We start from the raw sequence: 72,089 nt of genomic DNA, 5'->3' as shown, positions 1-72,089 counted from the left end.
TGCACTAAAGAGCCGCAGGTTGCTGACCCCCGCTCTAAGGTGTATGGCTGCGGAAAGTGTAAAAACAGCTAAAAAAGTAAACATGCCAATGTTAGCATGTTAACAAGCAAACAGTTGACAAAACCCAAAAATGAAAGAATATGCATATTTTACGAAAACATTTTTTTGCTAAAATGTCGGAAGAGGGGACCCTTACAAAAAAATTCAAAAAAACGGACCTGCTTCAGCAGCACAATTCTGGTGCTGTAGTTGTAGGAGATGTCTCAAAACGTCATCAGGAGTCCCGACAAAACCTGAAAATGGAAGAAAATGCATTTTTACGAAAAAAAAAAAATTTGTAAAATGTCGTAAGGGGATATCCTTACAAAAAATTTTAAAAATAAACGGATTTGCTTCAGCAGCACAAATCTGGTGTTGTAGTTGTAAAAGATGTCTCAAAACGTCATCAGGAGTCCCGACAAAACCTGAAAGTGGAAGAAAATGCATATTTTACGGAAACATTTTTTTGCTAAAATGTCGTAAGGGGGGACCCTTACGAAAAATTCAAAAAGACGGACTTGCTTTAGCAGCACAATTCTGGTGCTGTAGTTGTAGAATATGTCTTAAAACGTCATCAGGAGTCTTGACAAAACCTGAAAATGGAAGAAAGTGCATATTTTACGAAACAAAATGTTTGCTAAAATGTCGTAAGGTGGGGGGGGACCCTTACAAAAAATTCAAAAAAACAGACTTGCTTCAGCAGCACAATTCTGGTGCTGTAGTTGTAGGAGATGTCTCAAAACGTCATCAGGAGTCCCGACAAAACCTGAAAATGGAAGAAAATACATATTTTACGAAAAAAAATGTTTGCTAAAAAGTCGTAAGGGGGGACCCTTACAAAAAAAAATTAAAAAACGGACTTGCTTCAGCAGCACATATCTGGTGCTGTAGTTGTAGTAGATATCTCATAACGTCACCAGGAGTCCGGACAAAACCTGAAAATGGAAGAAAATGCATATTTTACGAAAACAATTTTTTGCTAAAATGTCGTAAAGGGGGACCCTTACAAAAAATTCAAAAAAACGGACTTGCTTCTGCAGCACAATTCTGGTGCTGTAGTTGTAGGAGATGTCTCAAAACGTCATCAGGAGTCCCTACAAAACCTGAAAATGGAAGACAATGCATATTTTACGAAAAAATTTTTTTGCTAAAATGTCGAAAGGGGGAACGATTACAAAAAATTCAAAAAAACGGACTTGCTTCAGCAGCACAATTCTGGTGCTGTAGTTGTAGGAAATGTCTCAAAACGTCAGCAGGAGTCTCGACAAAACCTGAAAATCGAAGAAAATGCATATTTTACGAAAAAAAATGTTTACTAAAAAATCGTAAGGTGGGACCCTTACAAAAAATTCAAAAAAAACGGACTTGCTTCAGCAGCACAATTATGGTGCTGTAGTTGTAGGATATTTCTCAAAACGTCACCAGGAGTCCGGACAAAACCTGAAAATGGAAGAAAATGCATATTTTACGAAAACAATTATTGCTAAAATGTCGTAAGGGGGACCCTTAAAAAAATTTTTAAAAAACGGACTTGCTTCAGCAGCACAATTCTGGTGGTGTAGCTGTAGGAGATGTCTCAAAACGTCATCAGGAGTCCCGACAAAACCTGAAAATGGGGAAAAAAATGCATATTTTAATAAAAAAAAAATGTTGCTAAAATGTTGTAAGGGGGGACCTTTACAAAAATTAAAAAAAAAACGGACTTGCTTTAGCAGCACAATTCTGGTGCTAAAGTTGTAGGAGATGTCTCAAAACGTCATGAGTCCCGACAAAACTTGAAAATGGAAGAAAATGCATATTTTACAAAAAAATGTTGTGATAAAATATGGTAAGGGGGGACCCTTACAAAAAATTAAAAAAAACGGACTTGCTTCAGCAGCACAATTCTGGTGCTGTAGTTGTAGGATATGTTTCAAAATGTCACCAGGAGTCCCGACAAAACTTGAAAATGGAAGAAAATGCATATTTTACGGAAAAATTGTTTTGCTAAAATGTAAGGGGGGACCCTTACAAAAAATTCAAAAAAACGGACTTGCTTCAGCAGCACAATTCTGGTGCTGTAGTTGTAGGAGATGTCTCAAAACGTCATCAGGAGTCCCGACAAAACCTGAAAATGGAAAAAAAATGCATATTTTAAGAAAAAAAAAATGTTGCTAAAATGTTGTAAGGGGGGACCTTTACAAAAATTAAAAAAAAAACGGACTTGCTTTAGCAGCACAATTCTGGTGCTAAAGTTGTAGGAGATGTCTCAAAACGTCATGAGTCCCGACAAAACTTGAAAATGGAAGAAAATGCATATTTTACAAAAAAATGTTGTGATAAAATATGGTAAGGGGGGACCCTTACAAAAAATTTAAAAAAACGGACTTGCTTCAGCAGCACAATTCTGGTGCTGTAGTTGTAGGATATGTTTCAAAATGTCACCAGGAGTCCCGACAAAACTTGAAAATGGAAGAAAATTTATATTTTACGGAAAAATTGTTTTGCTAAAATGTCGTAAGGGGGGACCCTTACAAAAAATTCAAAAAAACGGACTTGCTTCAGCAGCACAATTCTGGTGCTGTAGTTGTAGGAGATGTCTCAAAACGTCATCAGGAGTCCCGACAAAACCTGAAAATGGAAAAAAAATGCATATTTTAAGAAAAAAAAAATGTTGCTAAAATGTTGTAAGGGGGGACCTTTACAAAAATTAAAAAAAAAACGGACTTGCTTTAGCAGCACAATTCTGGTGCTAAAGTTGTAGGAGATGTCTCAAAACGTCATGAGTCCCGACAAAACTTGAAAATGGAAGAAAATGCATATTTTACAAAAAAATGTTGTGATAAAATATGGTAAGGGGGGACCCTTACAAAAAATTTAAAAAAACGGACTTGCTTCAGCAGCACAATTCTGGTGCTGTAGTTGTAGGATATGTTTCAAAATGTCACCAGGAGTCCCGACAAAACTTGAAAATGGAAGAAAATGTATATTTTACGGAAAAATTGTTTTGCTAAAATGTCGTAAGGGGGGAGCCTTACAAAAAATTCAAAAAAACGGACTTGCTTCAGCAGCACAATTCTGGTGCTGTAGTTGTAGGAAATGTCTCAAAACGTCATCAGGAGTCCCGACAAAACCTGAAGATGGAAAGAAAAACTTTTGCTAAAATGTCATAAGGGGGGACTCTTACAAAAAAATTTAAAAAACGGACTTGCTTCAGCAGCACAATTCTGGTGCTGTAGTTGTAGGAGATGTCTCAAAACGTCATCAGGAGTCCCGACAAAACCTGAAAATGGAAGAAAATGCATATTTTACGGGGGAAAAAATCAGCTAAAATGTCATAAGGAGGGACCCTTACAAAAAATTTAAAAAAACGGACTTGCTTCAGCAGCACAATTCTGGTGCTGTAGTTGTAGGAGATGTCTCAAAACGTCATCAGGAATCCCGACAAAACTTGAAAATGGAAGAAAATGCATATTTTACAAAAAAATTTTGTGCTAAAATATAGTAAGGGGGGACCCTTACAAAAAATTTTTTAAAAACTGACTTGCTTCAGCAGCACAATTATGGTGCTGTAGTTGTAGGAGATGTCTCAAAACGTCATCAGGAGTCCCGACAAAACCTGAAAATGGAAGAAAATTCATCTTTTACAAGGAAATTTTTTTTGCTAATATGTCGTAAGGGGGGACCCTTACAAAAAAATTCAAAAAGACGGACTTGCTTCAGCAGCACAATTCTGGTGCTGTAGTTGTAGAAGATGTCTCAAAACGTCATCAGGAGTCTTGACAAAACCTGAAAATGGAAGAAAATGCATATTTTACGAAAAAAAATGTTTACTAAAATGTCGTAAGGTGGGGGGGGGGACCCTTACAAAAAATTCAAAAAGACGGACTTGCTTCAGCAGCACTTATCTGGTGCTGTAGTTGTAGGAGATATCTCATAACGTCATCAGGAGTCCCGACAAAACATGAAAATGGAAGAAAATGCATATTTTACGGGAAAAAAAAGTTGCTAAAATGTCGTAAGGGGGAACCCTTACAAAATTTTAAAAAAACGGACTTGCTTCAGCAGCACATATCTGGTGCTGTAGTTGTAGGAGATATCTCATAACGTCATCAGGAGTCCCGACAAAACATGAAAATGGAAGAAAATGCATATTTTACGAGAAATTTTTTTTACTAAAATGTCATAAAGGGGGACCCTTACAAAAAATTCAAAAACACGGACTTGCTTCAGCAGCACAATTCTGGTGCTGTAGTTGTAGGAGATGTCTCAAAACGTCATCAGGTGTCCCGACAAAACCTGAAAATGGAAGAAAATGCATATTTTACGGGAAAAAAAAATGTTTACTAAAATGTTGTAAGGGGCGACCCTTACAAAAAATTAAAAAAAACGACTTGCTTCAGCAGCACAATTCTGGTATTGTAGTTAAAGTTAAAGTTAAAGTACCAATGATTGTCACACACATGTAGGAGATGTCTCAAAACGTCATCAGGAATCCCGACAAAACTTGAAAATGGAAGAAAATACATATTTTACAAAAAAAGGGGGAACCCTTACAAAAAAATTCAAAAAAACGGACTTGCTTCATTAGCACAATTCTGGTGCTGTAGTTGTAGGAAATGTCTTAATACGTCATCAGGAGTCGGGACAAAACATGAAAACGGAAGAAAATGCATATTTTACGAAAAAAAATGTTTGCTAAAATGTCGTAAGGAGGCACCCTTACAAAAAAGTAAAAAAAACGGACTTGCTTCATCAGCACAATTCTTGTGCTGTAGTTGTAGGAAATGTTTCAAAACGTCATTAGGAGTCCGGACAAAACCTGAAAATGGAAGAAAAAGCATATTTTACGAAAAAAAAATGTGGCTAAAATTTCGTAAAGGGGAAGGGGACCCTTACAAAAAATTAAAAAAGACGGACTTGCTTCAGCAGCCCAATTCTGGTGCTGTAGTTGTAGAAGATGTCTCAAAACGTCATCAGGAGTCCCGACAAAACCTGAAAATGGAAGAAAATGCATATTTTACGAAAACATTTTTTTGCTAAAATGTCATAAGGAGAAGAAAATGCATATTTTACGAAAAAAAATGTTTGCTAAAATGTCGTAAGGAGGCACTCCTACAAAAAAGTAAAAAAACGGACTTGCTTCAGCAGCACAATTCTGGTGCTGTAGTTGTAGGAGATGTCTCAAAACGTCATCAGGAGTCTCGACAAAACCTGAAAATGGAAAAAAAAAACTTTTGCTAAAATGTCGTAAGGGGGGACCCTTAAAAAAATTTTTTTAAAACGGACTTGCTTCAGCAGCACAATTCTGGTGGTGTAGCTGTAGGAGATGTCTCAAAACGTCATCAGGAGTCCCGACAAAACTTGAAAATGGAAGAAAATTTATATTTTACGGAAAAAATGTTTTGCTAAAATGTCGTAAGGAGGGACCCTTACAAAAATTTAAAAAAAAAACTGACTTGCTTCAGCAGCACAATTCTGGTGCTAAAGTTGTAAGAGATGTCTCAAAACGTCATCAGGAGTCCGGACAAAACCTGAAAATGGAAAAAAAAAACTTGCTAAAATGTCGTAAGGGGGGAGACCCTTACAAAAAAATTAAAAAAACGGACTTGCTTCAGCAGCACAATTATGGTGCTGTAGTTGTAGGAGATGTCTCAAAACGTCATCAGGAGTCCCGACAAAACCTGAAAATGGAAGAAAATGCATATTTTACGGAAAAAAAAACTTGCTAAAATGTCGTAAGGGGGGAGACCCTTACAAAAAATTGTAAAAAACGGACTTGCTTTAGCAGCACATTTCTGGTGCTGTAGTTGTAGGAGATGTCTCAAAACGTCATCAGGAGTCCTGACAAAACCTGAAAATGGAAGAAAATGCATAATTTACGGAAAAAATGTTTGCTAAAATGTCGTAAGGGGCACCCGTACAAAAAATTCCAAAAAACGGACTTGCTTCAGCAGCACAATTCTGGTGCTGTAGTTGTAGGAGATGTTTCAAAATGTCACCAGGAGCCCCGACAAAACCTGAAAATGGAAGAAAATGCATATTTTAGGAAAAAAATGTTTTGCTAAAATGTCGAAAGGGGGGACCCTTACAAAAAATTAAAAAAAACGGACTTGCTTCAGCAGCACAATTCTGGTGCTGTAGTTGTAGGAGATGTCTCGAAACGTCATCAGGAGTCCCGACATATCCTGAAAATGGAAGAAAATGCATATTTTATGAAAAAAAAAGTTTGCTAAAATGTCATAAGGGGCACCCGTACAAAAATGTCAAAAAAACGGACTTGTTTCAGCAGCACAATTCTGGTGCTGTAGTTGTAGGAGATGTCTCAAAACGTCATCAGGAGTCCCGACAAAACCTGAAAATGGAAAAAAAAATTGCTAAAATGTCGTAAGGGGGGACCCTTACAAAAAATTTAAAAAAAACGGACTTGCTTCAGCAGCACAATTCTGGTGCTAAAGTTGTAGGAGATGTCTCAAAACGTCATCAGGAGTCCCGACAAAACCTGAAAATGGAAGAAAATGCATATTTTACAAAAAAATGTTTTGCTAAAATATAGTAAGGGGGGACCTTTACAAACATTTTTTTTAAAACGGACTTGCTTCAGCAGCACAATTCTGGTGCTAAAGTTGTAGGAGATGTCTCAAAACGTCATCAGGAGTCCCGACAAAACCTGAAAATGGAAGAAAATGCATATTTTACGAAAACATTTTTTTTCTAAAATGTATGGGAGGACCCTTACAAAAAATTTTAAAAAACGGAGTTGCTTCAGCAGCACATTTCTGGTGCTGTAGTTGTAGATTTCTTAAAACGTCATCAGGAGTCCCGACAAAACCTGAAAATGGAAGAAAATGCATATTTTACAAAAAAAAAATTTGCTAAAATATCATAAGGAGGGACCCTTACAAAAAAATGTAAAAAACGGACTTGTTTCAGCAGCACAATTCTGGTGCTGCAGTTGTAAGAGATGTCTCAGAACGTCATCAGGAGTCCCGACAAATCCTGAAAATGGAAGAAAATGCATATTTTATGAAAAAAAAAGTTTGCTAAAATGTCGTAAGGGGCACCCGTACAAAAATTTAAAAAAAACGGACTTGTTTCAGCAGCACAATTCTGGTGCTGTAGTTGTAGGAGATGTATCAAAACGTCATCAGGAGTCCCGACATATCCTGAAAATGGAAGAAAATGCATATTTTATGAAAAAAAAAGTTTGCTAAAATGTCATAAGGGGCACCCGTACAAAAATGTCAAAAAAACAGACTTGTTTCAGCAGCACATTTCTGGTGCTGTAGTTGTAGGAGATGTCTCAAAACGTCATCAGGAGTCCCGACAAAACCTGAAAATGGAAAAAAAACTTTTGCTAAAATGTCGTAAGGGGGGACCCTTGTAAAAAAAATTAAAAAACGGACTTGCTTCAGCAGCACAATTCTGGTGCTGTAGTTGTAGGAGAAGTCTTAAAACATCATCAAGAGTCCCGACAAAACCTGAAAATGGAAGAAAATGCATATTTTACGAGAAAAAAAAATTTGCTAAAATGTCGCAAGGTGGGACCATTACAAAAAATTTAAAAAAAACTTTTGCTTCAGCAGCACATTTCTGGTGTTGTAGTTGTAGGAGATGTCTCAAAACGTCATCAGGAGTCCCGACAAAACCTGAAAATGGAAAAAAATGCATATTTTACGGAAAAAAAAATTTGCTAAAATGTTGTAAGGGGGGACTTTTACAAAAAGTGTCAAAAAACGGACTTGCATCAGCAGCACAATTCTGGTGCTGTAGTTGTAGGAGATGTCTCAAAACGTTATCGGGAGTCCCGACAAAACCTGAAAATGGAAGAAAATGCATGTTACGAAAAAAAATGTTTGCTAAAATGTCGTAAGGGGTGACCCTTACAAAAAATTCAGAAAAACGGATTTGCTTCACCCAAACAATTCCGGTGTGTACTGAAATACTTCCATCCATTTTCTACCGCTTATTCCCTTTGGGGTCGCGGGGGGCGAATATATTACCTTTAGGACATGGGTGTCAAACTGTGGCCCGCCGTGTATTTTCGTTTGGCCCTTGAGGCAATATCAAATTAACATTAGAGCTGGCCCGCCGGTATTATATATGTTATTTATGGAACACCGCATTCACCGCTAATACTACATATCCCATAATGCTCTGCTGTTGTTTTGGCTCGCAAGCCATGCTCTCTCCTCTGGGTCAGTCGCGATCCGTGTTCTTGCGCAACGCTTGGGCTCACCCCGCCTCCCCGTGCCTCTCTCCCTGACCTCATACTGCAACTGTCAGTGTCACTGTGTTACCCCTACCAAAAATGGCGAAAAGGAAGGGAGAAAACAGAACTTTTCTGGACAGGTGGGAGACAGAATATCTGTTGATATATGTAAAAGACAGACGTGTTTGTGGAGCCAACTTGTCAGTAAGTAAGGAGTACAACATTAGGCGACACTATGAAAGGAAACACCAGGACAAGTACAAGGACTCAAGGAGCCAGAAAGTAGAGGAGATGAAGAGAGGTTTGCTTTCACAACACAATATGTTCAAAAAAGCCACAGCACAAAATGAGGCTGCTGTAAAGGCAAGTTATATTGTGGCAGAAGAAATCGACAAATCAACCAGACCCTTTAATGAGGGAGAGTTTGTTCAAAAGTGCATGCTGAAAGTTTGTGACCAAGTGTGCCCAGAGAAAAAGCAGGCCTTTTCAAACGTAAGCCTGAGCAGGAACACAATAGCTGAGTGCACATGTGATCTTGCCACCAATCTGCATGACCAGCTGATAAAAAAAGGGAAAAGATTGTGTTTCTTTTTCCCTTGCTGTGGACAAGAGCACTGACGCGTCTGATACTGCGCAGCCGTCAGTCTTCATCCGCGGTGTCGACTCAAATCTGTGTGTTACGGAGGAGCTTTTGGGATTTAAATCCATGCATGGCACAACCACAGGGAAGGAAATCTTTGAGGTTTGCAAATGTGTAACTGAAATAAACCTGCCGTGGGATAAACTCGTGGGATTAACCACTGCAAGCGATGAGTGGTAGAAAGAATGGACTAGTGGGCAGGATTGGTGAAAAGATGCAGGAAGAGAACTGTGCAGGTGAGCTATCTGTTTATCACTGCATCATACATCAAGAGTCACTGTGTGCTAAAGCCCTAAAGATGGAACATGTTATGACCACAGTAACACAAGTTGTTAACTTTATAAGAGACAAAGGTCTGAATCAGCGCCAGTTTAAGTCTTTTCTGGACCAGTTTGGTTGGGAACAGACAGACGTGCCGTACCACACAGAGGCGAGATGGTTAAGCCGCGAAAAAGTACTGAACAGATTTTTCGAGCTGCGTGAAGAAATATGTCAGTTTGTGCAAAGCAAAGGGAATGACACAGCAGAGCTTCGGGAGCAAAAGTTTCTGTGTGACATCTCAAGCCATCTTGACGCTGAACCTGTAGCTACATCATCACAGGTATGTACTCGTCAGTGAGAGCTTTTAAAAGTAAACTCTGCCTTTGGGAGAATCAGCTGCTGCAAGGAAACCTTGGCCATTTCCCCTGCTGCCAAACCATAACAATGGAGATCTCTACCGCCGTGTGCGCAGTTTGCTGAAAAACTCAGTGCACTCGGCGCTGAGTTTAGCCGGCCATTGGGCGACTTGGATGGTCAGAAATGTAGATTTGAACTGCTTAGTAATCCCTTGGCAGTTGATGTGGAAAAAGCAGCAAGTAACCTCCAAATGGAGCTGATTGAACTCCAGTGTGATGACACGCTGAAGTCAAAGTATGATGCTGTTGGTGCCACAATGCCTCAGTTCCGCACCCAAGCTACTCAATTGCTCTCCAAGTTCGCCAGCACTTATCTATGAGAGCAACTTTTCTCCTCAATGAAGAGGAGGAAAACATCTCACAGGATACGTCTGATGAACATTTTGGTTGGATAATGAAGGTTGCCTCAGCTCAAAGCCTGAGCCCCGACATGAATGAACTAGCATCCCAGAAAAGATGGCAGGTATCTGGCTTGGGCGTATCAGATTCGATCAGTGTGTAGCAAACTGAGCATTAAAAAGGCCTGAATGGTTGATTTATTCATTATTTTCAAATGTATTAGCCTGTGGAAAAAGTTATTTACCTCAGAAGGCTGCAAATAGAAGAGGCATTCAATTTTTATTTACATTTTATTTGATATGCCATCGATTTTTAATTTGAAACTCGATTTTGCATGTCACTATAAAGTTATATAAGCCTTGATTGTTCAATTTTCAATGCAAAACTAGTTTGGTCCCTATTAAAAGGTTAATTTGTTCAACCTTGGCCCGCGGCTTTGTTCAGTTTTACATTTTGACCCACTCTGTATTTGAGTTTGACACCCCTGCTTTAGGAGAAATTAAGTATTGATGTACAGTACAAGGACGCAAACACTTCTATAATATACTATCTTTAGAAGTGTATGTATTGATATACTGAAATACTTATAAAATACATTTTATTTAGTATAGCGCTTTTCAGAGCACTCAAAGATGCTTTACAGGATAAAAATTTTTATATAAAACAGTTTAAATATAAAATACAGGAAATATAAAAGCAGTACACAGGCGGGCGGCAGAGTTTTGAATGTATTGGAGTTTGAGAATTTTGCAAGATTAGCCATAGAGGATGCTGTTACAGTAGTCAAGTCTGGAGGTGATGAAGGCATGGATCAGGGTTTCAGCGGCAGAGAAGGAGAGGGATGGACGGAGACGGGCAATATTTTTGAGGTGGAAGAAAGCAGTTCTTGTGATGTGGTTGACATGGTGTTGAAAAGAGGTTATTGTCCAGAATGACTCAGAGGTTGCGGATGTGAGCGGATGGGGACAGAGTGGAGTCGTGAGCAGTTTTGGTGAGGGATTTGGGGCCGATGATGAGCATGTCAGATTTGTCACAGTTGAGTTTGAGGAAGTTGGAGTGCAGCCATGATTTGATTTCAGTGAGGCTGTCAGTCAGGGTGGAGAGATATAGCTGGACATCATCTGCGTAGCAGTGGAATTGGAGGTGATGGCGGCGGATGATGTTACAGAGGGGGAGCATGTACAGGATGAAGAGAAGTGGACCAAGCACCGAACCCTGGGGGACACCTTGTGACAGAGGGGCAGTACTACCTTTAGAAGAAAGTGTATATAATGATGTATTACTGTACAAGGATAGAATTACTAATATAATATACTATCTTTAGAAGAAAGTGTAAATACATATGTATATACTATCTTTAGGAGTATTGATGTACTACAGTACAAGGATAGAAACATACTATATTTCAAAGAAAGTGTATGTATTAATGTACTACAGTACAAGGACAGATATACTTATAATATACCAACTTTAAAAGACAGCATAATGATGTACTACAAGGACAGAAACACATGTTATACAATCTTTAGAAGAAATGGTAGGTATTGATAAATACTTATGAAATATACTATCTTCAGAATAAATATTAAGTACTGAAGCACTACAAGGACAGAAATATTTCAGCCTGCATGAATGTATGACTTGTATTTAACTCCTGGGTAAACACTGCCCCCTGGTGGACTTTTTCCCCACATACATATCTCCTTTGGTTCCACTCAGACCTTAAGTACCTGGAACGCCCATCGGTCCTCTCTTTTGCTTCCCTGTCATATATGAGAACAATGAATAAGTATTGTACTTTCAACACAGTCTTTCCCACTATTCCTTGTGGACCCACTGGACCGCGCTGACCTCGGTCTCCCTGCAGTTACACGTATGAGGTGAGTATCTGGAGTCAGTGTTATTGACAAAAGTATTTACCTTGGAACCAGGAACTCTTTCCATACCAGGAACCCCAGGCTCGCCCTATAACAAGTCATTTCAGGTGTGCAGTAGAAAAACAGTCTAATCGATAAGCACTTGATTTGTTTTGGTACTTACAAAAGGTCACCGGACATGCCAGCATGACCTCTGGGACCAGGCACGCCCTAGCAAGAGAAAAAGTGGTTAAAAGTGAAGTGCATGATGTAAAAAGTTGGATTTAATAGTGCTTACTTTAACTCCAGGTCCACCTTTGGTCCCTGGACTACCAGGTAATCCCTAGAGAGAGAAACGCAGCACAATCATACACATGTACTAGAACACTTTATTTAGGACCACATGTTACAGTGCATTTTAATGTATAATCACCTCATGATAGTATTACACAATTCCCTAAACCAGTGATTCTCTAACTGTGGTACGACAAAGAATAACAGTGTTACTGTTCAAACTGTGGCCAAAAATATTCAATGAATACTTATGGCCACGACACAATTGTATTTTAATGTTGGTCATTATGGTGGTACTTGGAGAGCAAAGTTGTTTTTCCTGAAGTGGTACTTGGAGAACAACCTTTACATATTTGCTTTTGAAGTCATAAGTCAGGGGAACAAGCATTTAAACAAAAACATTATTGCAATATAAATATTAACAGGGGTGTCTAAACTTTTTCACCAAAAAGTCAAAGTATGCGGGCACTGTTTTGACATATTTTTATTTTGTAAAAAAAAAAACTCGAGACATTAAAGACAAAACTTAAACAAATACACCTGCTGTCATGCACATTTTGTCAAATCAGAAGCCTGACAAATGGTGGCATTACACCTCTTATTAGTTTTTTTTATACTAGACGTACAATGACATGTACATTATCTTTAAACCCAGCCTGCACGTACACAGAGCCCTGGGAACATTATTAAAGAGCGAATGATAGAATTATAACATTATAGCAACATGGTGATGTATTACATGTGCAGTGAAGTCCACATTTATAAAATCAGCACGCACTAAGGAAACCATTTTGCATGTTTAAGGGAATTATAAAGCATTTAATCATGGATATGATATGCTACATTAGGCTGACCATATTCTGAAATCCCAAAAAGAGGACATATGTACGTGCCAAGACGGGGACTAGGCGAAAATTTGCCAATGATACTCGAACTTGCTTTATAAATAATATTTTTATTTAAATAAAGCATTTTTCTCCTCGGTTGACAGCAGTGTTGGCACTAGGAATTTTCAAAATGGGGTCCCAGGGACCCCATCAAGTAAAAAAATGGAGTACCACAGTAAAATTTTGGGGTCCCACTTATTTTGTAAGCGTTTTGAAAACAAATTATAAATGGATGCATTATTCTGTTATATCTCACATTTTATTTTGTGTTTTGGAAAAAGGTTGTCATAAACGTTACTTCATTCATTAAAAAAATAAATATTAGTAGAAAATGGATGGAAAACTAATTTTAAAAAGTATGTTTTTGGGGTGGAGGAGTCTGATCGGGTGCTAGTTAGCTTGAAGCTAACAGCTAGCCTGTCTCCATCCTGGAACAGTGTGGATCCAGCGGGAGATAAGTGAAGTTTCCATGGACTCAAAGACTAAAACAAGACATTTACTGGAAACTTGGCACAGGATGAAGTTAGAAAGGTTGACTTTACACTCACCTTATTGTTTACCATCAAGTCTTTTGACAGCACCTCGCGCTAAAATTGTCCAACTGAGGAAGTGTTTGTCATTGACAAAACTTTCAGCCAATCAAAATTTACGACCAATAAAAACGCAATACACGGGGACGGAAATGTGACCTGACAAATATAAACAAAACAAAACTCTGGCGGAAAGCAGTAATTGAGACAAAAAAACAAGCAAGCCGGGCGGTAGGTAAAAAAAAGAAAAAAGTCCTTTCTGATTTCAATGCTTAAAAAGACAAAAAGTGCGGTAACGGCAACACTGCTTGACAGTTTAACAAAATAAGTCACTTATATTCTGTAACTGTGTGGAATGCTAAAACACCCTCTGCTGCGTTTACAATGTCTTCTCCTTTTCCAGGTCGCACAAAGTACTCTGTCAATTTAGCAGACGAGCTCTCGCCCTGCACAGCTGTTTTGTACTTTGTAGTGTCGATATGGGCTTGTAGATCTTTATTTGCCACAGATACATACGTTCCTGCTTTGCACACAGAGCATTCTGCTTCCCATGTGTCACGGCCAGGAAACAAAACACGAATACTTTTTACGAAAATCCTCCGTGAAGTTGCATTTACGTTTCGGCATTTCTGGTTTTCATGTCTGTCTCTCCACTCACTAGCTCTGTCTCTGCCCCTCCCTCACGAATGTTTCTGCGTGTGCATGTAACAGGTACTTTAGCTACTATAGTGGAAGTTCTCAATATTGGGCTAATCAGAAGTTTAGGTTACGACTTGGAGAGAGTAGGACAGACACAATTAAATGCTTTAAGTGATACTGGTGTTATTTAAATATGTACAGTGCAACAAATAGCGGACAGACATTGATAGGAATGGCCATTCAAAACAAAAGAAAACTCAAACAATGTTGGTTTAGTTCATTGATTAAGAGTTCAGGTAATTCATACAAGGTAGTATCAAAAGTTCTTAAAGTTCATAGGAGTCATATGAGATTGATCGCAGTCCATATGCGCATTCACAGTTCATACGGCCACACGGGTTGGGGTTGTGGATATGGCAGTTTGTAGTGAGAGTTCAGTTTATGGGCAGGGTGTGTATGAGGTAGTGCAAAGGGCCGCAGAGTAATGAGGTGCGAGTCAAGGGGTTCGGCTATAACCCGCCTACCGGCCCGACCAGAGCAGGTGGAGTTCAGGGGTTGAGAGGTGGAGATTCTTGGGCTCAAGGCCTATCTACAGCTCGCCATCCAAGACTTAGGGACTGTTATGTTATTGTTTTAAATAACACATCGTTGGATGACTTGCAGAACTGTCTTTTAATCACGATCACATATTACAAACGCTACTTCAACACTCGTGCGTACAAGGTGTGTACCTCTCCCAAGAGTCCTACCTGACACATCCTATATATTGGTTCCTAGTCATTTGTAGACTCTTACTACCACCATGTGGTCAAACACTATCATTACATCCCCCTTTCTAAACTAAGCACCCATTGCTAATACAATGTTTGTATTAAACAAATTACTTGTTTTTCTATCTTGACCACATGAATATGCAATCTTTTCAAAAACTATCCACGCACCACAGTATTAGAAAACATTTAAAGTATTTTAAAAAACATTAACTCTTTAGCTAGTCAATCAGTTTGATATTATACGAGTTCAATACACGTAGTCATCATTCACAGGTTTCTTGATCTGCCTTGTGGATCTTCTCAACACGTTCAGGATCGTCAGTCACATCTTCATTTATGTGCTGCATTGGCATTGTTTCACAGTCAGTGGGTGTAGATGAAACCTCGGACTCAGCTGTTGCTTGGTTTGAAACAGTCGGTGTAGATGAAACCTCGGACTCGGCTGTTTCTTGGTTTGGAACAGTCTCTGGAACCCTCAGCAAACTGCGACGATTGCGACGTAGTATCTGTCCTTCTTCACTCCTCACAGTATATGATCGTGGTGATGTTTCTTGAAGAACAGTAGCTTTGGTTTTCCAACCATCAGGACCTTCAATTCTCACTGTGTCACTTGGTGATAGTAGTGGGAGCGATTTGGCTGCTTTGTCATAAAACGACTTCTGCTTTAGCTTTTGTTGCTTTAGCTTCCATTGTACTTTTTGACTCTGCGTTGGTGTAGACATACTTGGTAGCGTAGTACGAAGCTTTCTGTTCATCAGTAGTTCAGAGGGTGACAAGCACACTCAAGAGGTGTCGCTCTGTAGCTAAGTAGTGCTAGGTATGGATCAGAGTTACTATCCACTGCTTTCTTCAAAAGTTGTTTGAGAATATGTACTCCTTTCTCAGCCTTTCCATTTGACTGTGCATACAGAGGGCTTGACGTCACGTGTCTGAAATCATAGTGTTTTGCAAATTGCTGCCACTCTTTACTGTTGAAACATGGTCCATTGTCACTCACCACAGTATGCGGTATACCATGTCTAGCAAATATAGATTTGACATGCGTGATCACACAGTTTGATGATGTGCTTGATAGCAAAGCCATTTCAGGGAAATTAGAATAGTAGTCAATTACAACAACATACTCTTTGCCCTTCAAATAAAACAAGTCCATTCCCACTTTCTGCCATGGTGCAGTAAGAACTTCAGGCAATATCATGGGTTCTTTGGTTTGTTTGTTTCTGTATTTTTGACATGTTGCACATCTACCAATCATGTTGTCAATGTCTTTGTTGATTCCAGGCCAGTATACAGTGTCGCGTGCTCGTCTCTTGCACTTTTCAATCCCTAGATGACCTTCATGGATTCTTTGTAGTATATCCTGCCTCAATGTTTGTGGAATGACTATTCGGTTTCGCTTCAGTAAAAGTCCATCCACAACACTTAGTTCACCTCTAACATGGAAGAACCGTGGGCTGGAACGTGGAGGCCATCCATTCTGCATGTTGGTAATAACACGCTGCAACTCTTCATCTTTTGCCGTTTCCTCAGCAATTTGTTGTGATTTTATGTCTGACACTGGAAGTGTAGCTGACACCATATTCACATGGTTTTGTACATCCTCTTCAGTAGCACTGACGCTGTTTTTCATGGGTGCTCTTGAGAGTGCATCAGCCAGTATCAAGTGCTTTCCAGGTGTGTAGATGAGCTGAAAATCATATGGCTGCATCTTCATCATGAAACGTTGTATTCGTGGTGTCATGTCATTCAAGTTTTTCTTGATGATGGAAACTAGTGGGCGATGGTCTGTTTCTACAGTGAAGGTAGGGAGACCATAAACATAGTTGTGGAAGCTCTGCAGGCCATATGCTAACCCTAGACATTCCTTTTCTATTTGAGCATACCTACATTCAGCCTGTGTCATGGATCGTGATGCATAGGCTACTGGTTTCCAGTGTTCATCATCAGCCTGTAGTAAAACTCCACCCAGTCCATCTTTTGAAGCATCTGTTGACACCTTTGTTTTCTTTGTAGGGTCGAAGAACGTCAGCACAGGTGCAGTAGTGAGTGTTTCCTTCAGTCTCTGCCACTCATTCTCGTGCCTGGACGTCCACTTGAACTCTGTGTCATTGTGAAGGAGTTCACGAATGCAGGATGTTTTCACAGCAAGGTTTGGGATGAACTTGCCAATATAGTTGACCACGCCCAATATACGCTGTACACCTGTCTTGTCTGTGGGACTCGGCATTCTTTGTATGGCGTGTATTTTTTCATCATCAGGTTGAACGCCATGTGCACTGAGCTTGTCTCCCAGAAAAATTATCTCTGACACTCCAAACTGACACTTATTTTTGTTTAATTTGAGTCCATATTGTTGTACTCTTTCCAACACTTTGGTCAGCCTTTCGTTGTGTTCTTTTGCTGTTCTTCCCCACACAGCAATGTCGTCGATGTACGCTCGCACGCCTTCCAAGCCTTCAATGATATGTTCCATTGCTCTATGGAATATTTCTGATGCAGATTTGATCCCAAATGGTAGGCGTTGGAAGCAGTAGCGACCAAAAGGCGTGTTGAAAGTGCAGTATTTGCTACTGTTTTCGTCTAGTTTGATTTGCCAAAAGCCATTTGACGCATCCAATTTTGAGAAATATTTTGCACCAGCCATCTCACTGGCTATTTCTTCACGTTTTGGTATTTGGTAGTGCTCACGTTTTATGTTTTCATTCAAGTCTTTTGGATCCATGCATATTCTTAGATCGCCATTTTTCTTTTTCACACAGACCATGGAGTTTACCCAATCTGTTGGTTCCTCAATTTTCTTTATTACACCCAGTGTTGTCATCCGGTCCAGTTCCTTTTTGAGATGCTCTTTAAGTGCTGCTGGAACTCTTCGCGCTGCATGGACAACTGGACGTGCCTGCTCTTTAAGCTGTATTTTGTATGTAAAAGGTAAAGCACCAAAACCAGTGAACACACCAGCGTAGTTCTGCACTATTGAATCAGTTTCAATTTTTTGAGCCCTCACATCTGTGTTCACAAGATACACTCTTTTCACCAGTCCTAAAACTTCACATGCTTTGTCACCCAATATTGACTCGCGTTCTTCAGTGACAACTGAAAATAGCAGGTAGTGCACTTTTCCTTTTACAGTGACTCTCAATTTGCATGTGCCCAGACTGTCGATGCTACGACCATTGTAGTCTTTCAGTACAACTGTTGTTTTGTGGATTTTCGGTTTTTCTCTCAATTCCTTGATGTCTGACATGTTGATCAAGTTTGCCTTTGCACCAGTATCTAGTTTCATGTTAACTCGAGTTCCATTTATTTGTAGCGGTGCAATCCACTTGTCTTTTTCAACAGCATTGACTACTTCTTCAGTTTTATTTTCACTGTTCACTAGGCCAACAAAGAATGTTTCCCCCAGATCAGTGTCCTCCACTACATTGACAGATTTTTCCTTTTTAGCGCATGGTTTTCCTTTAGCAAAACATTGTTTGGCAAAGTGATTTTTTCCATAGCATTTGGAACACTGCTTACCAAATGCTGGACACCGCTTTGGCTTGTGCTGCGATCCACAGCGCTTGCATTGGAACATGACGTCACTCTTCTGCTGTGCAGGCTGCGACTTCCATCCCCTTGACACGACATACACGTTATCGCCTCCCACGCTGATTGCTGCGGTGGACGCCATTTCACCAAACGTCTTGACGTGCATCTGTGACAATTCTGCTGCATGACAAATTTTAATGGCATTCTCCAACGACAATTCTGTCTCTCTCAACAGTCTTTCTCTGACTTTTTTGTCTTCTATGCCACATACAATCTGATCCCTTATCATAGAGTCCTTCAGTGTAGCAAAGTTGCAAGTTTGTGCTTTCAGCCTCAAATCAGTCACAAAACTGTCAAAACTTTCTCCATGAGCTTGCACTCTTGAACGGAACACATATCTCTCATATGTCTCATTCTTCTTGGGAGAGCAATGACCATCAAACTTGTCAATGACAACATCCAACTTGTTTTTTTCATCTGGATTGTCAAACACAAAAGTGTTGTAAACTTCAATGGCATGTGGGCCTGCTATTGTAAGCAGTAACGCTACCTTCCTTGCATCCGGCTTATCCTGCAGTGCCATGGCCGCCATGTACAGCTGGAACTGCTGCTTGAAGGTGCGCCAATTGCTGTCGACATTTCCACTTAGCTTCAGCTTTTCAGGTGGCTTCAAATCCATGTCGCTTTTCACAATACACCACTTCAATTTTCGTTCACTCCTGGTACCATGTTATGTTATTGTTTTAAATAACACATCGTTGGATGACTTGCAGAACTGTCTTTTAATCACGACCACATATTACAAACGCTACTTCAACACTCGTGCGTACAAGGTGTGTACCTCTCCCAAGAGTCCTACCTGACACATCCTATATATTGGTTCCTAGTCATTTGTAGACTCTTACTACCACCATGTGGTCAAACACTATCATTACAAGGACCTGGCCTACGTAAACACAGGAACCGGAGTTCAATCAATGTGCGCACATAAACATCAACATTAAGTCATCTATCGTTCGACCTTCAATAAATAAGTTACACTTATTATAATATTAGCAATAATACTGCTAACTTTAACAATATTAAACAATCACATGTATGTACAAAATAACAAACACGACAGTACACAGTCACTATGACGGGTGTAACATGAACAATATTAAACAATAGAAATAACAGTGACATCACTATGACGGGTGTAACATGAACATTAAACAATAGAAAATAACAGTGACGTCACTATGACGGGTGTAACATTAACAGTGACGTCACTATGACGGGTGTAACATTAACAATATTAAACAATAGAAAATAACAGTGACGTCACTATGACGGGTGTAACAGTGTCCATTCATTGTCTTTACCGTAGCATAAAAAGTGCAGATGGCCTTAAAACGCCATAACACTCAGTCACCATATGTAAGTACCCAAAATAAAGACTCGACATAAATATAAATTCAATGGGATCAGAAACATTGGAGGAAACGGGATTAAAAGCCGATGCTAACCGCCCATAGACAATACATGGGTACGGCTAGTAGCTACTATTAGCAAACAACTTCACTTACCAACTCTGCTTAATATCTTAACATCGACACACTCTCTCGTCGCAACTCGGCCCTGATGGTCGGCACTTATAAATTTACAATTAGTTGTACAATGTTGGACGGTTGTTTTTACGATATGCAGGCAAACGACAACTTTAAAACATACCGGCTTCAGATGTACCCAGGCTTAGCCACCGCACCTGGCAGCCATCTTGGGACGGTGGATCATATAGAGCGCGATAGGCTGCAGCGGGTCACGTGATAGGCTGCAACAAATCACGTGAGCGCGTGTGTTAAACTCGCGAGATTAAACGTGGAAAGGCCGCAGGTAATATGAAGGGATGCCATGAGAGGAAATATGGCTTATTTGCCACCCGTGTTACACGCACGCCTCCACACTTTGTTTTGTTTAACCCCTTCTTAACTCTGGACATACATTGAAAATACACGCAACCCTAACTCAAAACGCCGGACATTTAAGAAACCCCGCCCGGATCGACACACCCGCAAGAAGAGGCATGTCAGGTGTTGTGCCGCCGGTATTGTGCCGGGAAACGCACCCCTGCCATAGAATTCACCCCCTGACGTGGGAGCGCGTTTACGTCACTCGTCTCGAAAAGTATATCTAAACTCGGCTGTTGGCTGAAATCGCCTCTTTCGGCATAAAAATGTACATAAAGTGAAAGAATCCAAGTTTTCTTTACTTGTGGATGGATTCAAAATTGTGAGCCTTTAATGATTTCGCCGTCATTCAAGTGGCTGAAATCGCCTCTTTCGGCATAATAAAGTACATAAAGTGAAATTATCCTTACTTGTGGATGGATTCCAAATTGTGAGCCTTTAATGATTTCGCCGTCATTAGATCAGATAAGGCGAAAACAATAACCAATTAATATTGGAATATTTGCTGTCCCGAAAATGTAGTATTGTCTACCTTGACAGCTTACTGTAAAGAATATATACACCAAAGTAAACCTCTAAGTACTTTTTTAGAGACATCAAGGAGAACGAATGTTTGCTAGGCTGCTTCATTCGACGTGTTGTCGTGATCCAATACTCGTATTTTAAAAATATGACATTTTCTTTAACTTTAAGAAGCTCATGGGTGGATGGATGAATACATAAATGAATGCATCTGATATCTACCATTGATTTGGTTTTAAGAAGTTTCAAATTGAACATTCACAAATAACGTTACCAAAAGTACCCTAAGTACCAGAGGCGGAGTTATGGGGGGGTGCATTTCCCACCTGCCTGAGAATGCACCCCCCATCTATCTCTGGCTAGGAAGGTCATAGAGACATGACACTCACCCTGGTGACTCATCATAGCCCCACCCTGTATTCACTGAAAACCATGTGATGATCGGACTACCAGAAGTGGAGTTATGATGGGGGTGCATTTTCCACCTGCCATAGAATGCACCCCCCATCTATCTCTGGCTAGGAAGGTCATAGAGACATGACACTCACCCTGGTGACTCATCATAGCCCCCCCCCCTGTATTCACTGAAAACCATGTGATGATCGGACTACCAGAAGTGGAGTTATGATGGGGGTGCATTTTCCACCTGCCATAGAATGCACCCCCCATCTATCTCTAGCTAGGCAGGTCATAGAGACATGACACTCACCCTGGTGACTCATCATAGCCCCCCCCCCCACCCCCCCTGTATACACTGAAAACCATGTGAAAATTGGACCACCAGAAGTGGAGTTATGATGGGGGTGCATTTTCCACTTGCCTGAGAATGCACCCCCCATTTTCAGGCAGGACGTTCAGGCCAGCTGCTTGAGAATGCACCCTTTATGTTTTTCTTGGTATGTACAGTATCCCCAGCTCTTGGTACATGGGACTTCTCTAACAAAGTTTACGTCACAATAGAGGTAAAGTCCCTGTCACACCAGACATCATAAATACATCGGTATTACGATAATATAATCTAAAACCAGTCTTGTAATTAAATAGTTTTTTTCAGGTCAGAGGAGAAGAAATATAATTTCTTATCAAACAAGGTATAATGCAATTTCTTTTAATACAAACAAATAACAAAATCCACCCATAATTAAATATTTTATATATACAATATTCAAAGTCAAACATCAAATAAAGTGAACACAAAGACAATCAAAATAGAACACTTTTTTGTAATAAAATGTAACTCATAAAAAACTATACATCTATAAACAGAATTATATATTGGGCAGAAGGTGATAACATAAATATAGATTAATACTTCCAACACTCCATCCCTCATCATGAACACGCAGGGCACAGGTAATCCCCATCCACATCTGGCCTCAGGACACACTTGTGGTGAAACCACCTATCACAGATGTCACAGCAGATGTAAGGTGGGGGGAGAGGATGGAGGTGAGGAGGCAGATAAGTTGGGCCATTAAATGTATATAAATTCCGGATTTAAATAATTCATCATTATCACTGTTACAGCTCCATATCGAGACTTCACAGCCACAGAATCCACTTGCTCATACTACACATGAAATGGACTGAGACCTTTTTCCAGCTTCTGAATGAAATGAGGGAGTAGGTCATGGAAGAGTTCAGTAAACTGTTCCGTATTTGTTGGTTTCACTAACATTTGTAGGGCTTATTAAATTTTTTTTACCTCTTTATCATTCAACCAATTTGTACACAAACACATTAAAACAGAAGGTACACTGTTTGAACTCATACGCATTATGCATTGTCACCAAAATACATTTTTCATTTTACTACAACAATGATGTTATCTACACCCTGCTATTTCACAGCCTGACTGTATTGCACAGTGAAAACGTACCCATTGAGGTTATCGCTCTCCTCCATCCCACAGCTGTGACAGACCTTGCTGAGATCATCTGTTCCGAAAAAGAGTATGCATCAATATTCACTCTCGAATTTCTTCAAATATCTTGCTGAAATTAAAATAAACTCCAGTAATATGTAATTGTATTAGGCTGTCCTGATTATTTGATTTAATCTGTGCCATCAATATTTTTTATGGTTTAAAAATGTTAGTGGCAAACCTCATTTGAAATAAGTCATCATTTACCGAGAAATATTTACATGTTAGAATCTGTTTTTAAATGTGTTAAAGTAAAGCAATATGTTAAGCAGTCAACCAATTTTCAAATGCTTAAAATCAAGACTGTCTTGTATTACCTAGACCAGGGGTCCCGAAACTACGGCCCGCGGGCCGGATCCGGCCCCCAGCATCCAAAATCCAGCCCACAGGAAGTCCCAAGTTAAACAAAAAGTTTTTATTTTTAATTTTTTAATTTTTATTTTTTGTAATTTTTTTTTAAATCTTTCTTTTCTAATCCATTTAATACCGCTTGTTACTCTTGGTGTCTCCTAGCCGCTCAGGCAAATCATATTGTCTAAAAATGAATTTTCCCATCGATAACGTGACAATGTTAAATGTTGATGAACATCAATGTTAAAAGACAAAACAGATTATAAAGACCACACACACAATTTCTTTAAACCCAATGCGGCCCCCGAGTCAAAAAGTTTGGGGAACCCTGACAGAGGGTTAAAAGAAAGTGAGACAGTAGGACCCAGAGGACCCCTTCCACACATGCACTATTAATGTTACTTAATTCCAGAATATCCAGCATTTATAAATTGGTACAATATAGTGTCTTGTACCAAGGTTATGGGCCATTTCAGGTTTGAACTAAGCATTCGGATACAGTGCTGTATATTCCTCTATTATGATTTACCCCCTCCTCTGTCATTTCAACTGAAGGGCATGGGATTTAAAACAGCTCAAACATTAATATTGATCTGCTAAAAATAAAATTCACCTGTTTCTTGGAGGACAGTGGCAATATCCAGTCTCAAATTGTTCACAGCCGTAAGATGCGTCTCAATGTTAATTGGCTGCCCTTTCAATATTTTCTCTGCAAACTAAAAAATAACTTAGGTTAGCGTATTAGCATCTTAAGATAAATTCATAAACTAGCAAGATGCTAAGATCCATGTTTTTACTTTGAGCAACATATGAATATACGCAAGTTATTCTTGTTAACATCAAAATTTTGGACTACTTAATGGTACATATCACAAACATGTAAGAAACCAGGTCATGGATTTCTCCTATGAAAAAAGGTAATGACCTTGAGGTTGTCCACATTGTTTCAGTAGTTTACAGTACACTTACTTTTAAGGCCAGGACACCACATTATGTGCCATCTTGCTGGCGTACATGGGCCAGGGTGCTGCATGCCCACCTTGTCACATTGCAGTCTTTCTTTCGCATAAAGCCCCTTAATGATAGAAATATTACTTGTAAAAAAAACTATTGCACCATTGTCATTTAGCAGCTCTTAGAGCTGCTTTTTGTCTGACGTTATAGTGCAAGTACTATGTATCAGACATCATCCTTTAATGGAAAAAAAATACCTTGTTGACTCCAGGCATCTCTGAATGTTCCTTTTAGATTCCCCCAATGGATCCAAAAAAGGCTTCTCCTCTCATGTGGGTAGATGACCTTTGTGTTTTTAACATGGAAACAAGATAAGTGAGGCACAAACCTATTAGACAGATTAATCTGTAAGATTGAAATGGTACATGAAAATCTTTTAGACTTCAGAAATGGCATTTGAAAGGGAGTTCAACCCTTGAAAGTATAGAGGGCCTTCAAAACCACTGATACAAATCTTATAAAAGCAAGATTTGCACAGTACTTCTCATCTCACCGTCAACATCCAGTGGTGGTGTTCATTCATGATTCCCACAAGGATGGAGAATGCCATTGGATTCAGCTGTAAATAAGAGGAACTAATGAAAATGTATTGCATAATCAAAGAAACGAATTCCATGTGCATAACAGTCCCCTATACATACTGTCCGGAGTCTTGGTATTTTCCCTAGCCAAATTGCAGTCATCGAAAAACTGTCGATGACACCAGCCTCTCCTGCACTTGTTTTATTGTGGTTCCTCACAAGACAGGTGAGGTAGGCATTGATTACCTATGAAAGATTGAAAAATAAATTAATTGTGCGTGAGACATGCAGTTCCATATGTTGACTGACTGTGTGTAAATGCTACATATATTCAGTATCAACTAATTTTGCCGGTCACCAAATTGCAATTTATGTATTATTAACTTTATTAATAGAAAATAATCCTGATTAAAATGTGTATAGTCCAGAATTGCACATATATGAAGTGATGTAAAGGCATCAGACAAAAATGACAGCATAATACCTCGCTCTCAAGCTCCTGGCTGGGACCAACCTTCTGGATGTCCCAAAAATACAATTGAAACTTTGCAATCTTTGAAAGAAGGACATGGGCATTCTTCCCTGCAAATGCCTCTTTCACATCTGCAGAAGATGAACCATATCAAACCATGAAACATGCTGTATTCATTAACCTTTTATTATAACATAAAACCCCTTCTCAAACATATTTTCCATTTCAACCACAATTCTTAAAAATGTTACGATTTCCTTTTCTGAAAATTATGAGTTGCTTTACGCTCATAACTTTTTTTTTCCAACTGAGTAAGCACAGAATGACAAAAAAAAAAAAAAACTTACATTTTTGGATTTAAGTTTTTTTATATTTTTGAGTTTTTTCCTCTACCTCTCCAAAACAAGCAGCTGGAGGTGAGGAGGCTGGTGGAGGTGCTGTTATGGTGGATTTGGCCAGACGAATGACGGTGGGGCGGTGTGTCTTTGCTGGATATGAAGCAGCGGGTGTCTGAGGTGGTGTAGAAGAGGTTGTGGAAGACTGTATTTGATGAGGTATACGCGACACTTAAAGCCTAACCTTGATGAGGTGGTCAATGTTCACCCTCCGGAAAACTTTACCATTTTGTCCTTCCAGATCTGCACTTTTTCCCTCCAGTGCTGTTACTATGTACGGGCCCAGGAAGTTTGCCTCCAACTTCCCACCCTTCCTCTGCTGGTTCCTGACTTTCTGCCGCCAGACCTGCTCTCCAACTTTAATATTTGCCCTAGGTGCACCTGTTGTCAGCCTCCGCCTGGTGCGCTCCTGCTGCTTTGCCACATTGCTGAGCACAATAACCCTCACGCTCTCCAGCCGCTCTGTCCTCCCCCAGAGCTTCCTCTACCACAATGGCCTCAACACTGCTGTCCAACTGAACAAAAAAGTATTTTGCAGGAATTTTTTTCAAATGTTTTTCACAGGAGACAGTGTAGCTTGTTTGCCTTTGCATTAACACTGTTTCCAGTTGCATTTACAGAGCAGTTTCTATTGAAACTCGTAATCAAATCATGGTAGGATTTCTTCACTAACCCTGTAGTGCTTATGGACCTCTGATGGGTAGCGGGGCCTCTCTCCCAAACATCGAAAAAAAGGGGGAGTATGACGTCATTTGTTTTTTGGTTCGGAGTCCAAACATAATGGCATCTAGGTATTCGTCCCAAGTTTCAGGTTTTGTGCCCACAAGTTTGCTGAGCGCCCTGGAAAATAAAACATTCAAATTTTAAATTACAATTTGCATTTGTCAAAAACCCCACAATTGAATTGTACTAGCGTAAACTGAAGACCACATAGATCATATTTAATGAATAGATTGACCCCAGAAAAGGTAGGAGCTATATTTCCTTCACCTTTGGATGGTCCCATTCATCCTCTCCACCAAACCATTAGTCTGAGGATGGTAGGGGGCACAGAGGCTCCGCTGGATGCCCAGCTTGGCACACACACTCCTGTTAATCTGTAAATGTAGAGTGCACATACTGTATGTCTTAGGATATGTAGCATTTTGTATTAACCACAGAAAAGTTTATGTAAAAATGAATGTGGGAACACTAATATTTGGAAGCTGTTACAATGTACACATGAATTCAGTCAAATAGTTGTCGTGGTTTCCATATTTACCGCATTGACAAATTCTGTGCCTTGGTCCGTCAATATCCTTTTTGGTGCCTCAAACTGATGAAAAATGTTTATAATGCATTCGGTCACCTCTGCCGCATTTTTGGATTTGAGTGGATAAGCCTGTGGCCATTTAGTAAAATAATCAATCATGACACAGATATATTGATTGTCATTTTGGGTTTTTTTTCCCACCAGGTCCATGCCTATAAGCTCAAATGGGTGTTTGACCTGAAAAAGTAGAATAAAGAAGATCAGATTAGGAGCAGGATCATTGGAGACAGTTTAATAATTTATTGGGTGTAAATAAATACAAATATCAAAATCTATTTTAATATGTTAACATGCTGTTGTGTAGTAGTAATTAACCTGTTTTTACAGCTTCCTCTGTGACCCTCGGACTCAGAGCAAAGCCATGGAAGAAAATATATATATAAAATATATTTACCTTTATAGGTGTGTATTCCACCTCCTTTTTTGGGATGGCTGGCCTGGCAAACGGTACAATCGGCCAATTGCAAAGAACACAATTCATATGAACAACGTTACCATCAGCTGGCAACATTTGGTGACTGTCATTTCATATTGTGTAATAAAGGAAACTTGTAGTAGGATTAGATAAAAAGCGAATTTGCTTCAAGTGTCATTGAATTACCCATTTATCAATGTCCGCGACCATTCCAGGCCAGAAATATCACCTGGGAATGGCGTCTCGGGTCTTTTTTTGTCCCGTGTGGGCTCCTATGGCACTGGCATGGAACTCAGTGAAGACATCATTGGCCTCTTTTCTGTCCACACACAACCTGTTTTTTGGAGGGTCTGGTCACACCGATGTAGTACATTTCCTCTCCTAAGAAATACATTGGAAAATATATCAACCCCAAGAAACATTTTCTTGTGAAGGTTGCTACATCCAGATGGGTTTGTTATCATGTTGAGACACCCAATGTTAAAGATGAATTGGATAAATAAAAATTTGCCATGGAGGGCTCAATGTTCAGCTGCAACTGCATGAAATGTTAAAAATTTCCTGAAGAAAAGTTGTATCAAGTAAAATGATTTGCAGAGAATCCTTTAGCAAAATAAAAAAAAAATGGAGACACAGGCAAAGGAAATATTATCGCAACAAGAGATTCTTGTGTAAGATTTCCTGCAATAACCATTGTCCATCCTTACCTAAGGCACCACTTACCCATAATCAGGGTCACAGGTGGTGCTGCAGCCTATCCCAGCAAATATTGGGCAAGGTAGGAAAACATCCTGGGCAGGTAACAAGTCCATCACAGGACACACACAATTGACTCACACGTTCAAACCTAGGGGCCTACTTTTAAATAGTGTCTTCTAATAAAATAATATGAAGGATTTGGAAGTGGATTTAAAATACAATGACAGGGAAGTTAAGTAAACAATTATAACATCTTTAAAAATGATTGATAACACAATTATATAATACCATTATTGTCACATTTCGAAGACTGTGCACAGAGAAGAGGATGATTGCTTTCAAAATTGAGCTACAAAAGCAAGATTGGGACAATGTGTACAATGAAAATGAGGTTGATGAAGCATATGAACATTTCTTAAACAAGTTCATAATACTTTATAACAAACATTGTCCATGGATACAACTCAGTAATAAGCAGAGAAAGAATAATCAACCATGGATGACAAAAGGATTAAAAAATGCTTGTAAGAAGAAGAATACACTATATAGGAAATTTATAGCACAAAGAACTACAGAGGCAGAAATTAAGTACCGGTACAAAAAGTATAAAAACAAGTTAACATACATACTACGATTATGTAGAAAAGAATATTACAGTGAATTATTGGACAAGAACAAAACTAATATGAGAGCAACATGGGGCATCCTCAATAGCATTATTAAAAATGGCACTAAGAGGGACTACCCTCAATACTTCTTAGACGGAAATAAAAAAAATGACAACATAAAGGAAGTAGTTGAAAGCTTCAATAATTATTTTGTAAATATTGGATCAAAATTGGAAGAAAGGATTCCAGACCCAGTTTCAATTGAGGATGATACCATAGAGCGAAATCCCAACTCCATGTTCCTCAGTAATGTGACACAGGAGGAAATAGTTAATCGTGAAAAAATGTAAATCTAAGACTTCAACTGATAGTAATGAAATTGATATGGAAACGATAAAAAAGGTTATTGAAGAGATCTCAGGACCATTAATGTATATTAGTAACCTATCATTTCAAACAGGTACATTTCCAAACAAAATGAAAATAGCTAAAGTTGCACCAATTTACAAGACTGGCGACAAACATCAATTTACAAACTATAGACCTGTTTCCTTACTTCCACAATTTTCTAAAATCATTGAAAAACTGTTCAATAACAGATTAGAGAGTTTCATAAATAAAAATAGAATACTCGAAGAAAATCAATATGGATACAGAGCTAATGTTTCAACTTCGATGGCTTTAATTGAAATTACCAATGCTATAGATAATAAAAAATGTGCGGCAGCAGTTTTTATGGATCTAACTAAAGCATTTGACACAATTAATCACAATATTTTAATCAAAAAACTAGAACGATATGGCATCAGAGGGTTAGTCTTAAACTGTATAAGAAGTTATCTAATGAACAGGAAACAATACGTGAAGGTAGGCGAACACACCTCTACAACGCTAAATATATCCTGTGGTGTACCTCAGGGATCAATACTAGGACCTAAATTATTCAATCTATATATAAATTACATTTTGTAAAGTTACAAAAGATTTAAAGTTAGTATTATTTGCGGATGATACAACAGTGTTTTGTTCAGGAGAGAACACACAGAAGATACTACAAATAATAACAGAAGAAATTAAAAAATTAAAAAGATGGTTTGACAAAAACAGACTATCGTTGAATCTCAGTAAAACTAAAATAATGCTATTTGGTAAGAGTAGAAGAGAAAGTCAAACAAATACAAAGACGGAATAGAAATTGAAAGAGTAAATGAAACCAAATTTCTAGGTATAATGATTGATGATAAATTGAACTGGAAATCTCACGTAAAAAATACACAACATAAAGTAGCAAGAAACACGTCAATAATGAATAAAGCAAAACATGTTCTAGACAAAAAATCACTTCATATTCTCTACTGCTCACTAGTGTTACCATATCTGAGTTACTGTGTAGAAATATGGGGAAATAATTACAAAAGTACACTTCATTCATTAACGGTGTTACAAAAAAGATCGGTTAGAATAATACATAATGTTGGATATAGAGAACACACAAATCCTTTATTTATTGAATCAAAGATACTGAAATTCTACGACAGTGAATTTGCAAACAGCTAAAAATATACACAAAGCAAACTATAACCTGCTACCCAAGAATATACAACAATTCTTCTCAAAAAAAGAGGAGAAATATAATCTTAGGGAGAAATGTAATTTAAAACATTTGTATGCACGTACAACACTTAAGACCTTCAGTATATCAGTATGTGGAATTAAATTATGGAATGGATTAAGCAAAGCAATCAAACAATGTACTAATATGATCCACTTCAAGAAACTCTTCAAACTTAAAGTGTTTACAAAGTACAAAGAAGAAGAACCATGATAAACATTCTGAATTTATTTAACTCATCCATTCTTTCACTCACAAAATAATCTTACTTATCTCAACATATGAAATGTAACTTACTTCACCAATTATTTATTTACTTATTTTATTGTGATTACTTATGGAGTATATTGTGAATAAATTGAGAACAGGAAGTGAACAAAAGTTTTAGCAACTGTTATGTAAAAGAAAAGGGGTAGGATTAAATAAGCTCTGCTTCTTCCTACTCCTTTTCGAACATGTTGAAAAGAGAAACTGGAGATTGTGATGTATCATGTTGTATGCTTGCATGTTCGAAATAAACTCAAACTCAACTCAACAGTGTGCAAGTTCTGTATCTGCAAATATATTATTGGTTTTCATATGTTTTTCACATTCCCAGGGGAATAACAAACACATGTCAGAAAGAACATGCGTTCAAATGCCAAACTGGTCAGAAAAACTCTAGCGCCAACATATATCGCTCTAAGTAGTTTACCAAGTGTCTTGGATAATACTTGGGGAGTCAATCCTGCATAGTTACATAGCTAAAGGTAGGCCAATATGACATGTGACTTCTTCAAATCTCTTGAATATAAAAGTTTCTGAAAATGCCACTCACCTTCAACATTGTACCTTGCGGACTTTCGGCGAATTTCATTTTTTTCTACTTTGGAGATAGCCGTTGAATAAATAACTTTTGTTTTATAGTCGAAAATAGCTCTGTACAGCGAAGGATCGATTTCCACTAGTAAATTAAAAAGGTGAAAACAACATTGGGCTGATGTTTGAATCTAAGGGAGAGAAAAAACAATGCTTAAAAATGTGTAAAAGAGCATTTTAATTATGTTTTGATAATGCTATCTTGAAACCACTTTGGACATTTGCCAAACTATCGATTTTCCTCAGGATCTGAAAGCAATCTATTAAGTGAGACAACACGTCGAATGAAGCAGCAAACATTCGTTCTCCTTGATGTCTCTAAAAAAGTACATATAGAGGTTTACTTTGGTGTATATATTCTTTACAGTATAAGGTAGACAATACTACATTTTCGGGACAGCAAATATTCCAATATTAATTGGTTATTGTTTTCACCTTATCTGATCTAATGACGGCGAAATCATTAAAGCTCACAATTTTTAATCCATCCACAAGTAAAGAAAACTTGGATTATTTCACTTTATGTACATTTATATGCCGAAAGAGGCGATTTAAAAGAGGCAATTTCAGCCACTTCGGTCATTACAGCAGAGTTTAGATATACTTTTCGAGACGAGCGACGTAACCGAGTGACTTAAGCGCGCTCCCGCGTTATGGGGTGCATTCTATGGCAGGGGTGCGTTTCCCGGCACAACACCGGGGAAAAGAGGACGTATGGTCAGCCTAGCCTAGGTTTAAGAATAAACTTAAACATTTCCAACAATATGAATGAAATAAAATTTAAACAATCCATCCTAATTATAAGAATAAACTTAAACATCACTGATAACTTTTTAAATTTACTTTCAGTCAACCTAAACAATTTTGTAAACATCAGTGAAATTATCTTCTTTAAACATTCTCAGTACAAAACACTACTTTCCCTTGGTTTCCTCACCAGTTGCGTCTTCTGAGTCCACACAGGAGCTGTCTTCCTTCCTCTTAGCAGCATGTCAAAAAGGAGTGACTGACTGAAGCTCAAACATTTTTGAGCATGTGCTCTGAGCAGGTGAACAGGTGAATTCAATCAAAGCAATCTGTTGGAAGCAGGTGGAGATGTTCAGCCCTCAGCTCTCACTGTTGCCCCTTCAGGCCTGGAGTGTGCTCTACATGCTGCTCTGTACTTTGACTTGACAATATGTAATATGTACAATATACACACTGCAAGTATATATATAATGTAGTAACATACACTTTCATACAAATATGTAATATGTACAATATACACACTGCAAGTATATATATCATGTAGTAACAGACACCTTCATAACAAAATGTAATATGTACAATATACACACTGCACATATATATATATATGATGTAGTAACAGACACCTTCATAACAATACGTAACATGTACAATATACACACTGCACGTATATATATATATATATATATATATATATATATATATATATATATATATATATATATATATATATATATATATGCCATCATCATATTTCCCTTCCTAAACTTGATTTATTTATTTTAATTCAACTGTGTGTCCTGTGTTCTGTATGTTAACTATAATGAACAACAAATTACTTAATTTTGCTGTCATAGTGATCAAGAGTCACAGATTCATTTTTTATTTTAATGATTGTTTATAATGCTCGTGGCAGTCATGTGACCATCAACTGGTGAGCCTTTTAACTTAATTTTGTTTCTTACATCCAATCATGCACTAGCCTGGCTGCTAGTCTGTTAATGACACTTGTTCTTTTAAAGGGGAACTGCACTTTTCTGGAATTTTGACCATCATTCACAATCCTTATAAAAGACATGACGACGTACAGTACAGTATAGTACAGTAATATGGCAATCTGAAAGGTTTGAAACAGTAGCCTTTCGGCATACCTTGGTAAAATGTCTCCTCTTTAGTTACATTAGTCTGCTAAGCATGCTCTACCTATTTTCACCAGTATAACCATTGCTAGCGTTGGTTTTAGTCTTTGTTTTCTGATAGTACTGACAATAACCATGTGATTGTTGTGATATTGTATGCAGGCATGACCTACTTCTTCCTGAAAATAGCCTCATTTCTGTGTAAAATGTGTTGGTTAGAGATTTGTTATTAACAAACCACTTGTCTATTCAGCACCTCAACCCCTAGTAAGAGGCAGTGGAAGTTTGAAGTTTTTTGGAGTAGTCCAGTCCATCCAGCTGGACTTGGCTGCGTATCTGCCAACCTCAGTCAGGGAGAGGGGGAGGGGACTACAGAACTTTGACCCTGATTGCAGTACCATTTCTGGCCACACAATTACATATGGCTCCTTTAAATGTAGCTTTGATGAAGCAAGCTACTTTTGCCGTTCAGCTTGTAGTATAGCTTGCTACAATTCTCTGGGGAGAGCTTAGCTACATTTAATCAAGAGTAACTTGTAGCTTAGCTTACTACATTTTCCAAGTAGCTTGCCCGTCACTGACTCTGCGTCTGCTCGTTTTACCAGCAATGTGACGAGGGCGCGCAGTCATGTCCTTAAAAAAAATACTACAGGTATTTTTCAGAAGCAGTATGTTACTGTTTTTAATTCATTAGTATTAGTATTAATTAGTACAACCCTGTCCGGAATTGATGGTAATTGTTGATTTTCATTCTGTGTTCAAGTTGAATGATCTGACGTCTGGTGTGCCTGATAAAGCACCCGAGGAGAACGTGCCGGAGCTCCGAGAGGTGCAAAGCTCCACTCAGAGAACGGTCAAACGAGTCACACGTTTGCAGATCCGGGATCTACCCACACATCGGACGAGTTTAGGGCCAGAAGAAGAGAGAGGATCTGGAATTCCAATCTTTTTATTGACTCGCCATGTGCGGCGATAACAAGGCGCACCTTAAACCGCCTCTTGCTGCGGCAGTTGTACGGCGAGAGGGAAGGGACAAATCTGGTGGAGAGCCGGGTCAGTGTTGGTCAGCTGAGAAGTGCTCAGCTGTCCAGCTTCAGGACTTTGGTGGAAGGACGACCCGCACTGGGGCTCCACCTCGCCAGGCCCGAGGGCGGTAGAGTCCTACCACGCAGTTGGTGTGATAATGATCAAATAATGAACGCACCTTTAAAGTGTGGACTTACTTTGGCTGGGAATAATTCACACTGTGGCGATGGAACTCCATTCTTGGAAGAATAGGATGTTGAGCAAACGGCGTGTTGCTGTAAGACAAAAGTCAGAGAAGATTCCATGACGAGACAAAAAGATGCTTTAGCATAATAGCACTAGCATGTTTGGGCACTGGAACTTACAGCTCTATGGGGGCAGCGAGGCGTGCAGGCCTCCGGGGCGATGCGGGAGTCTTTGGGACAGTTTGTCTCAACCAGGATGAACTTGGGGTAGGTCATCGTGCCGACGGAAGGGATGTACTGCGTCAGGATGGAAGCCCGTGTTAAACGCCTCTCGCCGCACGCAAAGAGGAAGTACTCACCCCGCTCAGCACACGTCCAACTTCCAGCAGAGCAAAGTAATGCTGGTTGTTGGACTCCTGGTTGTATTTCTGCACCGCCTCCTGGAGCGCCTTCACCGCGACGGGTCGTTAAGCGGTCGCATGCGAGGGCAGTCAGGACACATCATCATGTCATCACTGGAATGTGCTGCACACAAAACTCAGATCAATACCAACAAAATATCGATGACAAAAGCCAGAAGCAGTGAAGTTGTGTAAATGGTAAATAAAAAGAGAATGCAACAAATCATTTTCCTTCAAAGACAAGATATTTCATGTTCACACTGAGAAACGATGTTATTTTTTGCATATAATCATAAACTTAGAATTTAATGGCAGCAATACATTGCAAAAAAGGCGTTTTTACCAGTGTATTACATGGCCTTTCCTTTTAACAACACTCAGTAAAGGTTTGGGAACTGAGAAGTGGAATTAGTTCCCATTCTTGCTTGATGTACAGCTTAAGTTGTTCAACAGTCTCCCTTCTCATATTTTAGCCTTCACACATTTTCAATGTCTGGACTACAGGCTAGTACCCACACTCTTTTACTATGGAGCATTGTCTTGCTGAAATAAGCAGGGGCGTCCATGAAAAAGACATTGCTTTGATGGCAACATATGTTGCTCCAAAAGCTGTATGTACCTTTCAGCATTAATGGTGCCTTCACAGATGTGTAAGTTACCCATGCCTTGGTCACTAATACACCCCCATACCAGAAAAATGGGCTTCATGGTCGAGTCCATTACTCCAAATTACTTTGTTCCAGAAGTTTTGAGGCTTGTCTCTGTGCTGTTTGGCGTAATGTAAGCGGGGTACTTTGTGACATTTGCGCAGAAATTGCTTTCTTCTGGAGACTCCACCATGCAGCCAATTTTTCTTTAAGTGCCTCCTTATTGTGCACCTTGAAACAGCCACATGAGCAGAGGCTACTTTTTATTTATTTTTTTTAATTTTTTTTTTTATAAACCTTTATTTATAAACTGCAACATTTACAAACAGCTGAGAAACAATAATCAAAATAAGTATGGTGCCAGTATGCTGTTTTTTTTCCCAATAAAATACTGGAAAGGATAGACATGTAGTTTGTCTCTTTTATCCGATTATTAATTGTTTAATCGAAGTAATAATCGACAGATTCATCGATTATCAAATTAGTTGTTAGTTGCAGTCCTAATATGTATGTATATATATATGTATATATATATATATATATATATATATATATATATATGTATATATATATATATATATATATATATATATATATATATATATATATATATATATATATTATATACATATATATATATATATATACATATATATATATGTATATATATATATATACGTATATATATGTATATATATATATATATATATATATATATACATATATATATATATATATACATATATATATGTATATATATATATATATATATATATATATATATATATATATATATATATATATATATATATATACGGTATAGCTCGGTTGGTAGAGCGGCCGTGCCAGCAACTTGAGGGTTCCAGGTTCGATTCCCGCTTCAGCCATCCTCGTCACTGCCATTGTGTCTTTGGGCAAGGCACTTTACCCACCTGCTCCCTGTGCCACCCACACTGGTTTAAATGTAACTTAGATATTGGGTTTCACTATGTAAAGCGCTTCGAGTCACTAGAGAAAAGCGCTATATAAATGTAATTCACCTCACCACATTATGTGTATACTTGCAGTGTGTATATTGTACATATTACATTTTGTTATGAAGGTGTATGTTACTACATGATATATATACTTGCAGTGTGTATATTGTACATATTACATATTGTCAAGTCAAAGTACAGAGCAGCATGTAGAGCACACTCCAGGCCTGAAGGGGCAACAGTGAGAGCTCAGGGCTGAACAGCTCCACCTGCTTCCAACAGATTGCTTTGATTGAATTCACCTGTTCACCTGCTCAGAGCACATGCTCAAAATGTTTGAGCTTCAGTCAGTCACTCCTTTTTGACATGCTGCTAAGAGGAAGGAAGACAGCTCCTGTGTGGACTCAGAAGACGCAACTGGTGAGGAAACCAAGGGAAAGAAGTGTTTTGTACAGTGAGAATATTTAAAGAAGATAATTTCACTGATGTTTACAAAATTGTTTAGGTTGACTGAAAGTAAATTTAAAAAGTTATCAGTGGTAGTGATGGGTTGATGAGGCGTCATGAAGCGTTTCAACACATTGCAAAACTGTATTGATACTGTGTCGATACTGTGTCACTAAATACTGACATCTGCTGGACATTAAAAATCCCTACAGGCAACCTATGGACCGACTCAACTGACACAGATTTTATAACCTAGTACAGTGGTTCTCAAATGGGGGTACGCGTACCCCTGGGGGTACTTGAAGGTATGCCAAGGGGTACGTGAGATTTTTTTTTAAATATTCTAAAAATAGCAACAATTCAAAAATCATTTATAAATATATTTATTGAATAATACTTAAACAAAATATGAATGTAAGTTCATAAACTCAGTGAAGCACAAGCTCAGGTTTGTCACTAAAATGTCTGTCAAAAAGAACTGTGAAAAGAAATGCAACAATGCAATATTCAGTGTTGACAGCTAGATTGTTTGTGGACATGTTCCATAAATATTGATGTTAAAGATTTTTTTTTTTGTGAAGAAATGTTTAGAATTAAGTTCATGAATCTAGATGGAGCTCTAATACAATCCCCAAAGATGGCACTTTAAGTTGATGATTACTTCTATGTGTAGAAATCTTTATTTATAATTGAATCACTTGTTTATTTTTCAACAAGTTTTTAGTTATTATCTTTTTTTCCAAATAGTTCAAGAAAGACCACTACAAATGAGCAATATTTTGCACTGTTATACAATTTAATAAATCAGAAACTGATGACATAGTGCTGTGTTTTACTTCTTTATCTTTTTTTTTTTTCAACCAAAAATGCTTTGCTCTGATTAGGGGGTACTTGAATTTAAAAAAATTCACAGGGGGTACATTGCTGAAAAAAGGTTGAGAACCACTGACCTAGTATATACAATAATATAAACCAAGTCATTGTATTTCATTTAGAATTATTTCATAACTTCATTTAAATAAAAATATATTTTTTGTTTTTTTTTTAGATACAGTCAATAAATAATGTGAACATGTATCATAACATGGAAATCTAAGAGAACGTGTTGTGAATGAGGATGCTTGTGGACCTGGAATTTTTTTTTTTTTTTTACACTTTTATTTTGTTTTTTAAAAACAGTTTTTCCATCCATCCATCCCATCCATCTTCTTCCGCTTATCCGAGGTCGGGTCGCGGGGGCAGCAGCCTAAGCAGGGAAGCCCAGACTTCCCTCTCCCCAGCCACTTCGTCCAGCTCTTCCTGTGGGACCCCGAGGCGTTCCCAGGCCAGCCGGGAGACATCGTCTTCCCAACGTGTCCTGGGTCTTCCCCGCGGCCTCCTACCGGTCGGACGTGCCCTAAACACCTCCCTAGGGAGGCGTTCGGGTGGCATCCTGACCAGATGCCCGAACCACCTCATCTGGCTCCTCTCGATGTGGAGGAGCAGCGGCTTTACTTTGAGCTCCTCCCGGATGGCAGAGCTTCTCACCCTATCTCTAAGGGAGAGCCCCGCCACCCGGCGGAGGAAACTCATTTCGGCCGCTTGTACCCGTGATCTTGTCCTTTCGGTCATAACCCAAAGCTCATGACCATAGGTGAGGATGGGAACGTAGATCGACCGGTAAATTGAGAGCTTTGCCTTCCGGCTCAGCAGGCCCGGCCCTAACCAATCTGGCGCCCTAGGCAAGATTTTAGGTGGCGCGCCCCCCCCCCCCTCCCTCACAAGAAACCGAATAGCTTTATCTTTGACCTTTTTTTTTTTTTTTTTACTTACAACTATACCTAATATATAAAGGGGTGGACAAGTGATTATTACCTGCAGGGCAAACATTAGCTAACCAGAAGGCAATAACAATGTAAACAAAAAACACCTGCTTAAAAGATCTAATACCTGAGGAATGTAAGGTGGGAGTACAGTAATTACCTAACGTTACATTATTATTTTCCATAACAATTTAGCCCCCTCCACAATATTAACCCGACATTAAAACAGAACTAGCTATTTATTGATTAGCAATTGCCGAATCATGTAACATTAGCTTAATGCTAACAAGCCAGGTTACTATCACATTCTGTAACAGACAAATAATTTCATGTAGGCTAACGTTACCTACCTGCTACCTCTGTCTTTTCTCGTTTCTACTCCTCTTCTTTTCTCTTTTTTCTTCCTTGGGCACCTGACAGTTTTGGCCGTTTTGACATCTTGTGTTGATTTTTTGATGTGGTGACGTCCAAGAAGAGTCATGTTACGGTAAGGGAGAGGGAGGGGGGGGGCGTAATGTTGTAACAAATAATATTTCTATTAAATAGGCTTTACTTTGCATTTTAATTAACGTGGGATTATTTTTTGTATTTAGAAATAATAGTACCAACTTTCTTTTTTTTTTTTTTTCTCCAACATTTGTGGCACTGGCGTGGCGCCCCCTGATGGACGGCGCCCTTAGCATTTGCCTATACGGCCTATGCCACGGGCCGGCCCTGCGGCTCAGCTCCTTCTTCACCACAACGGATCGATACAGCGTCCGCATTACTGAAGACGCCGCACCGATCCGCCTGTCGATCTCACGATCCACTCTTCCCCCAATCGTGAACAAGACTCCGAGGTACTTGAACTCCTCCACTTGGGGCAAGATCTCCTCCCCAACCCGGAGGGTTTTTCCAACGTATTCAATTTTAGACGCTTTCTCTTCTTAGTTATTATTTCTCCGGCTGTAGAAAAGACCCTTTCACAGGGCACAGAGGAGGCGTCAGTGCGACACAGTTCGCGTATCGGTCACGTGACCAAAACAGCTCATGATCGGTCACGTGACTTTCTAAAAGCAGTACGTGCACCGACACAGGGTTTCGCTCTGAGCTCGACGCATGCGCCGATGCATCGGTGTTGCCGGACCCATCACTAATTGATACTGTGTCGATACTGTGTCACTAAATACTGACATCTGCTGGACATTAAAAATCCCTACAGGCAACCTATGGACCGACTCAACTGACACTGATTTTATGCCCTAGTACAGGGGTCACCAACCTTTTTGAAACCAAAAACTACTTCTTGGGTACTGATTAATGCAAAGGGCTACCAGTTTGATACACACTTAAATAAATAAATATATTGTCATTTGTAAGTTACACGTAAGTGTGAGTTAAACAAGAATACTTAAATAAATAATTTTATATATATAAAAAAATGGGTATTTCTGTCTGTCATTCCGTCGTACTTTTTTTTTTTTCCTTTTACGGAAGGTTTTTTGTAGAGAATAAATGATGAAAAAAACACTTAATTGAACGGTTTAAAAGAGGAGAAAACACGAAAAAAATTAAAATAACATTTTGAAACATAGTTTATCTTCAATTTCGACTCTTTAAAATTCAAAATTCAACCGACAAAAAGGAGAAAAACTAGCTAATTTGAATCTTTTTGAAAATATTAAAAAAAGAATTTACTGAACATCATTAGTAATTTTTCCTGATTAAAATAAATTTTAGAATTTTGATGACATGTTTTAAATTGGTTAAAATCCAATCTGCACTTTGTTAGAATATTTAACAAATTGGACCAAGCTATATTTCTAACAAAGACAAATCAGTATTTCTTCTAGATTTTCCAGAACAAAAATTTTAAAAGAAATTCCAAATACTTTGAAATAAGATATAAATTTGATTCTACAGATTTTCTAGATTTGCCAGAATAATTTTTTTGAATTTTAATCATAGTAAGTTTGAAGAAATCCATCCATCCATCCATCCATCTTCTTCCGCTTATCCGAGGTCGGGTCGCGGGGGCAGCAGCTTAAGCAGGGAAGCCCAGACTTCCCTCTCCCCAGCCACTTCGTCCAGCTCTTCCTGTGGGACCCCGAGGCGTTCCCAGGCCAGCCGGGAGACATAGACTTCCCAACGTGTCCTGGGTCTTCCCCGCGGCCTCCTACCGGTGGGACGTGCCCTAAACACCTCTCTAGGGAGGCGTTCGGGTGGCATCCTGACCAGATGCCCGAACCACCTCATCTGGCTCCTCTCAATGTGGAGGAGCAGCGGCTTTACTTTGAGCTCCTCCCGGATGGCAGAGCTTCTCACCCTATCTCTAAGGGAGAGCCCCGCCACCCGGCGGAGGAAACTAATTTCGGCCGCTTGTACCCGTGATCTTGTCCTTTCGGTCATAACCCAAAGCTCATGACCATAGGTGAGGATGGGAACGTAGATCGACCGGTAAATTGAGAGCTTTGCCTTCCGGCTCAGCTCCTTCTTCACCACAACGGATCGATACAGCGTCCGCATTACTGAAGACGCCGCACCGATCCGCCTGTCGATCTCACGATCCACTCTTCCCCCACTCGTGAACAAGACTCCGAGGTACTTGAACTCCTCCACTTGGGGCAAGATCTCCTCCCCAACCCGGAGATGGCACTCCACCCTTTTCCGGGCGAGAACCATGGACTCGGACTTGGAGGTGCTGATTCTCATCCCAGTCGCTTCACACTCAGCTGCGAACCGATCCAGTGAGAGCTGAAGATCCTGGCCAGATGAAGCCATCAGGACCACATCATCTGCAAAAAGCAGAGACCTAATCCTGCAGCCACCAAACCAGATCCCCTCAACGCCTTGACTGCGCCTAGAAATTCTGTCCATAAAAGTTATGAACAGAATCGGTGACAAAGGGCAGCCTTGGCGGAGTCCAACCCTCACTGGAAACGTGTCCGACTTACTACCGGCAATGCGGACCAAGCTCTGGCACTGATCATACAGGGAGCGGACTGCCACAATCAGACAGTCCGATACCCCGTACTCTCTGAGCACTCCCCACAGGACTTCCCGAGGGACACGGTCGAATGCCTTCTCCAAGTCCACAAAACACATGTAGACTGGTTGGGCAAACTCCCATGCACCCTCAAGGACCCTGCCGAGAGTATAGGGCTGGTCCACAGTTCCACGACCAGGACGAAAACCACACTGTTCCTCCTGAATCCGAGGTTCGACTATCCGGCGTAGCCTCCTCTCCAGTACACCTGAATAGACCTTACCGGGAAGGCGGAGGAGTGTGATCCCACGATAGTTAGAACACACCCTCCGGTTCCCCTTCTTAAAGAGAGGAACCACCACCCCGGTCTGCCAATCCAGAGGTACCGCCCCCGATGTCCACGCGATGCTGCAGAGTCTTGTCAACCAAGACAGCCCCACAGCATCCAGAGCCTTAAGGAACTCCGGGCGGATCTCATCTACCCCCGGGGCCTTGCCACCGAGGAGCTTTTTAACTACCTCAGCAACCTCAGCCCCAGAAATAGGAGAGCCCACCACAGACTCCCCAGGCACTGCTTCCTCATAGGAAGACGTGTTGGTGGGATTGAGGAGGTCTTCGAAGTATTCCCTCCACCGATCCACAACATCCGCAGTCGAGGTCAGTAGAACACCATCCTCACCATACACGGTGTTGATAGTGCACTGCTTCCCCTTCCTGAGGCGGCGGATGGTGGACCAGAATTGCTTCGAAGCCGTCCGGAAGTCGTTTTCCATGGCCTCACCGAACTCCTCCCATGTCCGAGTTTTTGCCTCTGCGACCGCTGAAGCCGCACACCGCTTGGCCTGTCGGTACCTGTCCGCTGCCTCAGGAGTCCTATGAGCCAAAAGAACCCGATAGGACTCCTTCTTCAGCTTGACGGCATCCCTCACCGCCGGTGTCCACCAACGGGTTCTAGGATTACCGCCACGACAAGCACCAACTACCTTGCGGCCACAGCTCCAATCAGCCGCCTCGACAATAGAGGCGCGGAACATGGTCCATTCGGACTCAATGTCCAGCACCTCCCTCGTGACATGTTCAAAGTTCTTCCGGAGGTGGGAATTGAAACTCTCTCTGACAGGAGACTCTGCCAGACGTTCCCAGCAAACCCTCACAATGCGTTTGGGCCTGCCAGGTCTGTCCGGCATCCTCCCCCACCATCGCAGCCAACTCACCACCAGGTGGTGATCGGTAGAAAGCTCCGCCCCTCTCTTCACCCGAGTGTCCAAAACATGAGGCCGCAAATCCGATGACACAACTACAAAGTCGATCATGGAACTGCGGCCTAGGGTGTCCTGGTGCCAAGTGCACATATGGACACCCTTATGTTTGAACATGGTGTTTGTTATTGACAATCTGTGACGAGCACAAAAGTCCAATAACAAAACACCACTCGGATTCAGATCCGGGCGGCCATTCTTCCCAATCACGCCTCTCCAGGTTTCACTGTCGCTGCCAACATGAGCATTGAAGTCTCCCAGTAGAACGAGGGAATCACCCGGGGGCGCACTCTCAAGTACTCCCTCGAGTGCATCCAAAAAGGGTGGGTACTCTGAGCTGCGGTTTGGCGCATAAGCGCAAACCACAGTCAGGACCCGTTCCCCCACCCGAAGGCGGAGGGAAGCTACCCTCTCGTCCACCGGGTTGAACTCCAATGTGCAGGCTCTGAGCCGGGGGGAAACAAGAATTGCCACCCCAGCCCGTCGCCTCTCACTGCCGGCAACGCCAGAGTGGAAGAGAGTAAAGCCCCTCTCGAGAGAAGTGGTTCCAGAGCCCTTGCTGTGCGTCGAAGTGAGTCCGACTATATCTAGCCGGAACTTCTCCACCTCGCGCACTAGCTCAGGCTCCTTCCCCCCCAGCGAGGTGACGTCCCAAGAGCTAGCTTCTGTAGCCGAGGATCGGACCGCCAAGTGCCCTGCCTTCGGCTGCCGCCCAGCTCACATCGCACCCGACCTCTATGACCCCTGCTATGGGTGGTGAGCCCATTGGAGGGGGGACCCACGTTGCCTCTTCGGGCTGTGCCCGGCCGGGCCCCATGGGGGCAGGCCCGGCCACCAGGCGCTCGCCATCGTGCCCCAAATCAGTATTTCTTCTAGATTTTCCAGAACAAAAATTTTAAAAGAAATTCAAAATACTTTGAAATAAGATTTAAATTTGATTCTACAGATTTTCTAGATTTGCCAGAATAATTTTTTTGAATTTTAATCATAGTAAGTTTGAAGAAATATTTCACAAATATTCTTCGTCGAAAAACCAGAAGCTAAAATATTTATTATTCTTTACAATAAAAAAAATAAAAAAATACTTGAACATTGACTTAAACTGTCAGGAAAGAAGAGGAAGAAATTTATAAGGTAAAGAGGTATATTTGTTTAAAAATCCTAAAATCATTTTTAAGGTTGTATTTTTTCTCTAAAATTGTATTTCTAAAAGTAATAAGAAGCAAAGTAAAAAATAAATGAATTTATTTAAACAAGTGAAGACCCATCCATCCATCCATTTTAAAGTTAAAGTTAAAGTACCAATGATTGTCACACACACACTAGGTGTGGCGAAATTATTCTTTGCATTTGACCCATCACCCTTGATCACCCCCTGGGAGGTGAGGGGAGCAGTGGGCAGCAGCGGTGGCTGCGCCCGGGAATCATTTTGGTGATTTAACCCCCAATTCCAACCCTTGATGCTGAGTGCCAAGCAGGGAGGTAATGGGTCCCATTTTTATAGTCTTTGGTATGACTCGGCCGGGATTTGAACTCCCAACCTACCGATCTCAGGACGGACACTCTAACCACTAGGCCACTGAGTCGGTTTCTACCGCTTATTCCAAGTGAAGACCAAGTCTTTAAAATATTTTCTTGGATTTTCAAATTCTATTTGAGTTTTGTCTCTTTTAGAATTAAAAATGTCGAGCAAAGCGAGACCAGCTTGCTAGTAAATAAATAAAATTTAAAAAATAGAGGCAGCTCACTGGTAAGTGCTGCTCTTTGAGATATTTTTAGAACAGGCCAGTGACTCATCTGGTCCTTACGGGCTACCTGGTGACCCCTGCCCTAGTATATACAATAATATAAACCAAGTCTCCATCAGTGTGTGAATGTGTGTGTGAATGGGTAAATGTGGAAGTAGTGTCAAAGCGCTTTGAGTACCTTGAAGGTAGAAAAGCGCTATACAAGTACAACCCATTTATTTATTAAGTCATTGTATTTCATTTAGGATTATTTCATATCTTCATTTAAATAAAAATATATTTTTATCTTTTTTAGATACAGTCAATAAATAATGTGAACATGTATCATAACATGGAAATCTAAGAGAACGTGTTGTGCATGATTGTGGACTGGGAATTTTTTTAATTTTATTTTTTTTACACATTTTTATTAAAAAAAATAAAATAAAATAAAAAAAGTTTTTCCGACGCATTACATTTTAGACGATTTCTCTTCGTTATTATTTCTCCGGCTGTAGAAAAGACCCGCTCACAGGGCACAGAGGAGGCGTCAGTGCGACACAGTTCGCATATCGGTCACGTGACCAAAACAGCTCATGATCGGTCACGTGACTTTCTAAAAGCGGTACGCGCACCGACACAGGGTTTTGCTCTATGAGCTCGACGCATGCGCCGATGCATCAGTGTTGCCGGACCCATCACTAGTGAGAATGTTTAAAGAAGATAATTTCACTGATGTTTACAAAATTGTTTAGGTTGACTGAAAGTAAATTTAAAAAGTTATCAGTGATGTTTAAGTTTATTCTTATAATTAGGATGGATTGTTTAAATTGTATTTCATTCATATCGTTGGAAATGTTTAAGTTTATTCTTAAACCTAGGCTAGGCTGACCATATGTCCTCTTTTCCCCGGACATGTCCTCTTCTGCGGGGGTGTCCGGGGTGTCCGGCGGGGTTTCTTAAATGCCTTAAATGTCCGGCATTTTGAGTTAAGGTTGCGTGTATTTTCAATGTACGTCCAGAGTTAAGATAAGGTTAAACAAAACAAAGTGTGGAGGCGTGCGTGTAACACGGGGGGAATAAGCCATATTTCCTCTCATGGCATCCCCTCATATTACCTGCGCCCTTTCCACGTTTAATCTCGTGAGTTTAACACACACGCTCACGTGACCCACTGCAGCCTATCGCGCTCTGTATGATGCACCGTCCCAAGATGGCTGCCAGGTGCGGTGGCTAAGGTTGGGGACATCTGAAGCCGGTATGTTTTAAAGTTGTCGTTTGCCTGCATATCGTAAAAACTGTCTAACATTTTGTAAACAATGGCATTATTATTATTATTATTAGCCTTTATTTAACCAGGTAAAATCCCATTGAGATCAAAGATCTCTTTTCCAAGGGAGACCTGGCCAAGAGGGCAGCAGCAAGGTTACATTAAAAACAGTAAACAAATACATAAAACATCACATTTACAACATTAAAACTTGCTCACATGACACATGTGCATACAGACAAGGTAGACTGCAGTCCTTTCACAGAAGCTTTAAACTCATTCAACGTAACTAGGGTTTGAAGTTTAATATTCGATTGTAGGTTATTCCAAGCCTTCGGTGCTGAAAACCTAAATGCTTTCTTGCCCAGTTCAGTTCTTACTTTGGGGACGACAAATTGCAGAACATTCATTAAACAAAGATTGTGACTTCCTTGTTTCTTTGTTAAAAGACAAGACAGATAATATTGAGTGATACCCAGAATGGTTTTGTAGATGAAAACATACCAATGATTTTACAACTAATTGTAAACTTATAGGTGCCAACCATCAGGGCCGAGTTGCGACGAGAGAGTGTTGATGATAAGATATTAAGCAGAGTTGGTAAGTGAATTTGTTTGCCAATAGTAGCTACTAGCCGTACCCATGTATTGTCATGGGTGGTTAGCATCGGCTTTTAATCCCGTTTCTTCCAATGGTTCTGATCCCATTGAATTTATATTTATGTCGAGTCTTTATTTTGGGTACTTGCATATGGTGACTGAGTGCTGTGGCGTTTTAAGGCCATCTGCACTTTTTATGCTACGGTAAAGACAATGAATGAACACTGTTAAAGTGACGTCACTGTTATTAATGTTACACCCGTCATATTGACGTCACTGTTATTTTCTATTTAATATTCATGTTACACCCGTCATATTGACAACACTGTGTACTGTCGTGTTTATTTTCTACTATACTAGCTAAAGTACCTGTTACATGCGCACGCAGAAACATTCGTGAGGGAGGGGCAGAGACAGATAGCGAGAGAGCTAGTGAGTGGAGAGACAGACATGAAAACCAGAAATGCCGAAACGTAAATGCAACTTCACGGATGATTTGCGGAAAAAGTAATCGTATTTTGGTCCTGGCCGTGACACATGGGAAGCAGAATGCTCTGTGTGCAAAGCAGGAACGTATGTATCTGTGGCAAATAAAGATCTACAAGCCCATATCGACACTACAAAGTACAAAACAGCTGTGCAGGGCAAGAGCTTGTCTGCTAAATTGAAAGAGTACTTTGTGCGACCTGGAAAAGGAGAAGACCTTGTAAACACAGCAGAGGGTGTTTTAGCATTCCACACAGTTACAGAATATAAGTGACTTATTTTGTTAAACTGTCAAGCAGTGTTGGTGTTACCGCACTTTTTGTCTTTTTAAGCATTGAAATCAGAAAGGACTTTTTTCTTTTTTTTACCTACCGCCCGGCTTGCTTGTTTTTTTATTGTCTCGATTATTGCTTTCCGCCAGAGTTTTGTTTTGTTTATATTTGTCAGGTCACATTTCCGTCCCCGTGTATTGCGTTTTTATTGGTCGTAAATTTTGATTGGCTGAAAGTTTTGTCAATGACAAACACTTCCTCAGTTTGCACTGGGACAATTTTAGCGCGAGGGGCTGTCAAAAGAAAGACTTGATGGTAAACAATAAGGTGAGTGTAAAGTCAATCTTTTTAACTTCATCCTGTGCCAAGTTTCCAGTAAATGTCTTGTTTTAGTCTTTGAGTCCATGGAAACTTCACTTTTATCCCCCGCTGGATCCACAGGCTAGCTAGCTGTTAGCTTCAAGCTAACTAGCACCTGATCAGACTCCTCCACCCCAAAAACATACTTTTCAAAATTAGTTTTCCATCCATCCATTTTGTACTTTTAAAAAAAAAAAAATTGTTTTAATGAATGAAGTAACTTTTATGACAACCTTTTTTCAAAACACAAAATAGAATGTGAGATATAACAGAATAATGCATCCATTTATCATTTGTTTTCAAAACGCTTACAAAAAAGTGGGACCCCAAAATGTTACTGTGGTACCCCATTTTTTTTTACTTGATGGGGTCCCTGGGACCCCATTTTGAAAATTCCTAGCGCCAACACTGCTGTCAACAGAGGAGAAAAATGCTTTATTTTAATTAATATTATTTATAAAGCAAGTTCGAGTATCATTGGCAAATGTTCGCCTAGTCCCCGCCTTGGCACGCATATGTCCTCTTTTTGGGATTTCAGAATATGGTCAGCCTAATGTACCATATAATTATAACCATGATTAAATGCTTTATAATTCCCTTAAACATGCAAAATGGTTTCCTTAGTGCGTGCTGATTTTATAAATAATGTGGACTTCACTGCACATGTAATGCATCACCATGTTGCTATAATGTTATAATTCTATCATTCGCTCTTTAATAATGTTCCCAGGGCTCTGTGTACGTGCAGGCTGGGTTTAAAGATAATGTACATGTCATTGTACGTCTAGTATAAAAAAATTAATAAGAGGTGTAATTCCACCATTTGTCAGGCTTCTGATTGGACAAAATGTGCATGACAGCAGGTGTATTTGTTTAAGTTTTGTCTTTAATGTCTCGAGTCTTTTTTTTTTTTTTTTTACAAAATAAAAATGTCTAAACAGTGCCCGCATACTTTGACTTTTTGGTGAAAAAGTTTAGACACCCCTGTTAACATTTATATTGCAATAATGTTTTTGTTTAAATGTTTGTTCCCCTGACTTATGACTTCAAAAGCAGATATGTAAAGGTTGTTCTCCAAGTACCACTTCAGGAAAAACAACTTTGCTCTCCAAGTACCACCACAATGACCAACATTGAAATACAATTGTGTCGTGGCCATAAGTATTCATTGAATATTTTTGGCCACAGTTTGAACAGTAACACTGTTATTCTTTGTCGTACCACAGTTAGAGAATCACTGGTTTAGGGAATTGTGTAATACTATCATGAGGTGATTATACATTAAAATGCACTAACATGTGGTCCTAAATAAAGTGTTCTAGTACATGTGTATGATTGTGCTGCGTTTCTCTCTAGGAATTACCTGGTAGTCCAGGGACCAAAGGTGGACCTGGAGTTAAAGTAAGCACTATTACATCCAACTTTTTACATCATGCACTTCACTTGTAACCACTTTTTCTCTTGCTAGGGCGAGCCTGGTCCCAGAGGTCATGCCGGCATGTCCGGTGACCCTTGACCTTTGGTAAGTACCAAAACATATCCAGTGCTTATCGATTAGACTGTTTTTCTACTGCACACCTGAATTGACTTGTTGTTATAGGGCGAGCCTGGGGTTCCTGGTATGGAAGGAGTTCCTGGTCCCAAGGTAAATACTTTTGTCAATAACACTGACTCCAGATACTCTCCTCATACGTGTGTAACTGCAGAGAGACCGAGGTCCAGTGGGTCCACAATGAATAGTGGGAAAGACTGTGTTGAAAGTACAATACTTATTCATTGTTCTCATATATGACAGGGAAGCAAAGGAGAGAGAGAGAGGACGGATGGGCGTTCCAGGTGCTTAAGGTCTGAGTGGAACCAAAGGAGACAAGGTATGTGGTGAAAAAGCCCACCAGGGGGCAGTGATTACCCAGGAGTTAAATACAAGTCATGCAGGATGAAATATTTGTCCTTGTAGTGCTTCAGTACTTAGGATTTATTCTGAAGATAGTATATTTCATAAGTATTTATCAATACTTACCATTTCTTCTAAAGATAGTATAACATGTGTTTCTGCCCTTGTAGTAAATCAGTATGCTGTCTTTTAAAGTTGGTATATTATATAAATATTTCTGTCCTTGTACTGTAGTTCATTAATACATACACTTTCTTTGAAATGTAGTATGTGTTTCTATCCTTGTACTGTAGTATATCAATACTCCTAAAGATAGTATATACATATGTATTTACACTTTCTTCTAAAGGTAGTACTGCCCCTCTGTCACAAGGTGTCCCCCAGGGTTCGATGCTTGGTCCACTTCTCTTCATCCTGTACATGCTCCCCCTCGGTAACATCATCCGCCACCATCACCTCCAATTCCACTGCTTCACAGATGATGTCCAGCTATACATCTCCACAAAATCTCTCCACCCTGACCGACTGCCTCACTGAAATCAAATCATGGCTGCACTCCAATTTCCTCAAACTCGACTGATAAATCTGACATGCTCATCGGCCCCAAATCCCTCACCAAAACTGCTCACAACTCCACTCTGTCCTCATCCACTCACATCCGCAACCTCTGAGTCATTCTGGACAATAACCACTCTTTTCAACACCATGTCAACCACATCACAAGAACTGCTTTCTTACACCTCAAAAATATTGCCCGTCTCCGTCCATCCCTCTCCTTCTCTGCCGCTGAAACCCTGATCCATGCCTTCATCACCTCCAGACTAGACTACTGTAACAACATCCTCTGTAGCGGTAAAGTCCTATACTATTATTGCTACTGGTTGCCGAATATAACTGAAGCTAGTTTAGACGTGTGCAGCTGGCTAATAATTTATGTCCAGAATTGTGTCCATGTTTAACACACATATTTATTAATATACAGTCACGTAAATCAAACTCACTTGGTAACAAAAACGGAAAATAAACGGGAACAAACAAATCATAGCCTGGCACAGTCAAAAACTGTTGCGCCTCCACTCAGCAACACCTGAGCAAGATCCCAGCCCCTCCCTAAGTAGACTGGCACTTGGCCTTGAGCCAACCCCTTTAATGACGTCATACATTTGACGGACAGAAACAGTAAATGGCTCTAACACACCAGCCCCTAATTGCTACTGGTGTGATGAACAGACCAATTGAATTAAAAATAAATACATACAAATAGAGCCATAACACCAAAACAAAACCTTTTTTCTTTGGTTTTCATGTTCCCTTTTGCAATAATGCAATTATTTTAGTCCATACCTTCACAAAGAAGGCATATCTTTATTGGTCTTTCTTTTTTCATTTGTCCACTTTTGTCGCTCTTGTAGCAACGGTAAATACTCGCGAATACACCTTTTCCAAAAAAGGTCAGCGATATAGACTCTGCCTCCATCTTCTCTTTGAGTACAGATCCTTTTTTCTTTCTGCTTCCAAACTTTGAGTCTTGCCTTTTCCATTTCTCTCTTTTCCTTCTCCTCGTGTTGCTGCTGGAGAAGTGTTTGCTCCAAGCCTCTTTGTCTTTCTAGCTCTAGAGCTCTCTCTCTGGCCAGAGCTTGCTCTCGCTCTTCCTGCTTTTTGGCCAAAGCATGTTCTCTCCTGCCTCTCCTTTTCCAAAGCAAGTTTTTTCTCCCACTGCAAAGCTTTTCTTGCTCCTCTTTTTCAATGCGGAAGCTTTGAGTCCACTCATAGGAATTTTGGGCTGATCGTGTTCCGCCAATGCTCTGGTTGATAAGCGGTTCCTCCAACCTGTTAACGATGATGTGGTTAACAGTAACTATGGGGCTCCCATTATGCTAGTTGTTGCCTTGTATTGGCCCATTAATTACCCACCCCAGTAGGGTTCTGACAGCATAGGGGCCGTCTCCGTGGCTGTTAATCACCTCCCATGGTTCCATTAACTTGGAGGCGTTGGTACCAATTAACAGATCCACGTTGGCAGTTAGTCGAGGGATTTTGATGCCTTTGAGGTAAGGCCACTTATCTAGCTCTGCTTCACTGATCAGATTGTTAGTACCCACAGGCATCTGCATTTGAGTGAACATATCGGGAAGCTCAAAAAACTTACTGCCAGTAAGATTAGAGATTTTCAGGCCATTTACAACGCTGCTAGGGACCGCCTTACTGTGCCCCATGGTGCGCAAGTGGACTCTTGTTCTTCGGCATTCTGTATTCAGCCTGTTCAGCAGTTGTTCAGAACAGAAGGTCCCTGTGCTTCCTGGATCTAGGAAAGCGTATGTCTGGACTATCTTGCTGCCCTTTGAGCACTTCACTTGAACGGGCAGGATAGGTAAAATTCCATAGTTGCCAGCCCCTGTATGGCCACAAGTTGATGATGTAGTGCAAATCTTTGCTTCTATTTTTGGCAGATGGCTATTTCCTCCACTTTCCAGATGCCTCCTTTCAATATGTAGCACTTCGGGATGTGTCTTGTTTAAGGCTGAAACGACGCGTCGACATAGTCGACGTCATCGGTTACGTAAATACGTCGACGTCGTTTTTATGCTTCGACACGTCGCATATTTACGTCACACTGCCGTCATGGCGGAGCGCAAAGCAGATGATGCGAGCGGTGCGAGCGAGGGAAAAAAAGCACGCCAAAAGTCGTCAAAAGTGTGGGAGTATTTCAATAAACGGCCTAATAATGTTGTAGCGGTGAACAGCTGTCTCGTCAGCTGAAGCGCGAGCTCGCAACCGTGGCTGTTTAGCAACAAGCCAAACCCCACTTAATAAAATTATATTTTCCCCGATTGTAGCTGAGATAGGCTCCAGCGCCCCCCGCGACCCCAAAAGGGAATAAGCGGTAGAAAATGGATGGATGGATATTTTATCTTAGAGCACATCCGCATCCCTATTCACCTAGGCAACCCCAGGAAATGTATATAATTCGGCATTATTTCGGCCAGTCGGCTTATAAAATCAGAGCCGATCAGTTTACGTTCGCGCGCAGGTATAACGCGGAGCGCTCCTGTCTCATCTGCTGGTGCGCGAGCCCGGTAATTAGACTGCTGTGTCAAATCAAGGAGTACAAAAGACGCCAGCGCAGAGTGGAAAAAGGTTTAGTTCATTACAGATAACCCAGAGTTGTGCCAAAAGTATGTAAGATTTAATATTTCTCTTCGTGGGTGTGGCGCACCTGTTGCGCTGGTGAGATGGGGGGGGGGGGGGGTTGTGTGCATGTAGCGTGCTTAGTCTGGAGGCTAAATACACACAGTGTGTTATGTAACTGTTGTTTAGTGTTGATATTCTTTGCTTAGTTTGATAAATGTTGGAGCAGTTTGCTTCATCAGGAGGGTGAAGTCGCTCAATTTAAAGTGTTGGATTTAACTGTGTTGGTGAGGGCGTAGAAAAAGGGGCATTTTTCTACCAGTGGACAGCGTTTAAGTGAGTGTTTCACTGCTAAATTAATAATATATTTATATTGAATATGGATTTTAAATATGTATCTAAATAGGTGGTTAATTGGTTAGGTATGTATTTGCATATTGGGTTTTCTGTTGCATTTATCTATTGTGTTTCTGGTGTTAAATGTATTTTATATGTATCTTGGTGCATTTATGTTGAGACAATTTATTTAAAATCTGTTTTAACTTAAAGGGAAAAGATGTGTCCATTTTCTTGCACTTGTTTAATGGTTAAGAGTTTGATAGCCTAATTAATAGTTGTAAATTATGGGATTGATAATTGATTGATTTTTTACAGCATGTTAATCTTGTGGTGTTTTGTCCTTAAAGGTTTTTCACCTACTAAAGAAGCTAAAGGCTACTAAAGACAGCTAATGACAGCTAAAGAAACTAAAGTCTATTAACACTGCTAAAGACTGCTAAAAAGACTAAAGAAGAAAAAAGAAGCTGTTTCTTGGTTGGAAAAACTGTTGCAAACTAAAGGAAAATAAAAGGAAAAAGTAACTACGGTCTGGTCTTTTGAGTGAAATCCAGAAGCCACATTCAGCATTGGTACATCCCTTCAAGTGTGGGATAAGCACAGCGAAAAAAGCAAAACACTTGACAGTTGTTGTATGCACACTGTGTCGAGCGGAAATGGCCTATCATAGCAGCACAACGGCTATGAAGGAACATTTGAAAAGAAAACACCCGACAGCGTTCTTGCCATCACCATCAACTAGTCAATCGTCCGCGTGAGTATATGTTGTCATCATTACACAAAATCATGAATGTGTCATTTGTATCTGCGTTGTAAATTCATAAACTAAAACACTGTTTCGCTCTGAGAGGCGCGTTTGGCGTGCCTGTTCAGTGTTTACAAAGACGCGCTCCTCTTTAACGCTAACGTTAATTAGTTGTGCAAATACCTTTTACAACATTAACAGTTACATATACTATGTACAAACCAACAATTAACTTTCACTTTAATCATACTATCATTGTTGTGTTATTAAGCAAAATAAGCAATACTTTTACTTTTGTTGAAATGTTTACACTGTTACAGAATATTTCGTTTTGCACTTTTTTGTATTGGATGTTTATCTTTATTTTTGCACATTTTAAAGCAAAATAAGCAATACTTTTACTTTAGAAATGCTTATACTATTGCAGAATATTAAGATTTGCACTGGATGTTTACTTTTATATTTGCACATTAAAAAGCAAATAAGCTACTTTTAATTTTGTTAAATGTTAAAAGTTTTAAATGTTTACATTGTTACAGAATATTTTGTCATGTTGTTGTCAATATTGACTGAGTGGCCATACTTTTTTTTTTGTATATAAAAGTCATGCCTTTTGAAAAAACTGGCCAACATTTATTTTTTCATCTCCATTTTAAATAAAAAAAATAATCGGTAAAAGGAAAAATAATCTATAGATTAATTGAAAAAATAATCTATAGATTAATCGATAGAAAAATAATCGTTAGCTGCAGCCTTAGTCTTGTTGCAGTAAGAGCAAGTGATGCGCCTGTCGCAACTCTTGCTCAGGTGCCCTGTGCACAGGCAACCAAAACACAAGCCTTTTTCTTTTAAAAAGTTCAGCTTTTCCCTGTGCGCCTTCTTTCGCAGTATTGGACAGTGCTCCAATGCATGTTCACTTTTACAATAAAGACAGGGAATAGAGTTTGTCTTGGAGAAGTATATGCCTCTGTTAACAAACTTATCCAGGTGTGTATCCGATTTAGGTTCAGTGGCAACTGCCACCTGAGTTGCGAAACTGCTTCTTCTGAACTGTGATTTTCTTTGATGCATAGGCTTGGGTTTGGTTATTGTTTTATTTTGAGGAATGTCCTGAATGTCACCAAAGACAGGATCTGAAGCAATTCTGACCTGCTGTTCAATAAATTTCACAATGTCTATGAAACAAGCACGTCGCTTTTGTGTGTCAACAATGTCAGCTGCTTTTCCTCTCCACTGGTCCCTTAATTTGTAAGGAAGCTTTTGTATGAGCATCTTCATGCTAGCTGGAATATTGAGCTCGTCCAAGTATTGCAGCTCTTCCATCGCATTGGAGCATTCTCGCAAGTAGAGTGCAAAAGCTTGGAGATTTTTTACATCCTCAGATTTGATGTTTGGCCAAACCATGATTTTGTCCAGGTAGGCTGCTGTTATTTTTGAAGGATTTCCGAAGTGTTCCCTTAGTAGGCGTTTTGCTGTAGCATAGCCTCTCTCTGTAGGCATATAGAGGCAACTGCGCACCAAATCTCTCGGCTGTCCTTTGGTAAACTGCTCCAGATAATATAAGCAGTCACCACAATCATTGGTTTTTGCCTCTACACGATGCTCAAATGCTTTTATGAAAGCCTGAAACTGCAATGGGTCACCTTCAAAAACCGGAATGTGTCTGTGTGGAAGTAATTGGGAGGTTTGTGCTTGAACCAGGAGTGCCATCATTTCATTTTGCCTTTGTAATATAGTGTGGAATTCACCTGGTATTGTGTTATTGCCTTGAAATGATTGAGCTGCTTGAGGTAAATGTTGCCTTGATTGGTTTTCCACAGGATCCAAAGTTGATGAGCGAAGTGGTTTGTTTGGTTGAGGGTGTGAATGAACCTTGTTTGGGGCATTCTTGGCTGTGTGAAGCTCTGAAGGAGCAGCTTTAACAGACTGATGAAGTTGTTGTACAGGCTGTGCAGGCACTTTTCTCAGTTTTGTCTTTTGTCTATAATAGGACTCTATTCCATCAGACTTTTTGCTCCTGCCAGAAACACTGGCTTCCTGGAGGACAGACAATTTAGCATTGTGGGATGCTATTTGAGCATCCAACTCCATTTGCTCCTTTTTCCTCCTTATGGCCTCTGCTTGTTCCTCCTGTTCCCTCTTTAGAGCTGCTGCCTGCTCATCTTGTCTCCTCTTTAGAGCTGCTGCCTGCGCCTCCAATGCATGAATGTCTTTAAGAGCGATAGCACGGGCAATAAGTGCTGCCTTATCTGCCTCTGCTATTATGTGAGCAGAAGAAGTGGAAGACCTTTTGCTTTTGTTTGAGGATACGGAATTATTGAGCTTTGATAAGACATTGGATTGCACATTTGAAATGCTGTCGTGGGGTTGTACACTTTCATTTTCAACACCATCAACAGCAGAACCATCATTTATAACTTCATCATCATCATTGTCATCATCATCATTTTGAGAATACATCAACCTGTCAACCTTGTCAATAAAACCATCAAAATTCAACATTTTTGCTTTGTACCATATCTCATGTTTAGTACACTCATCATCTGGTAACAGAGACAACAAAGTTTTGTGCACTTTTCTGGTTTCATGATAAAAACCCATAAACCTGCTAAATTCCTCCCTTAGCTCATGTGAACGTGTTTCGTCATTTAACAGGGCAATGACCCCCTCTTTCAGCGTTGATAGTCTTTGCAACTTTGATTTTCTTTCCCCCTGCAAACTTTCAATTTTGTGACCTAGAGCTTTGGGTGTCATTTTTACCACACGTTTTTTCCCTTCAACCCCTTGCCCAACATTGTCACGTTCAGCCACATTGTCCTCCTGTGGCTGTTTATGTTCGTCAGCGCACATTTGTGCTCCCTCCTCCTCCATTTGGAAAAGTCAAAGTTTTTCAACCCGCGCGCAAGTCAAGTCAAATAGTCACCAATGCATTGGATTTTTTCAATATTTGTGTGCACACATTTTAATAATGGCCGTTTTGCTTTTGTTTATGTCGGCGCACCGCTAAAACATACCACACAGGTGTAGGGCGGGCTCAACGCTGTTCCGCGTCCTCCTCCACGCACTGCACGCACGCGCGCTGCTTGGCTCGGTGGGATGATCTGCTGCTGCTGGCTGCTGTCCCCAAGGAGCGACCCTGTAGCTCTCCAGTGGGACTCGTAGCTGTCGATGCAGAGCTTGATTGCAGAAGGTCTCCGCCGCTTCGCCGATCAGTTTCCTCCGCCGCCGATCACCAAACAAACGCTGACAGCGGCCCGTGCGTTCCTCTTCCAAAACGAGCCTCGTAGCTTGTTGCTTCCTAATAAACAACTCGCGTTCCGATGAGGAAGTTTTTGACTAAGTGTAGCGGTAAAGTCCTATACTATTACTGCTACTGGTTGCCGAATATAACTGAAGCTAGTTTAGACGTGTGCAGCTGGCTAATAATTGATGTCCAGAATTGTGTCCATGTTTAACACACATATTTATTAATATACAGTCACGTAAATCAAACTCACTTGGTAACAAAAACGGAAAATAAACGGGAACAAACAAATCATAGCCTAGCTGGCACAGTCAAAAACTGTTGCGCCTCCACTCAGCAACACCTGAGCAAGATCCCAGCCCCTCCCTAAGTAGACTGGCACTTGGCCTTGAGCCAACCCCTTTAATGACGTCATACATTTGACGGACAGAAACAGTAAATGGCTCTAACATCCTCTATGGCTTATCTTGCAAAATTCTCAAACTCCAATACATTCAAAACTCTGCCGCCCGCCTGGGTACTGCTTTTATATTTCCTGTATTTTATATTACTTTAAACTGTTTCATATTTTAATTTTTTTATCCTGTAAAGCATATTTGAGTGCTCTGAAAAGCACTATACTAAAAATGTATTATAAGTATTTCAGTATATCAATACATACACTTCTAAAGATAGTATATTATAGAAGGGTTTGTCGTTGTACTGTACATCAATACTTAATTTCTCCTAAAGCAGGGGTGTCAAACTCAAATACAGAGTGGGTCAAAATGTAAAACTGAACAAAGCCGCGGGGCCAAGGTTGAACAAATTAACCTTAATAGGGACCCAAACAAGTTTTGCATTGAATATTGAACAATCAAGGCTTATATAACTTTATAGTGACATGCAAAATCGAGTTTCAAATAATTAAAAAATAACAATGGCATATCAAATAAAATGTAAATAAAAATTGAATGCCTCTTCTATTTGCAGCCTTCTGAGGTAAATATCAAAATAAACTTTTTCCACAGAGTAATACATTTGAAAATAAAATAATGAATGAATCAAACATGCAAGCCTTGAAGCAGCAAGAGTGCATGAATAACATGTTAATTATTGCTCAGTATGCTACACTGATTTGCTTTAACACTGAATATGGAACAAGCAACGCTTATATCACTTAATAGTGCAAAATCAACTTTCAAAAAACAAACGAAAAAACATTGGCATATTAAATTTTAAATAAAAAATTGAATGCCTTTTCTATTTGCAGCTTTCTGAGGTAAATAACCTTTTCCACAGGCTAATACATTTGAAAATAAAAATCAAACACTTGGTCACAAACTTTCAGCATGCACTTTTGAACAAACTCTCCCACACTAAAGGGTCGGGTTGATTTGGCCATTTCTTCTGCCACGATATAACTTGCCTTCCCATAGCAAAGCAAAATTGAAGATGAGATCTCATGTATGTCTTATATACATCTCCTAGACATAAAAGAGCACTTATCGAGACCAAATTAGTTTTCTCATTCTTCTCAGATGTATCTCCTGAGAAATAAGGCTAACAGTGAGCACTGTGAGAGATTTCAAAGTTGTCTAACAGTTATCTCTTTTCCCGATTTCAACTAAGACCAAAATGAGAGATGAATGAGCTGGTCTCCAGTGTTGGGACTAACGCGTTACAAAGTAACGCCGTTAGTTTCGGCGGTAACTAGTAATCTAACGCGTTATTTTTTTATATTCAGTAACTCAGTTACCGTTACTACATGATGCGTTACTGCGTTATTTTACGTTACTTTTTATGTAGTATAAAGTGTGTTTTATCGGAGGGCTGCTGTGTCATCGTTCTGATTCTTCTTGTGTCACAAGCCGGAGAAGAGAGAGAGACACGCGCTCTGTGTGTGAGTGTGGGTGTGAGTGTGGGGAGGGAGGAGAGGGGGGCGTGTCTGATCATGGCGGAGAAGTCGAGTTTGCTAACATGGAGATATTTTCACTACTTTTCTTTTGTCGAGCACAAAGAAAATAACAATTTAGTTAAATGTAAATTGTGCTTTGGATCAAAGATGCCATCTACTGCCCAAAACAGCAATTCAAATCTGCTGAAACAAGCTACATAGCAACATGCTTCGACGAAGCTAGTAAGGAGAGATAGAGACTCCAATGACACTTTACCTCCACCACCACCACTTCAGGATTAACTCTGCCTCTGCTCATCTTTCAGCACTGAAGGTACACACACTCTGTCAATCAATGTTCCCTCTAATTGTTCATGTGTGTGAGCAAACGCAAAAACTCCCTGAGCATTGAGTGGAGCCCATGTGAGCAACATCACACGTGCACACTGTGGCTACACCAGCAGCACACCTGTCCCAAACATGACTAAATATCAAGTTCAATCTCCATCCATCCATCCATCCATTTTCTACCGCTTGTCCCTTTCGGGGTCGCTGGAGCCTATCTCAGCTGCATTCGGGCGGAAGGCTGGGTACACCCTGGACAAGTCCCCACCCATCGCAGGGCCAACACAGATAGACAGACAACATTCTCTTATTATAATCAAATGACAGCAGTCATTTCCATTTCTAATATAAGTGTTTAGGCCCACTTAAAATGACAATAACAAATATTGTTTTTCATGAACTGTGTACTTGTATTGTTTGTCTGGGTGGAGGTCCTGATTTGGAAATAGTTTGTACCCCTTTCAGACATTGCATTTAGTTCCCATTAAAACATTCACATGTTGCACAATGAGATGTAAGCAGGGGATCATGTGTACATTCCTGCAACTTCCTGTTTGTAAAAAATATATTTTTTATTAGTATGTATTTAATATATTAACAGCATTTAATGATTAATATTTATAAATTAAGATTCCTAATAAATGACACTAGAATAGGCACACATTTGATTGGTAAATCATAGAGTAACGACCTGGAATTACACTTTATGTGTGGTGTTGGAGTTGTCCGACTTTTTGTGTGGCTGTAAACGCATCACTGGCTAAGTGCCATATGTGCATGTGTTGGCGCAAGCGAGAAAGAGCGAGCGGCTGCTGCTGATATAACAGTGATGTGTTTATGGCCGACAATAAAGAGTTTTGCTCAGTAAAGTGATGGATGGAATTCATGTCCTCAAAGCGTCTCGACAGACGTATTATTATATTTGAACAATGATGACGAAAATGGTTTTCTCTGTCGTGTCGTGTCGAAAATTGTTATGCGCTTATTTTTTTATTTGATTTTGTGCGTGGCATAGATTTGTCGTGCGCAGAGGACGCTTGAGCAGTGCGCAATTGCACAGGCGCGCTCCTTAGAGGGAACGTTGCTGTCAATTCTCTTATATACTCTTTCATTTTAGACTTCTAGAGTGTATGATTATCACATCACTCTAAATGTATAGACTATAAAGTTCACAAACATAAAGAGGGATGCTAGTGGGCCAGGCCAATCTTTCCTTATCTCTAAACTAAAACTGGGGAAATGTGTAGAGTGTTCTGGGCTTCAGACATGATTTTGTGTCAGAATTTCTTGAGGAAAAAATGCCTGGTTAGGCTTTGTGTATGTAGTGTGTGCCTTTCTTGCTTTACAGCTATGCTGTTTGTTACTTATGTATGTTATGTTGCAGCTATTTAAAATAGTTTTGTCAATTTGTTCTGGCCAGAAACAAATTGACCTTTGTAACATATCTTTGTCTTTGTGTGTTGTATGTAGACCACATTGCTTAGCAGAGTTCAGTGATACAAATGTATGTCAAGTTGATCAACAGATTGTATTATTCTCCAGTGCAATAACAGTACTGAAATAAAGGCTAAAAGGGCATTAATTGGAGCTTTAAAAAAAAAAGAAGAAAAAAAGAAGTAACTAAATAGTTGCTTTTCACAGTAACGCATTACTTTTTGGTGTAAGTAACTGAGTTAGTAACTGAGTTACTTTTGAAATGAAGTAACTAGTAACTAACTAGTTACTGTTTTTCAGTAACTAACCCAACACTGCTGGTCTCCAATATGTCTCAATTATGTCTCAGTGAGAGATATACATGGTTTTATTTCTCACTACTCACCATTTGAGTTGTCCGATATGCCTCTTTTCTATCTTAGGAAAAATTAATTAAAAATACATTTTAATTGGCACAATTTAATTATACCTCAATCATACTCCAGTTTATACAATTGTGAGATTTAAAACTGAACCCAAACAATACTGTTATGATCACAAGACACTTTTTGAGACCTTTTAACATTAGTGAACTTTCTAGAGCAGTGATTCTCAAACTCTTTTCACAAAGTACCACTTCAGAAAACATTTGGCTCTCCAACTACCATGATAAGGACTAATATTAAAATACAGTAGCGTAGTAGGTCTAAATATTCATTAAGAAAGACAGTGGTTTTATTTTACAAGTACATTTTAATATATTGGCTACTGAAATATTACAGACAATGCAAAAATGTAATCAACAATGATACTCCATATACAGTACATATTTACAGACTTTTACAGCATCCACGGCATCACATCGGTGTGTATTTTCAGAGATTTTATAACAATGATCAAATATTTGATTTGTGGCTTCTTAGGCCAGTTCAGTTCTTAATTAGTTAAAACTTTTCAAGTGTTTGGTAAATTAACTGCAAACACAATACCAGGCATAGATGTGAAGTCAAGGAAAACAACTTTACCCAATATGTCATCCAAGCATACTACTGTACTGGCAGAGGTTTCCAATAGGGGAATAACATGACTGCATGTACCATTTGTTACACTATCTTGCAGCAAAGAAAAACCTGCGTGTTTGAATTCACGAACGAGGGCCCATTTGGCACATGATAGTGCTATGATAAAGAAGAAATCAATCTGTCCATACTTTGTCCGTCATTTGAAAAAAAAAAAAAATGTAAAATTGTTTCTTCTATTACCTTTACCATAGTGTTTTGATGTGAGATAATTTTTCTTAACTTGTGCCCTGTGAAAGATGCTTACTGTTCCAGAATTGATGCAGTGACCAGCATGTATTTGCAATGCAGAAAGGTGAACTGTCCAATAGAAGTTCACTCGATGCTCCATATAGTTTAATCCTAGACAAATATTTGTTTTCCTGACAGATTCTATCATTTTTAGTCATACGTCTGTAAAATTCAGCTATGACATTCCCTGGTTTAATAGTTTGTGGTATAACAGGAATAGCCTGCACAAGTTTGACTACATTTACCATCTGCATAGGTATATTTTGAGTACCATGTATGAGCCTTAACAAATATCCATTTTTGTCTTCATCGGTGTTCCAAGTAAGTGAGATGTTTTTAGGGTCACTAAGAGGACCACGCCTATCGACAAGCTGTTTGTAAACGTCTGCATCATATATATCTTCAATGTTGTTAGCATCTGCCTTCTTTCTGCTTAATCTAAATTTAAGCTTCTCCTGAAAATCTGGCTTGAGGAACAATGACCTTATTTGAGCCTTAATTGGAACCTCTATAAAGGATGAGGATCTTTCTTCTGACACACTGGTCCCACAAGACAGGCATTTTATTTGTTTACTTTCTAATGGCCCAAAACAATTACTGCAGTATTTATGTAATAAAATAGGCGATGATGCAGAGCGGGATAAAAAAAAGTTTTTGAACTTCTGCACACTGTTTAAGCAGTCTGCATTCAGACTATCGGGACAAAGCAACTTGAACATTTTCAGCAAATCGCTTATAGGGTCTTATCGGTGACTTTGACAGTTTACATAACCCATGATGATCAGAAGTCACTCTGCCACGGTTACTGATGCATTGTCATATATTGGTTTGTCTGTTGTCCATCCATCCATCCATCCATCCATCTTCTTCCGCTTATCCGAGGTCGGGTCGCGGGGGCAGCAGCCTAAGCAGGGAAGCCCAGACTTCCCTCTCCCCAGCCACTTCGTCCAGCTCTTCCTGTGGGACCCCGAGGCGTTCCCAGGCCAGCCGGGAGACATAGTCTTCCCAACGTGTCCTGGGTCTTCCCCGCGGCCTCCTACCGGTCGGACGTGCCCTAAACACCTCCCTAGGGAGGCGTTCGGGTGGCATCCTGACCAGATGCCCGAACCACCTCATCTGGCTCCTCTCGATGTGGAGGAGCAGCGGCTTTACTTTGAGCTCTTCCCGGATGACAGAGCTTCTCACCCTATCTCTAAGGGAGAGCCCCGCCACCCGGCGGAGGAAACTCATTTCGGCCGCTTGTACCCGTGATCTTGTCCTTTCGGTCATAACCCAAAGCTCATGACCATAGGTGAGGATGGGAACGTAGATCGACCGGTAAATTGAGAGCTTTGCCTTCCGGCTCAGCTCCTTCTTCACCACAACGGATCGATACAGCGTTCGCATTACTGAAGACGCCGCACCGATCCGCCTGTCGATCTCACGATACACTCTTCCCTCACTCGTGAACAAGACTCCGAGGTACCGTACTTGAACTCCTCCACTTGGGGCAAGATCTCCTCCCCAACCCGGAGATGGCACTCCACCCTTTTCCGGGCGAGAACCATGGACTCGGACTTGGAAGTGCTGATTCTCTCGTGTCCTTGATATTTGACTCTTCTGCACACTCCTCACTCAAACTATCTTCAAATCCTTCATTAAACGTATGTCCGTCATTGTACATTCAATCCCCCATATCAGGGAGAGATTTCTCAAATGAAGGATGGATCATACTCAGCATCGACATGTAGTTCAGTTGTTAGGCCATCAGGAGGATCTATGAGGGCTGATCTGGAAAATGGTTTTCCATTGTCTTTGATAGAGTCAAAAGTAGAAATATTTTCATGTGCTGAAATTAAAATAGAATACAAATCATTAAAGGTTTTTTACAACATTTTGTCACAAGGCAAAACGTATAACATCTCAGCATATCGCTAACATTCTTACACTCAAAAGTTTGTCATATTTTAGCAGGATATGCTTTGTGACAAAATTCACAACAAAACATTAGTCAGACACACAAGACGGTGGGTGTACCTGGCAGGTAGGGAGAGGCTTGATGTTCCAGAGTGGTACATCCTGCATGGACACCTGGAGGTTGGATGTGTTCCATATGAAGAACAGTGTTTTGGGCTCCTTCAGGAAGCACCGCCTCCTGCAGTGTTCCCCTGCTGCTACCTCCTGACACAAAGAAGAGGAACCAAAAAACTCTAAAGTAGGGATGTCCCGATCCAGGTTTTTGCACTTCCGATCCGATACCGATATTGTTTTTGCATTTCCGATCCGATACCGATACTGACCGACACCGATACTGACCGATACTGGCCTATCCGAGCATGTATTAAAGTTTAAAGTTATTTAGCCTACTTAGTTGTCAGAATCATGTTGAAAAGGGTTTTAGTACTCTTGATAACAACTAGCCAGCTGAATTAGGGGAGTTTGAATAATACACAATGGTTGGTAACAAGAAACTGACCTGTTTATTCAAGGATAAACACAAAATAGACAAAATTATACATGACAAACAGAAATGGCATCATTGAACTAGGGCTGGGCGATATGGCCTTTTTTTAATATTGCGATATTTTAAGGCCATATTGCGATACACAATATATATCTCGATATTTTGCCTTAGCCTTGAATGAACACTTGATGCATATAATCACAGCAGTATGATGATTCTATGTGTTTTGATTGATTAATTGACTTTTATTAGTAGGTTGCACAGTGAAGTACATATTCCGTACAATTGACCACTAAATGGTAACACCCCAATAAGTTTTTCAACTTGTTTAAGTCGGGGTCCACTTAAATTGATTCATGATACAGATATATACTCTCAGATATATACTATCATCATAATACAGTCATCACACAAGATAATCACATTGAATTATTTACATTATTTATAATCCAGGGTGTGGAGGGGGGCGCCGGATTTAAGTGTCGAAAAGACAGCCAAAAGAGTTTGATATGAGAATAAATCTAAAGTTAAAATATAGGGTAGAAATGCACCTATTTGCAGGAAATGTAGTCTTGATTTTCAAAATTTTCTTTCAAGGCTTGCATGTCTACATTAAAACATTCTTCTTCATACTGCATTAATATATGCTACTTTTAAACTTTCATGCAGAGAAGGAAATCACAACTAAAAAAATCACTATTTTTTTCATACGGTGTTGATGTGGACATTTTTGCCTCAGCATTTTGATGGTGTGGGCGTGTGGCACCGAATGGAGATAAGCGTCTCGACAGACGTCACAATATTTGAACAATGATGACGAAAACTGTTTTCTCTGTCGTGTCCGTGTGTCGAAAATTGTTATGCGCTTATTTTTTTATTAGATGTTGTGCATGGCATAAATTTGCTATGCGCAGAGGACGCTTAAACAGTGCGCAATTGCACAGACGAGCACCTTAGAGGGAGCGTTGCTCGCACGGCTGCGCTAGCATCACAGCTAATGTTAGCCATGCTGCTACCTCTCTGCTCGGGGAGGACGTATATGTATGTGACGTATGACGTGACCGTATGTGACGTGTGTAAGAAGGTGCACTTGCTGTCTGTGAGAGGGAGACACAGGAAAGAGTAAGAAGAGCCTGTCGTGTAATGCCAGCAGCTAAAAGCAACTGCGTGAGAATTCACAGACCTGTGGATGTGTTGAAGGTGTGCTGGAAAATGCGGAACGGAAATTACGGAGCAGCAGAAAAGTGGAATGTATTTAAATCGGTGCGTTGGAAAACACGGACCGGAGTTTTTTTTTAAACTGGATCTGGATCTGCATTTTCCCATGCCTTGCCGATACGCAATTTTTGGCAAATATCGGCAGCCGATCCGATCCAAATATCGGATCGGGACATCCCTACTCTAAAGATTAAAATAATTAAAAGAAAAGAAGAAAACTTGCAAAACAAGAAGCAAGTTGACATAAATTGAACACATTATACAAATCTAGCTAATGGAATGCATTTACTCTTTTCCCACATCTTCATCGCATTTTAGTTCATGTTTACATATCTTCTGTGTTTGTGGTAACACAAAATCCACAGTATTAAATGTAACTCATCACAATACAACACGCACTATAAAAAGAAAGTGTGGAACTCCAGTGATAAACAATGCCAATGATTAGTAAATACACAGAAGCAAACCAAACCTATGAGAAAGGATCTTGACGAGGGATGCAACATTATTGTAAATATTGCGTTATTTTTGTTTCAAAATTCTCACAATAATGCCGTGATGTGTGACGCTATCAAACGAAAACTCCCGTCAGTGTGTTTTTTTCTGACAATATTAAGTGGGCTGATCTGAGAAGTAAACTCGATCGCCCATGATAACCCGTGCAGTGTGGGACAACAAAGTTAAATGATAAATGGGTTGTACTTGTATAGCGCTTTTCTACCTTCAAGGTACTCAAAGCGCTTTGACACTACTTCCACATTTACCCATTCACACACACATTCACACACTGATGGAGGGAGCTGCCATGCAAGGCGCTAACCAGCACCCATCAGGAGCAAGGGTGAAGTGTCTTGCTCAGGACACAACGGACATGACGAGGTTGGTACTAGGTGGGGATTGAACCAGGGACCCTCGGGTTGCGCACGGCCATTCTTCCACTGCGCCACGCCGTGTTAAGTTCAAACAGGGGACATTATATAAGGGCGAAAAAGAGGAAATGTGCAGGAGTGACAAGAACGTTTGTGCTTCGTAGATCGGAGGAATTGTTGCTGTGAAATATTTCTGTGCCTATAACTGTCGTGTTAGATTAAACTAAAATAAAGTCTGCATACTGCAAGGTAAAGCATGCCACATTCATCCCAACCATTTCCAAGTTGACCCAGAGCCGTTGCAGCTCACCAGAGGAAATGCGCCCGGTAGGAACGCGGACATGCACAAAATAAGAAATTTGCCCACACTACACACCACGATGTCTACAATAAGTTAGGGAATATGAGTAATATATTAGAATGAGTTATATGTTAGAACCGTTACTTGGAAAATATCGTTGATGTGAAACCAAGACGCCAGCAAGGGAAAATATCCATTTGTGAGGTATTTACATGATTAAAAGTCAAATTATTAGTTAACTCTTAAGAATCAGTATTTTACAAACTAATACAAAAATGTCCACTGCAAAGGACAGTTTCTTAGGAATTTAAAAGTTTAAAGACACTAAACTAAACAGCAGTGATGTAACAATATCAAAATGTCATATCACCGTTACTGTGACCAAAATGATCACTGTTTGCATTATCATTGCAGTATTGTTGAATGTGCTCAAAAAGTAATCATACCCACACTCATACCAAGTTGTATAGAAAAAAACCTTACCAGACACACTTTAGTTTCTCGGCAGAATAAACATTGTTGTTTTACATTTGTTACACTGGATGTTTACTGTTTATGTCAGTTTAAAAGACACTTATTTGAAAGTTTTGGTTTTTGTTTGTCTTTATGTGTTACTTGAAATTCTGGATGATTTTGCACCATTCCTTTGCACTTAAAATACCTGTTTATAATAATAAATAGGACTACAACATATGAACATTATGTTTGTGTTCAATTACAGTAAGTGTGTTTATCCTAAACATTCCTGCCACTTCATTTAACACACTTTGATATTTTTGTAAAAATATCTTACCGTGGCTTTAACACTGTGACGATATACCATGCAATTTTGATATTGTTACATACCTAATCATGACTTGATGTTACTTACCAGCCTTAACTTGAAGATGAATCGAGAGGAGCCAGATGAGGTGGTTCGGGCATCTGGTCAGGATGCCACCCGAACGCCTCCCTAGGGAGGTGTTTAGGGCACGTCCGACCGGTAGGAGGCCGCGGGGAAGACCCAGGACACGTTGGGAAGACTATGTCTCCCGGCTGGCCTGGGAACGCCTCGGGGTCCCACAGGAAGAGCTGGACGAAGTGGCTGGGGAGAGGGAAGTCTGGGCTTCCCTGCTTAGGCTGCTGCCCCCGCGACCCGACCTCGGATAAGCGGAAGAAGATGGATGGATGGATGGATGGATGGTTCAAAGACGATTCATTACACATGCTGAGATAACTCATATTTCAAGTTTCATTCTTCATATATGTGCTATTGTAATCAGGGTAAAAGAAAGCAATATTTCCATGCTTGTTCCTGACAAACTGTGGACAGCTTTTTATCCATCTATCTCAGGGGTGTCAAACTCAAATACAGAGTGGGCCAAAATTTAGAACTGAACAAAGCCGCGGGCCAAGGTTGAACAAATTAACCTTTTAATAGGGACCCAAACAAGTTTTGCATTAAATATTGAGCGAGCAAGGCTTATATAACTTTATAGTGACATGCAAAATCGATTTTCAAATAATAATAATAAAAATATATATATATAAATGGCATAAAAAATACAATTTAAATAAAAATTGAATGCCTATTTTCTATTTGCAGACTTCTGAGGTAAATATCAACATTAACATTTTCCACAGGCTAATAAATTTGAAAATAAAATAATGAATAAACCAACCATTCAGGACTTTAAACTGCTCAGTTTGCAACACACTGATCTAATCTGATGTGCCCAAGCCAGATACGTGCCATCTTTTCTTGGATGCTAGTTCATTAATGTCGGGGCTCAGGCTTTGAGCTGAAGCACCCTTCATTATCGAACGAGGTGTTCATCAGTCATTATATCTCGTATTCCACAGTCTTGGGGGCGTGCCCTACAGGCACTGCTTTTAACGTCCTCTACGAGCTGACGTCACGTCCGCTTTTCATCCCTTCTAAGAACGTGCCCGCCCAGTCACAAGGTATGAGCGGCTCCTGTACGCACACATACGCGAATGCAACGCATACTTCATCAACAGCGATACAGTTTACACAGAGTGGCCGTATACGCAACTTTAACATTGTTAGAAATATGCGCCACACTGTGAATCCACACCAAACAAACACATTTTGGGAGAACATCCGCACTGTAACACAACAAAAACACAACAGAACAAATACCCAGAACCCTTTGCAGTACTAACTCTTCAGGTGTTGTGCCGGTTAATGCACCCCCGGCGTAGAATGCACCCCCTGACGGGAGTGTTATATCAACAAAAGCCCACACTTAAAGTTTCCACGTGCAAGGTTGAATCTATTTAAACAATAATGTTCGTGTTGGAGGAGTTGTGAATGAATGAAATATGAAATCCGTGCTGCAGTCGCTGCTGGGCCACAACATTAGGTACACCTGCAGACTGCAGCACAGATTTCATATTTCATTCATTCACAACTCCTCCAACACGAACATTATTGTTTTTGCACTTTTGGCTTCTTATTAAATAACTTTTTCAAATAGATTCAATCTTGCACGTGGAAACTTTAAGTGTGGGCTTTAGTTGATATAACACTCTATCCGGCACAACACCAGGACGCTACAATATACACGCCCGCTACCTCCAAACCCCGCCGCCAGAGTTTGACACCCATGATCTATCTGGTCTGTAAATCTCAATCAGAACTAATTCACAAAAACAAAGAACACGCATATACATATAACTTACTTAGACATTGCTCATCAGTCTCCACATTCACATTGGTGGCTGCAGGAAGAAAAACAAAGTATCGCATACTATATCTGCTGCCAGTTTAATGCACCACCACTATGCCAGTCTACTCACCAATTGTACAGTCCTTCTTGATCGTTTATTTGAGTCGACTTCTTTATCAGTTCTTCTCCATCGTTTTCCAGGTTTTTGTTTTGTCATTTCTACACTCCAATACTATGTAAATACAGACAAAGGTTGCTGGAATACACAGTGGAACTTCTTGTAAATGTAAAACTCTATATTATGTTGAAGCAGTGTATGTTCAGTAATTTATATTGCTCCACTTCCAATGTTCTCTGTACATTTATTTCTATCATTGTTATTTCACTATGGGATGTATAAAGTGTAGCTTATCACTTGCGATGCCTCGGTGGAGGTAAGTATCATAGCTTCTCGCAAGGTGGTTGCGCCGTTGAATGCGGCATTTATAGCTCTATTTTCGTAACACAGTGACGTTACATTAGTTTAATAAATAATAACTTGTGTGTGTTAAAATAATTTAAATACCAAAACAAAAACAATAAATGGTATTACTTACTTTCAGTCGTTATTCCTTCGATGCTGAATTGTTTCCTCCAATCGATGCAAGTCACCTTCGCCCACTAAATGCGCATGCGTGTTTTCTAGGAAGAGCAAATGTGATTGGACAGATTCATGGGGCGCCGTGCCAAATCTCGCGAGAATGTTGATGAGACATATCCACATCTCAAAATTTAGATAAAGTTGATTTTCTCCTTATGTCCTTATGAAAATAGCCATTTTTGGCTATGTGTAACTTTCAAAGGAAGGCAATTCAGAAAATTCCCGCCTTCTATCAGACAGCGGCGGACATGACGCGTTGTTTGCCATCAACGTCAGAAGAAGAAGAAGAAGCGGGAAAACAGAAGGTGGCGTAACATTTTAACGTTGTCTGCGCCTACCTCGAACGAAAACGAGGAAGAAGAAGAAAGAGAAGAAGAAGCGGGAACGTTTTTGGAAATGACGACCGCAACACTTGCGACAGAAGACTTGAAGAGGTAAGTATCCTAATATTGTTTAATTGTTCAACCATGTAATGTTGTGAAGTGAAAATATTTAACTGTTGTGACAACGAGTGGTCCTTTGAGAGGTTGCGGTAATGCTAATGGCGTCTGCCCAGCAAGTAATGTTAGTATACATAATGACCTTCACAATTACCCGTAGATTATACAGTGCATATTAATTTGGGGGTTTGACTTTAAACATTTTTATAATACTGTTGTAGGTAAAGTAACAATCGACAAAGAAGGTCCGGGCTGCATTTTATTGGTATGGCTGGCTAGTTGTAATAAATAAGAGATGACATCCAAAAGTGTTCAATGATTAACAAATGTGCCCCGCCATTTTGAAAGCAGCAGTACATTTGCTTACTAGCTGGCAGTGGCCAGTATGTTTTGTATCATGCTATTGGTTATATAAACTGCATATATATTGGAAAATAAAGTAGCTATGTGTGTAAAATTTGAAACATTCATTCATTTAAATGAAACCAGTATTATCAGACACATCTTGTTAAGACTAGTTAGACTTAGACTTAGACTTCCTTTTTATTGTCATTCAAATTTGAACTTTACAGTACAAATAAGAACAACATTTTGTTACGTAAGCTCATGGTAGTGCAGGATAAAAAAGCAATAAGGTGCATATATAAATAAATAAATAGGTTACTGTACAGATAAATATATTGCACTTTTTCACATGCGTCCACGTTTATGGATGTATGTTATATTGTCTTTTTTATTCCGGCGAGTTAATCCATTTTGGGGGGAGTTGAGGGGATCATTTAATTATGATGCGTTCAAGAGCCTTTCGGCCTGAGGGAAGAAGCTGTTACAGAACCTGAAGGCGTGGTGAAGTTGGTAGAGTGGCCAACCTTCTACCTAACATACACCTCTGCCTCTGTTTCACTTTATGTTGCTGGTAAATAATATGGTTGTAGTAGTAGGCTAAAGTTAAATTATTTAGTATGCACTAATTAAAGGGGCAGAGCTTTAAGAGACATTTTAGCTTTTATATTTTATAAGATATATTTTTTGTAAGAACCACAATTAATAAATATATTTCAGTGAATAATTAATTGTTCAAATCTGTATATAAATATGTACATAAAGTGTTGTAATTATATTCCAACTCCGCGTTCTTCTTGGTCATCGCCGCTGCCCCCCCCCCCCCCCCCCCCCCACACCACACCACCACAAATAGATGCCTGCCCTGTGGGAAACACTGTGAAGTGTGGTTGTTTGTATTAATGTACTGTATGTGCAGGTTTCGTTAAATATGCATTTTCTTCCATTTTTAGGTTTTGTCGCGACTCCTGATGACGTTTTGAGACATCTACTACAACTACAGCACCAGAATTGTGTTGCTGAAGCAAATCTGTTTTTTTTAATTTTTTGTACGACATTTTAGCAAAAAAAAATTTTCTGTAAAATATGCATTTTCTTCCATTTTTATGTTGTGTCGGGACTCCTGATGACGTTTTAAGACATTTTATACAACTACAGCACCAGAAATGTGCTGCTGAAGCAAGTCCGTTTTTTTGAATTTTTCGTAAGGGTCCCCCCTTTCGACATTTTTGCAAAAATTTTTTTCCGTAAAACCTTTTTTTTCTTCCATGTTTAGGTTGTGTCGGGACTCCTGATGACGTTTTGAGACATTTTATAAAACTACAGCACCAGAAATGTGCTGCAAGTCTGTTTTTTTGAATTTTTCGTAAGGGTCCCCCCTTTACGACATTATAGCAAAAAAAAAATTTCCGTAAAACCTTTTTTTCTTCCATTTTTAGGTTGTGTCGGGACTCCTAAAGACGTTTTGAGACATTTTATACAACTACAGCACCAGAAATGTGCTGCTGAAGCAAATCC

At 39.9% G+C, this 72,089-nt stretch overlaps 3 long non-coding RNA genes and 1 pseudogene across 3 annotated transcripts; 1 reads left to right on the top strand and 3 right to left on the bottom strand.

Moving 5' to 3' along the window:
• Positions 1-365: 365 nt before the first annotated feature.
• On the bottom strand, positions 366-808 carry LOC133621371 (uncharacterized). Its single transcript, XR_009817651.1, has 3 exons — positions 710-808; positions 558-632; positions 366-464 (listed from the first exon to the last, which is right to left on the bottom strand). It is a non-coding gene; the product is annotated as an uncharacterized lncRNA (long non-coding RNA).
• A 23,030-nt stretch (positions 809-23,838) lies between these two features.
• LOC133621372 (uncharacterized) lies at positions 23,839-24,416 on the bottom strand. The gene is made up of 3 exons (XR_009817652.2): positions 24,351-24,416; positions 24,109-24,214; positions 23,839-23,855 (listed from the first exon to the last, which is right to left on the bottom strand). It is a non-coding gene; the product is annotated as an uncharacterized lncRNA (long non-coding RNA).
• Positions 24,417-33,918: 9,502 nt separating this feature from the next.
• LOC133621454 (alpha-2-HS-glycoprotein-like) lies at positions 33,919-34,650 on the bottom strand (annotated as a pseudogene).
• A 1,889-nt stretch (positions 34,651-36,539) lies between these two features.
• On the top strand, positions 36,540-49,270 carry LOC133621374 (uncharacterized). The gene is made up of 5 exons (XR_009817653.1): positions 36,540-36,587; positions 48,711-48,755; positions 48,823-48,876; positions 48,955-48,999; positions 49,150-49,270. It is a non-coding gene; the product is annotated as an uncharacterized lncRNA (long non-coding RNA).
• The last annotated feature ends 22,819 nt before the right edge of the window (positions 49,271-72,089 follow it).

Source organism: Nerophis lumbriciformis, linkage group LG21 (assembly GCF_033978685.3).
Source record: "Nerophis lumbriciformis linkage group LG21, RoL_Nlum_v2.1, whole genome shotgun sequence".
Lineage (NCBI taxonomy): Eukaryota > Metazoa > Chordata > Actinopteri > Syngnathiformes > Syngnathidae > Nerophis > Nerophis lumbriciformis.
The sequence above is the reverse complement of the archived record's forward strand: the minus strand, read 5'-3'. Positions and strand labels throughout refer to the sequence as shown.